Raw genomic sequence first — 72,089 nt, 5'->3', positions numbered from 1 at the left:
GTGTTAATTTAATTATGGACCCCGTCGCCTTAATATCTTATTAACTAAACTTAGACACATTTGTAGCCAACTGAATTATGATCTCTTTCGTGTAAATCTTGTAGAATCTCCTTTTTGTTTTTTGTGCCTGTGGCCACCCCTTTGAAAACTCATACCATTATTTTTTTCAATGTCCAATATACAGGAACATCAGACATGAAATGTTAAATAAGTTGATACCCTATCATCCTGTGCACCTAGAGTTACTATTGTCTGGAAATATTGAATCATCAAATGTTGACAATGAGCGTATTTTTGAAATTGTTCCGACTTTTATTCATTCAAGTGACCGTTTCTAAACAAAACTTCGTGTGAACAGGTATATGTTTCTAATCTGTCATAATCTCTTCTCTCCTAAACCTCTCATTCTGCTTTGTAGGTCTATAGAATAATAATAATGTTACTGGTTCAGCAAATTGTAGATATATATTTCTTCTTTTCAAATTGAAATAATTTCGCTGCATGACACTTTGATATGTTGCCTAGAAGGAATAGGAATGACTCGAGGAAGGATTCTAAGGAATGTGTATGGGCAAACGAGCAGCTGATGTGAAAATAATGTGTAGCTAGTGCGTGCCATGCAGAAGTTTAAGTTTAAGTAGTTTAAAAATATTCATACTTGGAATGAACATTTTGTTTCATTCGAAATATACTCTACTCAGCTCTATGATATCTTCTGTCTTTCAAAAGTCTCTTTTTTTTTTCTTTTTTTTTTTTCTTCTATGTTCCTTGTTTTCATACAATTATTTTGATTGGCATATGTCGCTATCACTAACAATGAAATAGTATAGTTGAGGACAGGGCTTCTATTAGTTGTTATAACGTGTGGCCAATCCATTTGATTATATCAATAAAATATGTTTAAATCATAACGGGGTTTTTTGCGTGTGACGTCATCAATTTTAGTGTTACCGACTGAATAATCTCCCCCTGTTTCCAATAGGTGAGTATATAGAGTGTGACGTCATTTTGACGAAATCGACTCCCCTTGTTTCTGACTTTTTACCTTCCATGGACGGTCTCTCTCTCTGTGATGCTTGACGGACCTGCGAACTCTTGTAGTACGAGAAAGAACGCATACAGAAATGAAAATCGCTATTACTTGTACATTGACTCATATCTCCCCCTGTTTTCATTAGGTGTGTGTTTTGCGTGTGACGTCATCAATTTGGCATTTACCGACGGAATTAGCTCCCTTGTTTTTATCTATTTTACCTTCTGATTTCACGTATTCTGTCCGGGACTCTCTCTCTCTCGATCAATTTTCGCGTTACCGCCAAAAAACCATAAAAAACAAGTTTCAAAATATCTGTTTTATTCGCATTATAACAAAAAATGCACAAATAGGCATAAAACTGCAATTCTGAGTATTAAACCATTAAAAATTCTGAGGGTTCACCATTTAAATGAGGGCTTTGAAACATCGGTTTATATGCGATACATCAAAATTGCAAAAATAGGCATCATACTACAATTCTAAGGGTAAAACTATAATAATGCAGGTTTTGAAACATTAGTTGTATACGCTTCATATGTAAAAATGGAAACATAATCATCCAACAGGTTTTGAAGCATCAGTTATATACGCAACACATCATAAAATCCACTTCTGAGGGTAAAACAATAAAAACGCAGGTTTTGAATCATAAAACTGATGATTAAAAACCTGCATTTTTATGGTTTTAACTTTAAAATTGCACTCACAATAAAAAGCAAAAATGTAAAATGCAATTCTGAGGAAAAAATCAATTGTATGTTTTGAAATTTCATACGCGACTCGACAAAATGCAAAAACATGCATCAAAATCCAATTCTGAGGGGTTAACCCATAAAAATGCAGGTTTCGAAACATCAGTTGTGTATGCATCTTCTCAAAAATGCAAAAATAGGTATCAAAATGCAATTCTGAAGATAAAACCAGTAAAATGTAGGTTTTGAAACATCAGTTTAATATATATCTTCTCCAAATGCAAAAATAGTCATAAAATTGCAATAAATAGATTGTTTGATATGTTTGTCGTTCCTTCCGTACATGTCTGCTTGCTGTTGTATTGATGTTGGTGGAGGTAGTTGGATATACTGCATAAGCTTGTCTTGTGATTCGGTGATGAAGAGTGTGTCGTCAATGTCTGAGCTTGTCAGAGTCGTACAGGAAGCTTTATATGACGTCACGGTCGTCGAACGTGACGCCACTATCATCGATGTGTGTATTTTTGTGACGTCATCAAATTTAGTGTTACAGACTAAATTATCTCCCCCTGTTTCCAATAGATGTGTGTAGCCCTTTGCTCTTCGAATTATAAAAAGACAGGCTTGGTAGTTTGATAGTGCTTATTCCCGTAGGAAAAACCTGTAATATTAACAAACAAATACAATAAATACATTTGATAACACATTGACCTGAACTTACATACATCGACATGAATACAAAGACACGAGTATACAAGACGGTAAATTACAAACTTACAATGACAATGGGAACATTACAGACAGACTTTCCAGGGCTGATACGGATGTATGTTGACTCCTAAGAGTCATGGAGAGGAACGACTGGAGAGAGTTGGGTTGGGACGTGACAGAACTCCGGTCTGTCCATGCATTCCGTTTATACTACTCACCCCATTCAACCAATCATACGCACGCACGTACATACTGACATGTATTTACTTATGTAAGAATGACAATGTTAGGCACGTGATAGATGATGTGTTAGTGCAGTGAACCTAGTACACATGGGGTACAGGGTTACATGGGTTACATGTGTATATTGCGTGTGACGTCATACTGACGGAATTAACTCCCCTTGTTTCTAACTTTTACCTTCTGATTTCAGGTATTCTCTCTATCGGCGACGCTGTTTCGGAGTTGTTTTTTCTCTTTTCTTTTCTTTTCTCCTCTTTTTCTGCTCTTTTTAATCATATATTTTCATTTTCCTTGATAATCTTATGCATAAAACATATTTTCAAAAAAAAAATAGTTACAATATACCTTATTTATGATAACAAATTTACGGCAGATTTACAATGTTTTTTAATGTGGTATTTTATTGAGATTACCTTTTTTCTTGCAGGAAGGGAGTGTAGCAGGTAGTGTTGCGTCCTTGTTTGAACTAAAAATTGTAGTTAACACATAAACATTTCACAATAATATATTAGCTAACGGTATAATAAAAGAGTAAGGTAAGTGATTATATTTGGACAATATACTTACAGGGTAGTGTGTAATAATACTGACCGCTTGCACGTCGTTGTCTTTACATTCTTTGGCGATGCTGTTTTCTAATAAGCTCCTTGATTTTTTATGTGTTTCCGCTCTCAATTAAGGCCCGCATGTCGCAGTGGTTAGAACGTTTGCGTATGGGATGTGTGGTCGCGGGTTCGATGCGCGTCGGCGTCATTTTTTTTTATTTTTTTATTTTTTTTTATTTTTTTTATTTTTTTTATAGAATCCTTTATTCTATCATCGGAATGTTCTATATACTTTTAATTTTAATTTCAAGGGTTGTATTTGAAACATGATTTTTTTAAGAAGTTTGAAACTGAGGTTATATTAATAGATAGATAGATAAATGAATCAATATGAAAGGTTGTATTTTGAGACTAAACTTATTCAAAATATAAAAACAAATACGAAATTGTATTTTGTCCTTATTTTGTCATCATTTGTCCACTATTTGTCCAATAGTTGTCCATAATTTGTCCACTAGTTGTCCACTATTTGTTCACTGTTTGTCCATATTTATCCACTATTTGTCCACCTTTGTCCATACTTGTCCATATTTGACCACTATTTGACCACTTTTTGTCTATATTTGTCCATTATTTGTCCACTATTTGTTCACTATTTGTTCACCTTGGTCCACTATTCGTCCACCTTTGTCAATATTTGTCCACTTTGTGTCCACATTTGTCCACATTTGTCCACCTTTGTCCATATTTGTCCACTTTTGTCCACTATTTGTCCGTTACGCGACCGATATATTCTTTTGATGTCCATCTAATGATCACACTAGTCTTATTGTCTCATCAACACTGAACCTTCGATTTTGCTATGGCATACTCCAGGGGTGCAGAGAGCAAAAGAGAGCGTAACCCAGAGGTCGATATTGACCCAGTTCTAACACTTACCTGTTCTACAACAAATATGGTGTAGTCCAACTGTTGTCGTTGCAGCTTTGGTAAGACGTTAGACATCAATATCTGAAGATGGCTGTCCCTATCTCGATAAGGAATAATGATAGCTACCCGGAACACAGCATTACAACCTTCGGGTTTCCATCGCCCTACTGTCTAGGTTCTGCCACTTATGATTTGTCAAATTTACAGTTTCTCTGCCGTCTGCTATAAAGAATATATTAACTTACTGAACATGTATCCGTATTTACCATAATAACCATTGTTAATCAAATCTTCAAGATTATGTGAAATTGGCATCGATCATGTTTGGCATGCTAAAATAAAAATGTACTTTACCGGTTTTGATATTACATAAAAATGATTCTGTAGACAGAATACATATATGGGAAGTTTTTTAAGAAGTTTAAAATATAGACTACCATTGAAACTATATATAGGCAAGCTGACAATGTTGGTAATATTTCATATTTTTTTTAAAACTTTTGCATGTTTTTCTTATTAAAAGTATCTGTACTCTTACTTCAAGTATACCAATATGACATATTTAGTATCAAAATAACAGTAATTTTATACTCTGTATACTTTTATAATTCCTTTTCAAAATAACATTCGCCTGTGACATGTATCTGTCATTTTGTTAGGTAACCCCCGTCACTCAACCTGGTGTTATTCAAGGAGGTCCACTACGGTTATCAGTAGCAATTATGAATAATCATTTATGCAGTTATTGATCATTTTTATGTATCTATATATGGCAAAAGAATATAAGAAATCATAGTGGGGCCAAATGGTGACCCCCACCTTTCAAAAGGAATTGGGCAACAGGCGTAATGCCTATACAAGCCCTCTCCTTTGGTATGGACAATGTATATCATAATATATTTATTATCGACCAGAGCTCCCACGCAGTGTCTCGTTCATTTAAGTTATTTAAGTCATATATACGTTATGGGAGTTCTCTCCCCTATACCACAGACGTGGATTGTGATACAGATCAGTAAAGCATCTCTATTACCTTGATTATTATTATAAAATGGCATGGTTCAGGCAGACGACCATAGGCTTAGCAGGATTTTAATTTAAAGAAGATTTTAATTCACATAGAATTGGAGTTTCAACTAGAGAATAAATCTACTTGAGAGTGCAGATTGATTACATGATGAAGAACGTAGGATGTAAGATATAAGAGGAGATTTACAGTTGGCAAGTGGATTCCCCCCCCCCCCCCCCCCCGTGAATCCACAGATGACCAGCATGGTACATGGTAGACATAGCTAACGGCCTCGTCCCCATATATCACACTGACCACCACCGATCCCACTGACAGGGGGCAGCAACTGTACAGAATAAATCTGAACTTCTTAAGTTACATGAAACAAAAAATATAACTACTCACGCGTACACTCCTACTCAAACTGGCACTCACTTATATACACACACTCACTTACTCAAAAGAATTGCCCATATATTATATCCATTTAATTCAGCATTATTATATTTTATGAAGGTATTTGCCTTGTATAATCAACACATTGATACTAAATATTGAGCGTGGTCAAAGATTTTGAATTGTAGAGGAAATGGCTTGACCACAAAGTCCATTTGTTTACACAAAGGTCAGCCAATTCCCAATAAATAGTACAAATGTATACTTAAAGTACATCCATATTTTATATTTTATACATATTTCATACATATTTTAAGTGTTTGTACCAGCCTCGATAATAATTTAAACTAATCAAGTTAATACATTAGAGGCGTTTAGTATTAGGAATGAATCTCATGGTACATTCTGGTGTATACATATTATCCTGGTCATTATGGTTACTGTAGTACTACCATATAAACAACATTTACATTTTCTCGTAGAAGTGGATCTATATTATTTATTGATCTGGTAAAGTCAATCCTGTCATTATTATAGAAAGGACATCTTAAAAGATAATGTATCTTGTCCTCATTTAAATAACCACATTGGCAAGTTGAATAATCTCTTAGATGATCATTATAAAGACCTGCATTTAACTGACTGACATTTTTTCTTAATTGACACAGTATTATGTTTAATTTTCTGCTACCTCCCTATTTAAAAGTTTGAACACACGTATCTTCAGCTGTAATAAAAGGTTCTGGAGTTGATTTCAGTTTATTTTTTAGCTGGTTTAGGGATACAGAATATAAAATAGTGGTATTATTATTGTTCAATTGATAAGTAATATCAGGGAAAAGAACTCTGAGATAAAGGTTTGTTCTACCCCTTGGCTCATTAATTAGCCTTGGTTGTCTTATATTATAGATATTTTCCTCTGGAGTTCTGATTAGTGGTTGAAGAATATCTTAAATATTGGGGTGCATCATGGTGTAGTATTTTATATAAAAGAATTAGTTCCTGATCATTTCTTCTTTTCTTTAAAGTTTCCCACCTAGTTTCCTTGTAGATAGTAATGTGACTTGTGCCCCGTCTTATACCTGTAATTGTTCTTGCCGCTTCTAATTGTAGGGATTCTAGCAGGTTTTCCTCTGTTGAAGTACAGTTGTCCCATATAACGCATATTCTAGTATAGGCCTTATAAATATTAAATAAATAGTCTCAAGTGATTTTCTATCAATTTTATGCTTAAGTAATCTCAATATATTTATACGTTTACATGATTTGTCATAAATGTAGGTATTATGGTATCTCCAGTCATTAAATAAAACACCTTAATGTATACGTTGTTTTACATTATTTATGATAGTGTTATTAAAAATAAGGTTTGGATGAGAAATAGTTTTTACTGACTATGAATGATTTAGTTTTGTTAGGCTTAAATAGTATTCCCAGTTTTTCTGCCCAGTTTGAAATATTTTGAATGTCTTGGTTAAGTTGGATAGTTACCTGAATAGAGCCATTGCTAATCAAAGCATGTATTGATGTGTCATCAGCGAATAATTTAATTAGGGCTTTCACCAACTGGTGAATACAAAATATTTCAAATAAAAAGCTCGCAGTTGGGTCAAAAGTCACCATTTTTTTTAAAAACATTCATTTTGCATTGCTTTTGAAAAATACTTCTACAGATCGATGGAGTATGTCATTCCGATGAAGTTGATGTATTAAGTTTTTCTGTAACATTTACCGTTAAGGTTGTACGCCATTTTGAAATATTTCCTTTGATCTTTTAAAAATTTCGCAATATTTTAAAAATTGTTTTACTCCAATATCAATAACAAATATTTCGTTTCATTGTAACGGAAAAAGTTTCCCTTGATGTCTTCTAACATTTGGTAACATTTTCAACTTCATCGAAAAAACAAAATGGACGCCATAACGTCATACCTCAAAATCTTGAAATGGCTATAACGCAAAAACGGTTGAATTTACTGCCTTTATGCACAATGTTATATGTAGATAATCGTCAGATCAATGCACAATGTCATTCCAATGAAAGTGATGCCTTTAGTTTTTCGGTAACATTTTCCGTTAATGTTGTACGCCATTTTGAATATTTCCTTTGATCTTTTAAAATGCTGACAATATGTTAAAACTTGTTTTACTCCAATCCAATATCAATCACAAATATTTGGTTAAGTTGTAATTGAAAAGCTTTTCCCAGCTATCCTCTAATGTTTGGTAACATTTTTAACTTAATCGCAAAAACAAAATGGCCGCCATGACGAAACATTTTTCAGTAAAATGTCAAATTCCGGTTTTTGGTAGGGGTCAAAGCTCAAATGCACTATATTGAGTACCAACCTTAAAAAAACTTCTTCTAAAGTTCCACAAGGTCTAGAGTCTTGATATATTATATTTAAGATGCTGAGATGTCTGGGTATCAGGTTGGAAAAAAAGGTTGACATTGATCAACTATCAAGTTCACAATCAAGGTCACAAATGTCAAATGTTTAAAAAAATAAAATTACTTTTAATCAAGAATATTTCAAAAATTGTTCGATGGATTTACTTTACATTCAGGTATGATGTGGACAACAAATGCGCACATTTTTGGCAGAAAACATTTTGAGTTTACCAGGTCGAGTTTTGAGTTATTCAGGGGTCAAACTTCATATGTGCTTTTTCAAGATAATGACTTCATAAGGTCACAGAGGTCATATATGTAAAAATATTGAAACCATTTTTTCTGAATAACCAATAATTCCAGGGTAACGATGTTTGGCACAGAAGCATGTTTGAACGAAGGGTTTTAAAATGTGTGCAAATGAATGACCTTGACCTACTCTAAACATAATTTCAAAACTGAAAGTCGAAAACCGTTTTCATTTTTGTGCGATTGTGAAGTGCTTTCAGTACTCTCAGTACATTGATTTATATCAAGACATCTAATACACGCTGGTAATACTACATAGATTACTACGCACTCTCATCTTAAAAGTGTGGACAGTTCACATCTCTACTGCAGTGGGTAAACATCAGCCTTTCTTTGGCATGGCAAACCCAACCGATAGACAAAAAGCTAGTTCAAATTCATCATCCTAGAAGATGTACATAGTGAACGGACTATATGACTCTTACGGACTGCCTTCGTATACAACTAAGCCCACTGGCTGCCTATATTTATCCGTTCTTTCTCAGCTGACGTCATTTCGCACTCCGGGAATCCCCCACTACTGAGTCAGCTACTGTAGACTTGCACAGGTTAATATTAGAAGGCCAAATCAGTCCTTACAGTGAAAAGCCCGTCAAATTATTAGCCAACAATTTCTAGTTTTAGATTGAACTTCTTCAATGTCATTTATGTAAATTTAAAAAAAATATGGACGAATCTGGTTTTCAACCTGGTCATTCTGCTGTTCATCAAAATATTGAAATATATCATACAATATGTGAAAATATTGAAAAAATGCAATCATCTTGTCTAGTTTTTTTGTAACATTTCTAAAGCGTTCGATCGTGTGTGGCACAAGGGACTGAATGTAGAATTAGCAAACCATGGTATACGTGGGAAACTACTTGTCTGGTTAAACAACTATGTAAGTAACCGAAAACAACAGGTCTTTGTAGGAAATAGTAAATCTTCCGTTAAAGCTACAAATGCAGGGTTCCACAAGGTTCAGTTTTAGGTCCTTTACTTTTTATTATCTACATAATTGATATATCGGATAACCTCGAAAGTATTTCAAAATTGTTTACTGACGACACGTCTTTATTATGCTCTGAACCGTCCTTTTGGCTATCGAAACTAAAATGAACAGCGACCTAGTTAAAATTCAAAAGTGGGCAGAAAAGTGGTGTGTAAAATTTAATCCCCTAAAAACGGAAGCTTTACTCATTTCAAACATTAAACATGATCATGTGACAGATATTAAATTCAATAATGTGAGTGTTGACTTTGTAGATAATCATAAGCACCTAGGAGCTATTTTGGACGCTAATTGTAAATGGAGTAGACATAAAGAAAATATATGTAAAAATGTATCCAAGCAGGTAAGTATCCTTCCTAAACTTAAATATATGTTAAATAGACAAACTTTATCCAAAATCTAAAACTTATACATTCTTCCTTTATTAGAATGGTGTTGTGAGGTTTGGGACGGGTGCTCTCTCTCGGTGACGCAGACAAATTGGAAAAACTTCAGTTGGAGTTTGCTCGAATAATCACGGGATTACCTTCTTATGCTAGTAAAATTTCTTTATATTCTGAAAGTGGGTTAGAACCACTATCAAATCGACGTTCCAGGGGAAAACTACAGGTATTCTTCAAAATTATTAACAAACTCACGCCCTGTTATCTAACGTCTTTAATGCCCCCTTTAGTTTCAGAAAGCTCACATTATCACCTCCGTGACGCAAATAATTACTCCATACCAAATTTCCGACTACAACTTATCCTTTTTTCCATCTACGACTCCACTTTGGAACCAACTAGATCTTGAAATTAGAAATGGTATTTCGTACCCAGTCTTTAAAAAATCTCTTCGAACCATGACAAAAGTTCCAAATTATTACTTGATCGGAAATCGGAAATCCAATATATTGCAAGCCAGACTGAGAAATAGATCTAGTACTTTAAATGATGATCTATTGTGCCCAATCCCAATGAATATTTTGATGCAAATAAAATAGGTTTAAATCAAATCATCTACGTAAATGTGAACGCTTTGGTCCTGCTTTATCTAATTGCAGCTTCATGCATGCTGTCATATTACCCTTATTTTTATGAGGCTCTCCAGGACAATACATGTTGTGTAGTTCAAGTCTAATGACTTCCCGAACCATTCTATTCTTTATTATGTACATACATATTTTTATATATTGACTAAATTTAGGATATCGTCTCATAAATTAAATATAGAAATTGGAAGACGCAGAAACAGGATTTGTAAAAAATGTAATTTGAGAGATATAGAAGACGAATTCCATTTTCTTTTTATTTGTTCATTTTATAGCTATTTACGGCACAGATTAATCAAACAATATTATTACAGAAAACCCTCCATTTGTAAATTAATACAACTACTTGGTATGAATTATGTTAACTATGGGTGGTCGGGTGGCGCAGTGGAACGCACTCGCCTTTCACCAAGGAGACCAGGGTTCGATTTCCCGATTGGACGTAAAAAAAGGTATGAGGTTACCTGCCCGACCGCGTGGTTTTTCTCCGGGTAATCCGTTATCCTCCCACATTAAGAACCCCTGTGCGCTAACAACCGGGCCAACAAGAGTAAGTTAGAGAGTTATCCAATTTAGGAAAATATTTATATTTAGCATTTAAAAGGCGTTAATTATAGGTTTATGCATTGTGGTGTTTCATAATGTGTTAATTACGTATTGGTATAGGCACATTATTGAACGGTGTTTTAGGTATACTGTGATGTCACTCTCCTGTCTATTCAAATTATGTTTAGAGAATGTTATATGTATATATGTCTGTGACTATAAGCCTACGGGCTTTTGGCTAATAAATAATGACGTCACCGATTGTAGGTATAATATAACCTCTATCCTACACCGATACTGCATACTGTGAAAATTTCGCACAGTAAGCTTTCGCCCGAAGTTAATTTCGCCCTTCACGTTTAATACCTATGTTTATTGTATTGTTGGAAAATGTTCGCCGTAAAGGTGAATTCGCCCTCATTGCGTATGGCGAAAGGGGCGAATGTTAACCTGCGGCGAAAATGTCCAGGTATACAGTTTAATGAATTAGGGATAGTTCATAAGTGAATTAAAAAGAGAAACAAAACCGGAAAGCCCGAGATGTAACCACATATCACCGTGACACACCTACAGCTATTGCCGAGGAACTGTTACATAGCTGTCGAATAATAGCTAATTAACACAAAAATGCGGCTCTGGGCCTTAGTAGTGACATATTATATTCTGCTCGAAACTATTCAGGAACTGCATGTCATTTTAAGGGCAAAATATCTCCCTATCCTTATTCTTTCTATAAATTCCAGTTCATAATACTGTATTTTTATTTTCATTGTTTGTCCTCCTTTATATATCTTTCACAAATTCATCTCAGAAATAAAAACAAAAATTGGACAGAAAAAGAAAATAAACTGAAAGGATAGAAAAACGAAAAAGATCCCTAGTGCAGCAATGGGGACAGCAGATCAATTTTGGTATCTTCCATGTCCCCCGACAGTGGTCACCGTCTTGTGGAGAGGACGAGAAGGCTAGTTTGATCATTTGCTGTCCATAAAAAGAATCTGTCGGTCGCGTAAGGGTAACATTGACTGGCTTTGAAGTCAGGTGTCGCTCCTCTGTTTTCTACAAAGGACAAGTATCAGCCTAGCGATTGGTCAGTGTTGTTTTTACTTTAATGTGTTTGGTTTGTTTGTGTTTTACGTCCTGTTAACAGCTATGGTCATTTTAAGGACGTGCCAGGTTTTGTTGGTGGAGGAAAGTCGGAGTTCCCGGAGAAAAACCACCGACGTACGGCATTTCCTGGCGACTGTCCCATGTCGATCTCGAACCCGCGACCCAGTGGTGAAGGGCTAGTGGTAGAAGAATGTCGAATGCCTTAACCAATTGGCCACCGCGGCACAATTTTAACCTAAAACCAATCAAACAGCTAGCAGTGTGCCTTCAATATTGCTATAACATAGTCCAGGGCTGCAGAGAGTGAAAGTGAGCGTTACCCCTGGAGTGTCGAATGGTGCTACAGATCACACCAACACAATAATTGCATATTGAACTAATCACATATTGCGTTGGTTTGATTTTCAATATTTTATTAAATAAAACAATTTCATTTTACACCATACTCTGAATAACAATGGGGCTGACAAATCCACTTAAAGCTTGTATACCTTATCATTAGGATAGAACGGGTTTATGTATGTGTCGTTGTCGGACATGATCTTTTCGTTTGATCCCTTCCACAGGGATTGCCTGTTGCATTCCTCCTGGTTGTGTTTGAGGTAATTTGAATTTTGGAATGGCATCTAAGGACTGTTGAATGTAAAAAGAAAGAAAAATACGTTAGTATTAATTTGCAAGAGACACATAATCAGGATGATGATGCATGGGCAAAAACAAAAACTTAAAAGTCACAAAAAATAGCAATTACGCCTAAAAAGTTGAATTAACGTCCAAATTATTTTTATTAACTGTGAGCCGGATTTCGGATTAGTGATGTTAGACAATGCTGTCGAGATCGAAAAAATAACATATAAAAATCATAAATATAAAATTAACGTCACAAAAAAAGGCCTGATTTAACTATTGAACAGCTTTTTGGAAACATTGATGTCCAACAACCTGTTAATATAGTAGGAATACTTACTTTTTGGACAAGTTCTTCGTCCACACGTACGTACAGCCACGTGAACAATTTCCTTTCCTCGCGTATGACCACTTTATACTTGTCTTCTATTGTGTTCATTCCATCTTTTTCGGAGATGTTTTTTACACTTTTATAAACATTGTTCCTGAAAAAATAAATAGTAGCAATCAAATTTTGTATTAAACAGCAGTGATATTACATGTTGAGGATATAATAAAAAAAAAAGCAAGCTTTAGTACAGTACTACCAGACTGCATCCTCGATATCGAGGGGTTACGCTCACTTTCGCTCTCTGCACCCCTGGAATATGTCATAGCGAAATTGAAGGCACGCGGCTAGCTATTTGATTGGTGAGGACATAGCTTAATGTAACCTTACACAACGCTGTAGTTGGAAATCAAGCTCTTTTTATGGGTATTTTTTCAGTAGAGCAAAAGACTTTGGTTTGGTTTGGTTTGGTTGTGATTTACGTCTTATTAACAGCTATGGTCTTTTAAAGACGTGCTATGTTTTGGTGTTGGAGGAAAGCCGGAAATACTGGAGAAAAAACACCGACCTACCGCCAGTACCTGGCGGCTGCTCCACGTAGGCCTCGAACCCTCGACCCAGTGGTGAAGGGCTAGTGGTAGCAGAATGTCAGAGGCCTTAACTACTTGGCCACCGCGGCCCCTCTCAAAAGACTTAAATTGGTCACAAGGTATTATCGTAAAATAATATTTATTTCCGTGTTCGCAGTATTTTTTTTTCCAGTCATTTACCAAAAGTCCACCCCACTCCCACTCCCAAAACGAGTCTTCTAAATGTGTTCAATACCTCTCGTCCAGCTCGGGGTCTCTTTCATGGTCAAGTGTGGTTGTGTACGCCACTTTATTTGAAGGACGAGATACCCTGTAATCCTTTTTATCGAATCTGTAAATAAAATAAATAAATAAACTATATATCTTGTTTTCAATATTTAAAGAATCGTATGTACTATTTTACTGTTTAAGCTGGCCTAGTTTTTCATCTAGAACTTGCTTCTTAATGACAATAGTGATACTTGTTGAGGCTAGATTAAAAGGAGTATTTACTTTGGTGTGTTTACTTTGTTAAAAATATAACATTAAATGTTTTGGCCGTCTACCGCTACTAATCTACTAATCTATTTGAACAAAAAGATTTAAGAAAAGTAAAGAGTCTTACTAATCTCCATCGTTGACCAAACTGAATGAAGTAGAGGACTTTACATGTTTCAAAATACATCTATCAGAAGATCATATAAAGAAAACATTCACCATGGGACATTAAAATTGTTCTTGATCAATTTAGTAATGTTTCCATTTTTTTCAATCTTTTTACAATGCATAAATAACTTCCTGTGTTTATCCCAAACCAAACTTGCCTATGTAGAACGCATTATTACATCGATCGCTGTATCCTATTCTGGGTTATAAATGGCTTAAACATTTCAACAGAATATAAAAACATTATTTTTTTGTAAACATACGTCACTGTGGACAACGACCACATTTGTATACAATTAGTTTTATTACAACTAATTAACAAAATTAATTCGTACCTAATGCCTATTCTCTCTCTGTCACACTCCACCATATATGCCCACATACACTACTTCCACACATACTGTAAAGTAGAGAACTGAATATGTGTGTGATACGTGACTACATGTGACGTATCACACAAGTTTACTTGTTTACGTTGTCCACGTGACTACTGTTTTATAATTCATTTATGCATGCAAGGCAAGCCCCAAATAAATGATTATTATTTGTTGATGGCGGCGTTACCACGGTGTGAATTATCATTACGTCATTTATTTTTGGCTCACGTTTGACGTCATTTAGTTATAATTGTTCACATGATACTTGAATTCGAGATCGCTGTGTACTGCGAATGTACGACAACATACTAGAACAAAAGGACAATGGCAACGTGGGCTCGCGCGTTTTTGATGGCTTCTCTGGTTTACACAGATTGTAACTATTCACAGAACACGTAAGACTGAAATCGTATTAACATCTCAAAATCAGGACATATTTTCCTTAAATCTGGCAACATAGTGATGTAGCTAATATTAAACTTTGACACTATTGGTCAGAGCTCAATGTTTAATTATAACTGCAGGATAATTGATACGCTTGTTTTAAAAACATCCTGATGATAGCTTTAGGCTCGCTATAGCGTACGCGAGCACAACAACGACCAAAACGTGATATATCAGCATTCTAGTATGCAGTGTTGAGGGAATGAGGCATGTTATGTTAAATTACCTGCGAAATAAGTCGTCGTCTTCGCCCCCCCAAACAAAGAAAGCATTAGAATAGCCGTTCACTGCCACAAACTGTTTGTATGTCACACTTAGTATTCCTCCGATCAGGTAGCTATATAATAGTCTGAAACAAGTGAATATCAAATGCATTAATTTGAAGAAAATATAGTGCAGAATATTAGAGTTACGCCAATGATAAATATGTGTATAAAGTCTGCGATTCTCTTTTTTAATTTTTCTCGCAGCTGGAATTTATTCTGGTACGGTTTACATTAAAAAAAATAAAAAATAAAAAAAAGTAATGGGTCAATTAAAAAAAAAGGGTGTCATTTAAAAAGAAAAAACTTAATTTAATTTATGGGGTTATTCTGTTACGTGATGAAAGGATTTTTTTTACATATGTTTCGGAACACTTACGAAATTGATTTTTCTTTCTTTCCACACCCTACCTTGAATTAACAATTGTTTGTTTTTTATTTACTGAAAAATGTTCTCAGTTCGTCTATTAGGACTAATGAGTCCTACATGGATGACGGTTCTAATGGATGAAATGGCCATACAAAATGTGTACTTATTCGACTTTTTGCATCTGACAAATTTCGAGTTAGTTCCTTCGTATTTCAAGAATCCCCTAATTTCAACAAAGCTTTGATAGATGCACACGTCTCTTTAATACTTGCTTAACATGGCGGGTGTCATCGATGAAACAGAAGACTCTTACCCTTCTTGAACACCTGCTCTTATTTTCCTAGTGTTTTTTCAAGGGTCTCCGTGTAATTTCTTTCCTTTGTTCCTATTTTGATATTTTGGCATTCTCTTGGTTTTTTTTTTCGGTAAGTCGCTGTGTAGGGTTTTTGGGGTTTGTTTATTTTCTTTACTTTGTTACTTGTATTGGAAGACGTTGACTAAGACTGCTATGTGTCGTATCATTTTTTCGCCACGAATGTCACATTTAAACATGTTTCTGTCGTCTTCAATGATAGTATCCACGTCGTTAAATATGAAACAGTCATATTGGGCTGTCTTGTTGGCTTCCAGAAATCCAATATTGCGCAACATTCCTCGGTTGAACCGGTTGCCAGGCGCCTGAAAAGTAGTCGTGTTTAGGTTCAACAAGACCCCTTAACAATTCAAATAGGTAATTTGGATATATTCAACGTGTACATCAGTTATTAAAATAATATATAGTGACATTAATATCGTCTGCAAGGACACATTTAGGCATATGTTAGGGAAGTGAATTAACATATTTTAGTTGTTTGAGAAATTGCTTGAAGCCTTGATCATTCTCTTTTCTCACCACCAGTCAACCGATTGCTCTACCTTTTCAACAGAATTATTCTTGCTTAACTGTGCTATAGTATTATTCAAACTAAAGTATAGGGGGAGTAACTTTATATTGAAGAAAAAAACAGAGCAGTGGAACAGGGATACTGAATATCTCTCTAGATTGCAAATTAAAGCCCTTTAGCTCAGCGGTAGATCATCGCACATGAGAGCCAAAGGTCGCGGGTTCGTGCCCCAGCGACGGCACTATCTTTATCATATGTCCTCGTCCTACTACAAAGTGGTGCCTGTAATCAACCCTTGTCTCAAGTATTGGGTGTACGCTTGACAAGGAAAACCCGAACCTTGGTTGTAAATAGTTGTGCCTTCGGGGGCGAAGACTTAGAACAAGGAGGGAGGAATTAGCGGAACTGGACTGGATCGATCGTCGGCGACCAGGTAGCTCAATTGCGTTCGTCTAGAGTTCAGAGGGTCCCGGATTCGAAACCCGGTCTGGCCGTGCATTTTTCCTCTCCTGTCACACCTCTAAGGATTAAAATTTCCTCTTTCTTATCTGTTTCCCATCTGTTTTGTAGTTTTGATCCTTTTCAATAGTAATAGTTTTCCTCTTTCTGTGTACAACACATTGGTCATTTAAACTTACTTACAAGCAACATTGTTAAGAAAATCGGGTATTGTGATGGGTGTTTACTAAACAAATATGTTATATGTTTATTGTACAGTGTCTTGTTGACGAAAGTTAAGCTTTATAATAAGAATAATTAATAATAATTCGAGGTTCTTATATACCGCTTTATCACAACCTAGTTCGTAGGTCGCCTCAAAGCGGTCCACAAATCATTATCCGTGGTTATAGGGTATTTGCAACCAGCAAATATCTTTCTCAACCCCCAGGGAAGTATTCAGCCGGTGCTGCCATTTCGGCGCTCACAGCTAGTACTCTACAATTCTTGCACTTCCCAACCACGTACTCATTTACAGCTTAGTAGACTGGAACAAGCGGCGTGAAGTATCTTGCTCAAAGATACAACACAATGCCGTGACGTCACTCGAACTCGCAATCCTTCGGTCACGTGCCCGGCGTCCTACCACTAGACTACCGTGCCTCCTTTATATCTGATTGATATCTAAGTATATCCTGATATTTTTGTTCGGGATTATAATTGACCCGAAGCTTACAATATAAGAAAAATTACCATGTTTGGGAAATACAATAAATTTCTGTGTATTTTTTTTACGTTCTATTATATGATTGCTGGACTTTTGTAGATTTTTATCTTATTTGCTAATAATAGATATTTGGACAATGGGGTAAGGGTACAGGAGCCCCTTTTGGGACAATGCAATTCTCTTCCATTTACCAGTGTTATTGGAAAATGTTGTATAAAGTCCACATATTTTGTTATTATGATTCAGCACAACATTCCATAACTTAATCACTATTCTCTTCCTTACCAGCTCCATCTTGATAATCCAGGGGTATCGCTCACTTTCGCTGAAATATGTCATAGCAAAATTGATGGCACACAGTTAGCAGTTTGATTGGGATCAGATGGGAAAAAACCCTCACCAATCGCTAACCTGATAAATGTCATTTATAGGTTACAGAGGAGGGACACCCAACTTCAAAGCCTGTCAACGTTACCGTTACACGACCGATATATTCTGTCGATGGTCATCTAATGATCACACTAGTCTTATTGTCTTATCCACAAGGAGGTGTACACTGAACCTTCGATTTTGCTATGACATATTCAAGGGGTGCAGAGAGAGAAAGAGAGCGTAACCCAGAGGTCGAAATCGACCCAGTTCTAACACTTACCTGTTCTACAACAAATATGGTGTAGTCCAACTGTTGTCGTTGCAGCTTTGGTAATAAGTTAGACATCAATATCTTAAGATGGCTGTCCCTATCTCGATAAGGAATAATGATAGCTACCCGGAACACAGCCTTACAACCTTCGGGTTTCCATCGTCCGCCTTGCAACGTGTCATTGAACCTACTGTCTAGGTTCTGCCACTTATGATTTGTCAAATTTACAGTTTCTCTGCCGTCTACAACAAAGAAGACATTAACTTATTTCTGTATGTTTCCATTTCGGATGGAAATCCCTATTGTTTTCGTTATGTTTTTTCCTATTCTTATTCTTATTATTAGTTCTTATTATTTATTAATCTTATTATTATCTGGAAACCCCTCAAGATAGGTCTCTGGATCCGCCACTGCACTAATAGCTTTCTATTAATGCTGACCATTCAGAAATAACTTGACCCTTTGATAAGGTTGGTCAAAGAAGGAAAGCCAGGGGAAACATTTTAAAGCGATCGTCAGTCCGAGAACATATCTTTGATCATTTTCTTGCTTGTTGGAAACCCTGTGTTTTGATCTTGATCAAATCTAGTTTAATTTGAAATTAACCAGCACTCCTCTAAATTTTGAAACTCGTAAAATGGAAAAGGTATTTACGCAAGCAGTATAATCTCTGACGTTTTAATCAATCAAAATTACAAGGATCTGTGGAATAACCAATTAATTACATCAGAGAAGGCGTGGCCTTATTATTCGCATGACGTCAGACGAGGTCGTTGTGTGGAAATGGCGCAGCTTAATTCCGGTCATCGTCCAATCGTGGTGTTTTGGTGTCGACCACGAAAGAACGTGAGTCGAAGGAGTTACACATAGTCGAATCGGAAGTTTCGATCTGACAGCCGATTGTGCCGGAAAGGGGAACGCGAGTCATAGCAGAGACACGTAAAGGAGTTTAAATTGAGGTCGACGTGGTGTCACAGACTACAATTTTGGAATGAATGCACCTGATTGTCGTAAATTCAAAATAGTGTACAAAATTAAAGATAAAGTATTTATTTTTGAGCTTGTGTTGAGTGACGGAATGTCGGACTGATGTTTATTTTTGACGTTAGATTTTTTAGCTCACCTGGTCCGAAGGACCATGGTGAGTTTATGCCATACCGCAGCGTCCGTCGTCCGTCCGTCCGTCAACTTTTCCTTTAAAACACTTCTAGTCATGAAAGCCTATGAAGAAGGGGGAAGGGGAACAAATTTTGTATAAATGGTGGGCCTGGCCTCCCTGGGGGCTGAGGGGCATGGCCCAATAGGAGAAATATAACAATTTTTCAAAATCCTTCTTCTTCTTCTGTAGGATAACAGGATTTGTTCAATATTTTGTCAGAAGCTTCCTTGGGGTAAGGGGAACAAATTTTGTATAAATGGTGGGTCTGACCCCCCTGGGGGCTGAGGGGCGGGGCCCAATAGGGGAAATATAACAAATTCTTTAAAATCCTTCTTCTTCTCTAGGAATAATAGGATTTGTTCCATATTTGGCATGAAGCATCCTTGGGTGAGGGGAAACCAATTTTGTATAAACGGTGGGTCTGGCCCCCCATGGGCCTGAGGGGTGGGGCCCAATAGGGGAAACATAGTGAATTCTTTAAAATCCTTCTTCTTCTGTAGAAATGAAATGATTTGGTCCATATTTGGTCTGAAGCATTCCAGGGTGAAGGAGAACCAAGTTTGTATAAACGGTGTGTCTGGCCCCCTGGGGGCTGAGGGGCGTGGCCCAATAGGGGAAATATAACAAATTCTTTAAATTCCTTATTCTTCTGTAGGAATGAAAGGATTTGTTCCATATTTGGTCTGAAGCATCCTTGGGTAAAGGGAAACCTATTTTGTATAAACCGTGGGTCTGGCCCTCCAGGGGCCTAAGGGGCGGGGCCCAATAGGGGAAACATAGCAAATTCTTCAAAATCCTTCTTCTTCTGTAGGAATAAAAGGATTTGGTCCATTCTTCAAATACCTTCTTCTGCACGAATGACTGGATTTTATCCTTATTAAGTCTGGAGCATCCTTGGGCCAAGGGGACTCAATTTTGTATAAACGGTGGGTATGACCACCTAGGGCCATAGGGGTGGGGCTTTGTTTGAAGTTTGTTCTCGCTATATCTCAAGTACTGGATTGATCTTTCTGAATTTTCATATGTACTTACAGCACCTACCATGGAGTGCTATATCTTTACTTCATACCAATTATTTTAAACATATTCAGGTGAGCGATACAGGCCCTCTGGGCCTCTTGTTTATTTGATGCACGTGAGTAACGTTCTTTAAAAATGGTGTTATATCTAGTGTTGTTTTTTTACACTTGATGCACGCATTTGGTGCTAAATTTTGGTTTAGATGCTTAATTAATATGACCATTCGCCCAGTAATTCGTAATCAAGAATATTCGTCCCCTTGTATAGATAGTTTACATTTGTTAAGACTACTCGTACCATAAACCAATTATTACACTCAATTTTATCAAGACTACTTTATTGCATTTTGAATGTAATTCAACTTACGAAATGCTGTCCTGTAGCTCACACAGGTAGGCAGCTGAGATTCAGTAATGATCCGTTGGTTTTCGGTGAAAGTCTTATTCGTGTCATCAGATGTTGTTTTCTTGTGATAACTTTCGTCGAACGCAATAATACTCCTTCGAATGTTAGTAATAGTGTTGTTTGCGTCATCAATTGGCGCTTTCACACGATACCTTTTGTCAAGCTCCGTAATATTCCCTTGTTTTTCAGCGAAAGTTTTATTCATTTCCTCAAATGACACTTTCATAAGATATCTTCCGTCAAACTCAGAAACACTTCTTCGAACTTGGCTTCTAGTTTTATTCGCGCCATCAAAGGAGTTTTTCATTCGATATACGGCAAGTAACATTGATAATAGGGCTATCGTCAAAATCTTTGTTCGGTAACGTGACACAATACATTTCAAAAATCGTACTTTGTACCGGCAGAGCACAGATGGCATCGTATCCATGTCGTTCAACAGACCCTGCTCCCTATGGAAAACATCTGACGTATGTAACTAATATATCTATTTCACCAGGTTCATTTTGCCGTTTTTCAGGATAAAACTACGTTCTTCCTTTATGGGGCTAACGTTAAACCGTGTTAACATGTGATGGCTGTGACCAATCGGAACATTTCTTTTAGGGAATGGGAGGAACTCCCAATCGGCCGCTGTGTCGTTTGTCATTTGCTTCCTAAATGCCATTACTTCACGCGGTAACAGATGTAAGATATCATCTACGTAAATGTGAACGCTTTGGTCCTGATTTACATAAAAAAAAATATGTCAAAGTGGATATCTAATTGCAGCTTCATGCATGTTGTCATATTACCCTTATTTTTATGAGGCTCTCTAGGACAATACATGTTGTGTAGTTCAAGTCTAATGACTTCCCGAACCATTCTATTCTTTATTAGGTACATACATATTTATATATATTGACTAAATTTAGGATATCGTCTCATCAATTAAATATAGAAATTGGAAGACGCAGAACCAGGATTTGTAAAAAATGTAATTTGAGAGATATAGAAGACGAATTCCATTTTCTTTTTATTTGTTCATTTTATAGCTATTTACGGCCTAGATTAATCAAACAATATTATTACAGAAAACCCTCCATTTGTAAATTAATACAACTACTTGGTATGAATTATGTTAATTATGGGTGGTCGGGTGGCGCAGTGGATAACGCACTCGCCTTTCACCAAGGAGACCAGGGTTCGAATCCCCGATCGGACGTAAAAAGGTATGAGGTTACCTGCCTGACCGCGTGGCTTTTCTCCGGGTAATCCGGTATCCTCCCACATTAAGAACCCCTGCGCGCTAACATCCGGGACAACAAGAGTGATTAATATAGGTTATAAATAAATAAAGTTTATATATATAATGTTAGAGAGTTATTCAATTTAGGAAAATATTTATATTTAGCATTTAAAAGGCGTTAATTATCGGTTTATGTATTGTGGTGTTTCATAATTGTAATGTGTTAATTACATATTGTGATATGCACATTATTGAACGGTGTTTTAGGTATACTGTGTTGTCACTCACCTTTACTGTGGAAATTTCGCACAGTAAGCTTTCGCCCTACGCCGATGAAATCCGTATTTTCCCGAAGTTAATTTCGCCCTTCGCCTGGGCCTTAGTAGTGACATATTATATTCTGTTCGAAACTATTCAGGAACTGCATGTCAGTTTACGGGCAAAATATCTCCCTATCCTTATTCTTTCTATAAATTCCAGTTCATAACATTTTTATTTTTATTGTTTGTCACCTTTTTTTTTTCACAGATTCATCTCAGAAATAACATTTTTTCCTGAAACAATTTTTCCTGAAACAAAAAATAGACAGAAAAAGAAAATATACTGCAATGATAGAACAACGAAAAAGATCGCTCGTCCATCAATAGGGACAGCAGATCAAGTTTGGTCTTTTCCATGTCCCGTTTGTTAAATACAAGGAAGAAAACACCCGACTCTGCTGGAGGTCCACAATAGTCGCCTCTAACAATCACGCATTGGGATACAGCAGGCCTCTCCCCGAACGGGTTACGCCACACTGATGAGTTGCCTCTGCTACTGGACTTTGAAGCCAGACTTTAATCTTGCACGATCACTACTATTTGATTTAAACATATTTTAAGTTGCATCTGTTATACATTAGGGATTGGTCACAAGTTGTCCAATATATATGAAGCCTTTTCCCAATAACATATAATATACACATATATATAAAAGATGGCAAATTTAAATTTAGTTAATATTTTCAATTAAATTTAGTATAACATTATGAGAGAAAGGAGAGAGAGGGAGGGGGGTGTTACATATTTGGAGATATTTAATGCGAGGTCGTGGTAGTGATTTACATGACTGTTAGTTTAAAAGTAATTTGTTTTATTATCCAAAACTTGTAAATTTCACACGTTATATTCATTTTTAACCTTTCATTGTACTTATTCATGTTGTGGAAGACGTTAGATATGGATTTTCATTCTTTTGCTCTTTAGTACACAACTGAACAGTAATATTGGCCATATGGTGCAACTACTCCTTTCTTCGTCGACGCACTTAAGATGTCGTCTCGTTCAACCAGACGACTATTAAGGATGTACTCTTCTGAGGTTCAAATCACGTTCAAGTCTCGTTTAAACTAAACAAAGCCATTCTAAAAGCAAACATGCGTCTGAAAATGTGTAATTAAACTAAAATTTGTTTCGCCATTTCTAATTGTAGCAAGTTGATTTTCGCTGTACAAGTTTGTAAGGTACAACATTATAAAAAATGTATGCAACTGACTGTAAATTAAACATTACTGGTATTTTGGTGGGTTTTTTTACTTATTAAGTGGCTCTTGAACTGAAGCTCTTTTGATTTTTTACCCCGCAAAAGGGGAAAGTAACAACAATACCATGGCTAAAAAAGATAATTATTGCTGTTTTATAAAGAGAACACACATTTTTTTTATCAATAAGATATTAAAAAAAATCTAAATTAAGCGTTAAATCTACAAAAAAATGGTGTTTTTTCATTTAAAAGTAAAGGGACGGGAAAACCTAAATCCCTTTTCTGAGATAAAGAATAAGTTAAAGAAATTTTACTTGCATGATTTAGAAGAAAGTACTAGTTTTATCAATTGTGCAGATGTCCATTCATCTCTGACGACACACGTGGAAGATATTGTGTTCTACGTTCTACATACGGTCAAAACTGGGGAAAAAATCACCAAATATCTCTTATTATATTAAATTGGTATCTTTGATCAATCGTACCCAAAACAACCGCACACACGTATCTTTTTTTTATTGCATTTTCTACTATGCCATAAGCTCCTTATTTCCAAGTATACAGGATTTTTATTTAAAACTTCTCACAGTACGTTCTAACATTTTAAAGGGACAATTTAGTGAAGGAAGTTGTTTTGATTACCTGAAAATCGAGTCGATACTGAAAATGTATATCTCCTAACGAAGGTTTATGTAGTTGATGACCTGAAGCGAACTACGACCAGGTTTGAGAGGGTGCCACAGGGAGAATTTAAACCGCAGAAAGTACGATATCAATAGGTTTAAATATAAAATAGATCACTCATTTATAACGATGTTTAAGGTGCTGTTGGAAGATGATTTCGATTTAGAAAAGATTCATATACTTGTATTCAGAGATTCTAGGCGAATAAAACGAGAAGTCACCTTCTCTCCTCAGCTGGAATGACATTTTTGTTAGCTAGAAATTCACCGACAGCTGCCGCTAAAACGTACGGCTGTGCAGTTAAGTATTTCTCCGTTACGGATTAAAAACTCCAAGAAAACATTGTCTCTTGTCAATTTCTCGACATGAATTGTTCATAGGTATTAAACTATATAATCATGAAGAGTTTTGTGACAAGGTTGTAAAAAAACTTACTTCACTAAATTGTCCCTTCTTCCTTGTATTTCTGGCCATTATAAATCAATTCCGTCTCTGCGTATTGCAGAGTTATCTTCTCTTGGGAGCAGGTATTGATTGTTTCGTCATTGGTTTGTGCGAGAAAATTACGTCGTTTTCTCAAAAATAGATGACGTTCCTCCCACAAACAAGTGACGTAACAATCAATCCCTCCTCCCAAGAGAAGATAACTCTGCAATACGCAAAGACGGAATAATCAATGTGCGACGATCTTGAAAAAAATCCAGCCAACTTGTCTATTTTTTTGTGATTTTTTCCTAAAGCGTTTGATCGAGAATGGCATATGGGGCTGGAAGTAAAATCAGCTAGATATGGGATATCGGGAAAGATATTGGACTGGTTAATTAATTATGTTATTAATAGATCTCAACAAGTTTGTATTGTAATTCTTTATTGGTCGTAAACTGATACAGTTTATAGATACAACAAATATTTCCAGGGCCATTCCATTAATACCACATTTGATTATCTACTAAATGATTAACTCGTAATATGTTTACTTGATGGACTAATTTTCCAAAATTACACAATTCTTTCGTATTTACAGATGATAGAAATATAATTAATTTAAAGACGGAGGGATTTATTCGATAATAGGGCTTAATATATTTGGTTCTCAATTAATTATACAAGGGATATTTTAACATGAAATGATATTCGTCCTCGATATCATTGAGACACAGGGCAAGTTTGAAGCTGACGTGGAACATTTCTGTGTCTGCCTGATTCGATAAGAAGACAATGTGAAGATAAACGTAATCTAACAATAATGTTTTTTTATAATTAGCAGGAATTGGTTTTGAAAGATAAGTTTGCAATGCTAAGTGATCTACAACATGCCTGTATAAAACACATTTTGGCGACGGACGAAACAAAAAAACTTCACGTTGTTTTACAATATATATACAATTGTTTACATTTATAATATGTTGGGAAACCCAAATGTCCATCATACCTAATGAGCAGAGCTCGTGTTTGACTTTCTCAACCCAGTTTTTACAATTTGGATTAGCCTAAATTCGTTGCACATATACTCGTAACATCCTTTTAAAATACAATTGTTGGTAAAGGTCAACTTACACCAGTATTTAATTATTCTTAATTTGCGTAAGAGGGACAATGGGAACCTCCCAAGTTCAAAGTATACCATAGCATTTGGTGTCGACCGTTTAACTCCAAGAATATTTTTACAAAAATCTAATTGTACCCTCTCAATGTCAGGGGCTGTATGGAACTACTATATCCCGTCACACTTCCTACATATGTGTCAAAGAGACTCAATAATGTGGAAACATTTAAAAACATTGGTACACAAGCCTTTTGACTGTAAACCATGTATACCTTTGGAAAACAAACCATGTCAATTGCGTACTATTGGAAATAGTAGATCTTTTGTTACATGTACTATAACAAATGCAGGAGTACCCCGGGGTTCGGTTCTTGCCCCGTTGCTGTTTATACTTTATATTAATGACATAACAGATAATATAGAAAGTCTATCAAAACTTTTTGCTGATGACACCTCTCTTTTATATTCGGATAAATCACCACAGGTAATTGAACAAAAAAATAATAATGATTTCGTAAATATATAATTGTTGGCAGATAAGTAGCTTGTTTAATTCAATCCTGCAAAAACAGAGGCTTTACTTATTCCTGATATTGAACTTGATCACCTCATTGAAATTAACTTTAATAATGTAAGCATTGAATTTGTTGAAAATCATAAGCATCTGGGAGTATTAAGCAATGCTAACTGTAAATAGACCTACCACATTGATAATATATGTAAAAAAAAGTAATTAAATGTCCTCCGTAAATTGAAATATACCCTGAACCGACGTACACTGAATAAGATATATAAAACATTTATACTTCCTATTCTAGAATATTGTTGTGAACTTCGGGATGGTTGTTCTATTACTGATACAGACAAATAGAAAAGCTACAACTTGAAGCCGGACGTATTGTCACTGGTTTACCGTCGTTTACTAGTAGACAATCTATATATAATGAAACTGGATGGGATTCTCTAGCACTTTGGGGATCCCGTCGAAAACTTCAATTGTTTTATAAAAAACACGATAACATAGCTCCTAACTATCTCAATACTCTACTCGATAACTCTCACTATAATCTTCGAAACGCTGAAAACTACAACCTTCCTAACAACAGACTTGAATTATCTAACGTATCCTTCTTTCCTTCTACTGTTAGACTGGGGAACCATCAGTTACCTACTAGTATACGACGTAGCGCCGCGTTCTCATCATTCAGAATCGTCATTCAAGGTGTAAACTAGCCTCTTGTACAAAATAACTTTTTTGTGGTGATAGAAAAAAAATGTTTTGCATACAAAATTAAGAAACCGTTCTTGTACTTTGAAAAGTGATATGTTTCGTGTTAACCTCATTGATTACCAACGTTGTATATGTGGCTTCCCTATTGAAGACACACACACCATTTCTTTTTTACCTGTGGTAAATATATCGAACAAAGAATTAAGCTTCATCGTGAACTGAATGAGTACATGCCTCTTAATTTAAATCTATTTTTATTTGGAGATACATCTGTTTCGGAACAGGAAAACATAACGATATGCATGCATACTCATCAATACATTCGTGACTCTAACATATTATCTACATGTACATGTCTATGTATGTATTTCACTGTGTTTTACTATTTTGCCTTCAAACTACTTTGTAGTTACAAATGTGCAAATAGATTTGAATTGGATCGAATTGAGTAACCCCCCTCCCCCCTCCCATACATATCATCGGGGTTGGCATTTTTACAGAAAGTCGATCTAAAATTAACTTACAATCAATTGTAAGTGTACAGATGAGCTCTAATAGTATGAATAACAAGTGGCCCAGAGGGCCTGTATCGCTAACCTGGAATATTTGAGCAATCATGGGAAAATATTCTCAATAAAAGTACTTTTGTAAAACAATTTCCATATACTGAGTCTGCTTGGCTTAAGTATATTCCAGACTAAATGAACCTTTATACTACTCTATCCCAGTATGCTACTGGTCAAATATCAAAACACAGGGCCTCCTGGAACTGCGGGAAAAATTGTTTAAAGATATTTACATATTTGACCCCTATGACCGTGAAAATAGGTCAATGTAACTTATCTGGAAAACTTTAAAGCACTCTGTCCCAGGTGCATTATGGCCAAGTTTCAGTATTCTGAGCCTCCTGGTTATTCTTAAGAAGATGTGTAAATGCTTTTTACTATTTTGAACCCTACGACCTTGAAAGTTGACCAAGGTAATTTATTTGAGCAATGTTATGGCCGTAAGTGATCGTAACCCCTGAGTATACGTCGACGTCCTAAAGTTGAAAGCCGCGGTCACATCTTATGGTCACGCACGTAGTTGACCGTAGTCGGGATGACCATAATTGACTGTAGTAGACCGTATGTGACCTTATTATAACGTAGTTATAAACGTAGTTTGAACTTCAAGAAACCCATGATTTGTCCGTGGTTTGCCAGAAACACGGACAAATCAAGGGTAACCTTGATTACCCATGATTTGTCACTTTAAAAATGTGTTAAAACAGGAGTAATTAAAAACTACATATATGTATATATGAAATATACATATGGCTGTCCATGGTTTGCCAGAAACAAATCAACATGTTCAAAATATCTCTACAGTGAGTTTTGATGCAAAGACCCTACTGTGTAACCTGTACCCGTAGTTTGAACGTAATTAACCGTAGTTGACCGTAATTGACCCTACGTGACAGTAGTATTTACCGTAGTTGACCGATGTAATATGGCACTACGTTTAACACTACGGTCAAGTGGGGTCAAGTAGGGACAACCTCTAGGGTTGGACTACGTTTGAAGTACGTTCACAGCACTGTTAAGTACGGTTAAGTATGGTTAACTAGGGATAAGTAATGGTGAATTTTCACGGATCGTCCCGCCGGATCCACTATGGATGGAAACTCACGGAAGACCCCGGAATAGTCTATATCGATGGTTCGCTACGGATGCACCACGGTTTGACTACGGATAGGGGTTAAGTTGACAAGGGGGAGTGATACGGATTGCTACGGTTCGGTACGGTTTAGTACGGAATGTTACGTGTCACGGCGTATGCACTGCGGATTAACAACGGTTCACTACGATTTTAGTGCGGGTTAGCACGAATAAGAACGGTCTGGCACGGACTAGTACGAACTCGCACGGAGCGTCACGGACCTGCCACGGTAAGCAATCCGTATACAAACTCCCGCGCTCGCGTGTTCATTCCACAACTTAGTTTTAATTTTAGTACGGGTTAGTACAAGTACGTAGTTCACCGCAACTTACCGTACCGATCATTGGCGACTTGCGGGCGGGGATGGACTACGAATAAATACGGATAATTACGATTTATTACGGACTTATACGGATTAGTACGTTCTACTACGGATCAGTAAGGATGTACTACGGTTGTCTAATCCGTGGTAAAAAAAAATATATTTAAACAAAATTTGATTTGCAAAAAAACAAAAGGGATTAGACACAAGTTATACAACTTAAAGTTCGCCTTCTCCCTTAAAACAATAATGATGAAATATACATATGGCTGCAAAGTATAAAATATTGATGACTGAAAATTTAGATGATTCAAAAAGAAACATGAATAAGATAAAATGTACAATATACAAATCTTATAGATTATTTTTGTATTGAATGTACCCTTACATGTCTCATTAACCTGCATATAATATAAACATACGTTGTAACATTACTATAAACAATCTATAGTTTATATTTTCATATTGAAATTCTGTCAATGATACATATCATAAAGTCACTAAAACAATATAAAAGGAAGGGTGTCTATAAGGCCCTTTTTTGGGCCCCGGTATATTCGGATTTTCACCTCCTTATTTTGTTCAAAGATGTCCTATTGTATGATATGCGGAAAAACTAAGGTAAAACTTTTACCGAAAGTGGGTTTCTGGGGGTACCAAAAGGGGTATGGTAAATCACAAATATAATTTTCTGTTTTCAAAATGAGCTTAGAAACCAAAATAATACCATTTCTGTTTTTGAAAACATGTATAAATATGACTAGCATATGTAACAGAATGAAAAATGACAAAAATGTAATCGTCACTTAAAGATTGTTTATATAAAACGAAGGATTACGTCAGGGGGGTCTTTTTTGGTCATTTTCAATTGAAAAGTAATTTGTTTTCTAAATAATTTCCTTTCTAATTAATATTATGACTTGAAATTTACAACTTCACTCATTTAAGTAAACTTACATAAATTGCATATTTACTACATACTTTCCTTTTGTTTTCATACTGAGTTATGGCTTCTGGACACATCTCAAACTTGGCTTTTTCAAATATCTCTCAATTTTAAGCCAATTAAAAGGTGCATGACACCCTTTATATGCTATAAGTATAATATATCAATTGTTAGTAATGTATATTATATATATCATATAATATTTTGTGGCTGAAGTGAGTTCCAGGTCCTGATTTGGTTTTTTACTTATCAAAGTTAACTTACAAATCAAAAATGGCATTTGCCACCACAACTACTGTAAAATGATTGATCTTATATATGAAGTTTGATTTGCTGGTAATTTTAAGTCTCCTAGCCTCAAAGAAAGTATCTCCTTTAATCGTTAAAGTTAACCGGTTTAATTGTTTTATCAAATGTTCTGCCTATTTCCAATGTTTATCCGCTGATTGTACATTAAGGCATTTGGGGATAAGCATGTAACTTGGCATAGAGTTTAGTTACATGTTGATATTTGATTTGTAAAAGTTTCATACTTATCCCACAATGCCTTTTTACTTAAAAACACATTTTTCTGTGATTTAGAGTACAAGGACCAAAGCTAAAATTAGCTTTGCAATCAACCTGCATGTGTCAACACCGTAGCAGCTTGATGACGCAGCATACCGCATCATACAATGGTCACATCACTAAAGCTTTCTTAAAATGCACCTCAACATAATGTCCGGTTTCAACAAGTATAAATATCACACATCCCTGGCTTCCTTAAGAGATCCGAGCTGGCTAGGCTCCCTGCTATCCCGGATGCGATCCACTGCGTCATCAAAGTACCACAATGCTAACCACGTGCAGGTGATATATAAGTATATTTACTCCTGTTTTTACACATTTTTAACTAAACCGTTTTTAATTTTTAATGTATTCTTGAACTGAAATGAATAGAAAACAATTTTTATTAGAAGTAAACATGGCTGAACCTTACAGCAGTAAATTCTTGCACACGTTCAAAACATTGTCACGGATAGATACAATACGGACAGCTACGCATTAAGGAAATACGTCTAACTACCTCTGATACGTTTAACTAAAGTCACCTACGGTCTACTACAGTCAACTACGGGTAATTCCTCACTACAGTCAACTACGGGTAATTCCTCACTACAGTCAACTACGGGTAATTCCTCACTACAGTCAACTACGGGTAATCCCTCACTACAGTCAACTACGGGTAATCCCTCACTACAGTCAACTACGGGTAATCCCTCACTACAGTCAACTACGGGTAATCCCTCACTACAGTCAACTACGGGTAATCCCTCACTACAGTCAACTACGGGTAATCCCTCACTACAGTCAACTACGGGTAATCCCTCACTACAGTCAACTACGGGTAATCCCTCACTACAGTCAACTACGGGTAATCCCTCACTACAGTCAACTACGGGTAATCCCTCACTACAGTCAACTACGGGTAATCCCTCACTACAGTCAACTACGGGTAATCCCTCACTACAGTCAACTACGGGTAATCCCTCACTACAGTCAACTACGGGTAATCCCTCACTACAGTCAACTACGGGTAATCCCTCACTACAGTCAACTACGGGTAATCCCTCACTACAGTCAACTACGGGTAATCCCTCACTACAGTCAACTACGGTCAATCCCTCACTACAGTCAACTACGGGTAATCCCTCACTACAGTCAACTACGGTCAATCCCTCACTGCAGTCAACTACGGTCAATCCTCGACTACAGCCAACTACGGGTAAGTCCTCACTACAGTCAACTACGGGTAATCCCCCACTACAGTTAACTACGTGCGTGACCGCCAGATGTGACCGCGGCTTTAAATAGGTGCTTTCTTCTTTCTATCTCTGGTTGACTGCGCTACTGGAATACCAGACCTCGAGCTTGGCCATTGTTGCTAGACTATATGTTCTGGAATACTAGTTCAAAACTACTCGAGCTGTTTCATGCAAAATAAATGAAATTTGTGACGTTATAATAGTTTTATAGACACACCTGACACCCTTTTGTCCTGTAAATTAACATTTTTCGTAAAAGTTTAGATATAGATTTTCATTCTTTTGCTCGTTCCTACCCCACATGTGTTCTTAATGGTCGTAATAGCCGTATGGTGCAAGTGTAATAATAATAATATACAACATTTGATATAGCACCCTATCTAGATAACATAAGCTACGTTAACGCGCTTTAGATGAATCACGTAAAAATCATATTAGAGAGAATGTCCCATGTCTGTATTCCAAATAAAACTATTGTGGTTAAAAGTAGAGATCTACCTTGGATGTGTCACGACATTAAAAAGTTGATTTCAAAACGTAAAAAAAAATACATTAAAGGGCAAAACAGACTAATAGAGATTGCGACTGGTTAGAGTTTAAACATATACGCAATAAGTGTGTTAACCTAATTAGGCAGTCAGAGGAAAAGTATTTCAACAAACTGTCGTTAGAACTATCTGTCCCAAATCGTTCCAAGTCATGGTGGAAAATTCCTAACCAAATCATGAAAACAGACACACAAAAATCCCACATTCCTGTCATTATAAGTGATGGAAATTATTACGATGACGATGCTGACAAGGCTAATATTTTCAATTCCTTTTTTTCTAGCCAAGCTAGAGTTGATGATTCCGCTACAGTACTTCCTGACGATAACTGGTGTATCTCTCGCAACAAACGTGGTCAAATCATAATAACAAGCGATGACGTCAAAGATTTACTTTTTAATCTGGATCTGTCCAAAGCAGTTGGGCCCGACCTAGTCAGCCCCAAAGTCTTAAAATAGACAGCCAATGTTCTTTGTAATCCTCTTGCTTTCTTTTTTAATAAATGTCTTGCCATGTCTAAATTTCCGTCGTCATGGAAAAGAGCTAACGTCATACATGTTCATAAAAAAGGAAAACGAGATGACGTCAAGAATTATCGTCCCATATCTCTAATAAGTGTCTTAGGAAAAGTATTTGAACGCTGCATATTTAAATAATTGTACAATTTTCTTCGTCAAAATAGCCTTATTACTAGCTGTCAATCAGGTTTCACTCCCGGCGACTTTACTATAAACCAATGACTTAGTATATCTAACGACTTTGGTAAAGCTCTAGACTAAGGCAAAGAAATTCGAGCAGTATTCTGTGATAATCAGCAAGGCTTTCGACCGTGTCTGACATCGAGGCCTTCTTTTCAAACTTCAAAAACTTGACATATGTGGAAAGTAATTAACCTGGTTTGAAGATAATCTTCTTGAAAGAAAACAAAGAGTTAATTTAAATAATTGCAGTTCTAATTGGGCATTTATTAATGCCGGGGCACCCCAAGGCTCTATCATTGGACCTCTGCTCTTCTTGGTGTACATTAATGATATTGTGTATGATATAAACTCCATAATAAAACTGTTTGCCAACGATACGTCACTGTATATGGTAGTAGACAATCCAATTACGACACATGAAATTCTGGAATCGGACTTGGAAAAAATAAATGCATCGTCACACCAGTGGCTTGTAGACTTTAACCCAAATAAATCTGAAACTATCCTCATAAGTAGGAAAAGAAACCCTCCCAATCACCCTCTCTTACATATGAACCAAGTTCCTATAAATAACGTATCTTTTGAATCAGCACCTCGGGGTCTTTTTATCCTCAATCGGTTGTTGCTCAGATCATGTCAATTACATCATCTCTAAAACGTCACCTTAACTTAACCTCATGCGAACTTTCAGCTTGATAGAAATACTTAACAATCAATATATTTTCCATTTATAACACCTCTACTTGAGTATGGAGATATAGTGTGGGGGAACATACCGAATGAGTTGGGAAAGAAACTTGAAAACCTCAATATTGAAGCCGCTCGAATTGTAACAGGTGCAATTAAATTAGTAAGCATTGACAATTTTTTCAATGAATCAGCTTGGGTCAGTTTATTCGATCGGAGGCAAAATCATTAAAGTATCCAGTTCCATAAAATGTTCTATCAATATACACCTGAATATGTCCATAGCCTTATTCCAAGTACTGTATCGGAAGGGCATCGATATGATACCAGAAACTCCGACCATACCTTTATTACTCCAATATTGAGCAAAACTTCCTTTTATAAGCAGTCATTTCTACCTTCTGTTATAGACCAATGGAATAGTCTTCCACAAAATCTACGATCAAATCCGTCTACTTCTGCTTTAAAATCCTATCATGACAAGCAACATACTAAGAAAACGCCTACCTATTACAACGTTTGTACCCGCAAGGGCCAAATATATCACGCACGACTACGAATGGAGTGTAGCTCCTTAAATGGTCATTTATTTGCTAAAAATATTGCTCCATCTCCATTATGCATGTGTGGTGAAGTCGAAGACAATAAACATCTTTTATTGGAATGTAACAGGTACGATCAAATAAGAAGTAGCTACCTACAATGTTTGCCCCATAATATAACATTGTAGTTATTATTATTTGGAGATGATTCGTTTTCATTGGCTGAAAATAATTTGATATTTCTAGCTGTACAGAATTATATTCTTAAAACTGGCAGATTTTCTATAACTGAATAATATGACATGTAAACTTGTACAATATATATCTTACCCCAACCACCTTAATCTAAGGAAGTTCAAACTATCGTATTATCCATTAATTATTGGTATGAATGGTGTTATCACGTACTGGATATATTAGTTGCTGTTTAGTATACTTGGTGATAGGTTTACATAAGTGTCTGTGACACTTGTTGTTATTTCCCTTTGTCTTTTCTGTTCATTGTAGTAACATGCTTGAACTGAAATAAAAGAAACTTTAAACTAATCAATACAATTTGAGGAATTCGCAGGAGCTGCCTTATCATGCGCTAACTACTAGTGCAAATATCTCTCTATGTGTGTTTGCCTGCGTGTGTGCTGGAGATGTAATGTGCTCTGTTTATAGTGCCACCTCACTTGAATGCTACAGCACAGATACCGCAACATGCACCTCAGACCAATTTAAACTCCACATGGGTTGTTTTGGAGTTGTGTGGGCAAGAGAAAAACACTTTCTCTGAATATTCATGGGTACGATAATTTCTGGTAACAAAACTTTATTTATTTTTTTATTTTTTCATTTTCTTTCCTTTTTTAAAATTTCATTCAATTTTATTTAATTTATTTCATTTCATTTATTTTTTTATTTTGTTTTCTACGTTACGTCGACATACTTAAGTGTGAAAATATGCATCCTTCTATGTATTTCTATGTCACAGTGTGATCGCCTGACTCTGCTACTGAACTATAAGCCCCGAGGTTGGCCGTAACCTTGTAGCTTGAGTCCAGTCTGAAAAGAATTTCCTTAAATACAAGTTTAAAAATGAATTATCTGTTTTATAAGACGTGGTTGTGACAATGTAGTACTTTTTATAGGCAATTTACTTATGGATTTGTTTCGTTCTTTTGCTCTTTAGTAACACTGATGGTTCCGAAATAGACGTTACGGCCATATGGTGCAATACAATTTTATCTTTTTTGGCTCTCTGATTCGATATAAAAGTGGCTTTTATATTAAATGTCTCCTTCTATAAAGTTTTTTTTTCCAAAATGGCCTTTCCTGTCATTTCAATTTTCTTTCGGTGAGGTGTAGACCGAAACCCTATCACAACAAAAACACCCATTAAATTTGTAAATGAGCACTTGGTTCGTTTTGCATGGAACCATAAAACTTAAATTCTTAATAAGTATGTTTTTTCCCCCAAAAGATTAATGTTGTCAAACTGACAATACATTGACAGGTCCTTTATGATGCCACTAAAACTAGGGACCATATAATGCAGTATACATGTTAACCTCCCTTGCTACGGTGAGTTATAAGATATTTACAGACAAATCAACATCCAGAAGCCATCTCAAGCAATGATAATTTCCGACAAAAAAAATATGTTCATCTTATAATAAATGTATCTTACAACTTTTGCATACCACAGATATTTTTAATTATTTTAATTAATTACAAAAATATCAATCCAAAATATGTGGTGGAACATATTCAACGAATGGATCAAATGAAAATCATTTTGACTGACAACTTACAGAAAAGAAGAAAATCTTTGTTCCAGTTTAGATGGAACGAAGCAGAACAGAGCAGATGTTCGGAAAAGATTCGTTGGTTCATTCCTTTTCAAGATGGCCGCCAAAACATTCATTCTACTACCAAATCAGTTGTCAGACTCCGAGATAACTTTCTTGCAATATCAATGGAGTTCAGAGATTGTGTTTGTTTGTTACTTTGTTGATATATTTTAAAGTTAGACGCAGCATTAACAGCTGATGACATTTACAGATCATGTTTTGTAAGATGCAAGAGTATGAGATATGTTCAAATGGCAGACTTGGAAAAAAGAAGGAAGAGAATAATGATGCGAGGCTTTGATCTTGTTTTCAAACTGGTGATTCCAGATTCACCAGTAAACAACTTATTTCAAACTTTGTNGGGGGGGGGGGGGGGGGGGGGGGGGGGGACATTTCCACCTATGTCATTTTAACATAGCTGAAAATAGTCCCTTTCCGATCTTCAATTAAACAGACAGACTACGTACACGGTATCGGACCAGAAGTATTCTAGACGTTGTGGGTTTTTTTTGTCTCCGTAAATTCATTGGAGGTTATTATTCTGATACATGATACTTACAGTGACGACTAGCGAGTAATCTTGAACAAAAATATAAGAACTGGTGTCACNGGGGGGGGACAAAAGCAACGGTCATATAAGGACAGTTGTCTGGGAGACGCAATACAACTAATATCATAAACGGATTGGTGTCTAGGGAGACAACAGCTAGGGTCATATAAGGACAGGTGTCTAGGGAGACAACAGCCAGGATCATATAAAGACAGGTGTCTAGGGAGACAATAGCCAGGGTCATATAAGGACTGGTGTCATGGGGGACAACAGCTAGTGTCATATAAGGACAGGTGTCATGGGGGACAACAGCCAGGATCATATAAGGACATGTGTCTAGGGAGACAACAGCCAGGATCATATAAAGACAGGTGCCTAGGGAGACAACAGCAAGGATCATATAAGGACAGGTGTCTAGGGAGACAACAGCCAGGATCATATAAAGACAGGTGTCTAGGGAGACAACAGCCAGGGTCATATAAGGACTGGTGTCACGGGGGACAACAGCTAGGGTCATATAAGGACAGGTGTCTAGGGAGACAACAGCTAGGGTCATATAAGGACTGGTGTCACGGGGGACAACAGCTACGGTAAATATATGTTTAAAACCTTTAAACAACTTCTTTTGAATAACCAAAAGGCCTCGGATGATGATATCTAGCCAGCAGTATGCCAGGATGAAGGGCTACCAAGTTTGTTCAAATGAATGACCTTGGCTTAAATTCAAGGTCAAATGGGTCAAATATGTTTAAATTTTTTAAACAACCTCTATTGAATAACCAAAAGGCCCAGGATGTTGATATTTGGCTATCAGCTTACTTCGATGAAGGACTACCTAGTTTGTTAAAATTAATGACCTTGACATTTATTCAAGGTCACAGGGGTCAAATATGTTAAAATCGTAAACGACTTTTTCTGAATAACCAAAAGGCCCAGGATGATGATATTTGACCAGAAGCATGCTTTGATAAAGGGTTCCCAAGTTTGTTAAAAATGAATAACCTTCACTCATATTCAAGGTCACGGGGGTCAAATATGTTTACAAATTTAAACGACTTCTTCTGAATAGCCATAAGGCCTTGATGACCGTCTTCGACTTTCAAGGTCACAGGGGTCAAATGTTTTAAAATCTTTTAATAAGTTCTTTTGAATGACTTATAGTCATAAATACTGATATTTTGCCAGTAGCTTTATTTTAGATCACTTTTAAGGTTACAAGTGTGAATTGTTTCACAGAGACTGTTTTATATTTGTGATATGTGATATTAAGCAAATATTTCAATCTTCGTAAGACATTAATTTTCTTCATAACATAACTATATAAGATTAACATCCCCCACTTTTACGCTTGAATCAAAAACTACTGATATATGTAAAATTTCAATCTTTTCAATCAACACTTAATCTTCCTCTATTTCGATAGAATTTGAAAAATAAATATTTAATCAGTTTTGTCTAGATTAAATGTTACTAACCAAGTTTTAGACCATAAGTTTAAAGACTCCCTATTCAAAATTCACGGTTTGAATTTCAAGGCATGATGATGAATATGATGTCAATAAAGAGTTTTCATCTGCAAAAAACGAGCGGCTGATTCAAAGATCGACACAGGAAATATCACTATAATGACATTAAAAACAAAAGCGGTCCAGAATGGAACCTTGAGTAAGCCCTGATTCATTCAAACCTAATTGAGAATAAGATTTAGTTAAGAAAACCTATGTTGCCTATGACATAGAATTTTCTAACCAGGTATATAATTCACCGTAAGATTTTAACTTCATCATTAAACATTTATGCCAAACGTCCGATCGAAAGCCTTAGAAATATCACAGAATACCAGACATACAATTTGTTTTCTTTAAGAGCAATGCAAATGTTGTATTATTATATATTCAGCTGATATATAGGATCAGCATGCATAAAATCAGACTGGTGCTTATATAGACTAAAACAAAGATTTGTCTATGATATAAATATGTATAGGTGTTTTTGAAGATGACAAGTTCAAAAACTTTCCCATTGGTAGACAAAACGGAAATTAGCCTATGTTTATAGGTTAGAACGAGAATGATTGTCACCTTTCTTAAACTGTGGCATGACTTTGGCTATTTACCAAGTGGTTAGAAAATTAAATCTCGATGAAGACATGTTTAAACTACTAACTGTCAATTCCATATGTTGCCAATGCATGTTATTTAACCCGGGTTGCATTGGTGGTAGGCTAAATGACGAATTTTAAATAAGCGTTCATCTTGTTGATCTGTTCTGCGTCAGAAACAAAACTACATCTAACATCTCAAATTGAATCAATTATCAAATTATTTGAAGCTTTATCGATATCGGTCGCAACGAAACAGAGACGTAGGCCTAATGTATGTTTAAAACAAACTATATTGTAACTCTTCTATGTTTGGAGGCGAAATAATCCATATTATGAAAATTGACAGCTGAGTGGGAAAGAAGAAAGAAAGCGTGAGTGACAATAGCATTGTGTTCCTGATAGTACAACACAAAGTCTCTGAAAAATATTCTTTAAAAGCAATGGATGCTGAACGACAGTCTTCTTGATTGGCTGGTATCATTGACAGGAATAACTCGTATTAAAGGTAATACTTTGCAAAGGTCATTTTTCGCGCAGGCAGTGTTGCATAAACAGAAAAAATATAGGGGCCTATTTTATTTGCAAACCTATTTCATGAACATTTATATGTGATGAAACGATCAGTGACAAAGCTTATTTGTCAGAACGAAATGGTATAATTTACTCGATCAATAGGAACACATCAGATGCTATTGTTTCGTGATTTCCAACATTCCTCTTCACCTGTCCACATGTCCAGTACACTCTACCGATTGAGCCAAGACCTATAATAGCTCTATTGACCTATCTTTTTTTAAGGAAAACCAAACAAAGTCGCTTTTAAAAGAAGATTTTATCATTAGGTTGTTAACAAAAGACATTTTTGTAGTCAGCATTACCATAAACCTTATTGTTTTATGCGACTTGTCTTTAACTTAATGAAAATTGAAATCTGAGAAAATATAGCTCAATACAGCTGTAATTCATAGGTGAATTAATATATAGCTATATAGCTCAATCAGCAGAGTGTACTGGACCTGCTCTTTATCAGCTGTTTAACAAGATGTAAAATATGGGTAGCCAAAAACAATATACAGTAACGTGTTATAAAAGTAACGTGTCAGAACCGACTTTTAACACGTTAAAAGTAACTTCTAAAGCGATACTTATTCAAATCTTAAAGTAACATGTTAAAATATTTTTAACGCGTTTAAATTCACATCTAACACGTTACAATGGTAAATGCACTGGCCAATCAGAAAAATCGTTTAATAGTTGATGCTGATGACTTATTTTACAATTTGAAATCACAACCATTTATCATGTATACCAATTCCACTGTAGCATCAAATTAATTAGATTTCATGTTCAATTTGTAATTGTAAAGTTAAAATTTCTTTTCTTTTTGTTTTGATATGTCTAAAATGTGGAAAGAAGGAGATGAAATTATGAAAACTTAGTTAATACCATTGAACCACGGAATTAGATTAGTTATCTAAGTCCGTGATTGAACATAATTTATTTTTATTATCTGGTCATAATTTTTACAGATTTGGGGTTTAAAAAGAAGCAAGATCTGTAGTGAGAAGATAGTAAATCAGGTCAAGGTTGTCAACAAGGGGAGGTAACCACTGATCAGCTTTTCAAGGAATGGATAGAGTGCATGACTCTGTGGCATGGTACCAAAAGAAGGTAAGCTTTCATTCACTTAATAACAAAAAGCATCCGAGATCACGTTCAGCTCTGACTCCATCCATTAAATTATTGCCGGATTCTTGCCATAAAATGTGGTATGCCAATTTTCAATGGACATTTGAAACATAATTTAAATCAGATTATTTTACTTAATGATGCTTTCTTACGTTTGTAACAAGGAGCTGAAATCTGTTGATAGGCTTGCAGGCTTAATCTGTAGCTTAATTACAAAATCGGAATCATCGGTGCATTATTGAAACCAAGTGTCAAGTGTATATAATACAAAGTATGCATTAAAAAGTCACTTATTCTCAAATTTTAACTATACGGTTGAAAAAACTGCCGAAAAGTTGCTTAAAATCCAATCATTTTTTAGAACGAAACCTAATGTGATGTTTACAACTCTGTCTATTGATGTAACAGTAGTGTAATCACTTCATTTGCAATATTTGTATATTCAGTCTCATAAAATTATAAACCAATTATGCTATCGATCAATTCACTACTACTGAATACGAAAGGATTATTGATTATTATTTTGAACCATTGCACATCACTAAGTAGTCCATGTAATTTTTGTAATATCCTATTGTTTTCAGATAGGATCATACGACAAACATATTTGGGAACAGTCTTCTGAACAGAAGATCTTAAGGGTATGTATGTTATTAAAATAGTTATACTTAGGGCTGCAACAATACGCATACCTCATGATATGATATGTATACCAGTACCATGCTTACAATACGATAAGTACCACGATACAAATCTCTGCTTAAAAGGTCAACTTCATAATGATTGAGTGGAGGATTTTATCAAATTTTGTCATAGAGTTCAATGGTGAATACTATTGAGAAATATTTTTGTATCAGTTCTAGTACTTTTAGGTATGACTGCACAGTGGACCGATCCTCTTTACTGAAGGATTAAAAAGATATAATTACTCGTTTTTAGAGTTTGATCAAATTTGATTGAGAATTTAATTACTGTTAGTGTATCGTGATACAGACAATCAAACAAAATTTGATATGATAGACAAGAAAGCATCACAATACGATACAATACCATACAATACGATATGATACGATACGATACGATACGATACGATACGATATATTGTTGCAGCTCTAGTTAAGGACTACTCCTACATAAATATTTACTGCCCAAACCATGTTTTCATGAATATCATGCTTCCCCTGTGGGAAAAAATTCAAATACTAGGTAAAATGTTTTATGAAACAAGCCCCTGGCCTTTTGGCCAGTTGTTAGATTATTTTCTGTCAGGTTTATGGGCAATTCCTTTACTCCGTTTTGTGTTTCAGAGTATACAGCTTGCTCCGCGAAGAAGTGTCCGTCAAAAAATAGAACTCATCGACGTTGATCTTGTTCGAGGTGAGTTCATGTTATTGTGTATTATCCTATGTTACCAGTGATAAATATAAGCCCTTTTTATGGAGTTGAGGTTGTAGGACTGGAACAGGTTACCGACTAGCCAGTCGCGATTCAGGTACGAGATTGTCATGTTAGCAAGTGCGAAACTACGAGAAGAGGCTAATGCAGTCTTCCTTAGAAAGGGGTTAAATAGAATATTTGGTTTATTCTCAAATTTAAAAGGGAAGGGATTGTTTCAAAATAAAATTTCCATTTGTCAATCTGTTCATGTGTTTACATTGCCATTGAATTAAGGTTCAAAATTCACAAACTGAAAATAATTAGAAATCAATATTTTCCAAAAAATTTGTTAGTGGTAATTTCGCCTAGTAGGTAAGCTAATTGTCTAAAAGAAATGGAAATTAAAAAGTATTTTGTGATAATGTTTCCGCACAATATCTCAAGTAAATTTGACGGATTAACTTCAAACTTTATAGGAAGGCTAATTACCACGAGAGCTCGGACAATTAAGTTGGATAGCCGCCATTATCTGACTTTAATTGACAGAGTTATGCCCCCTGAATTAGTTGTAAGAGTATAATAGACTTATTCCCCTTGGTTTCATAAATGCATTCCAAGATTTTTTATTGCACTCATTTATCTACAGGTATGTTGAATTATTTCTCCTTTAACATCCATTTCATTTATTTCAGCAATAAAAGCGACGGCTCATTCAACGTGTGACAGGCATATTATGTACCACTTTGCGGTATATAAACCTTGTATACAACTTGTTTTACTTGAGAATGCAGCATAAATATCATTTCTAATTTCAGGTTCAACATTTTCCAGAGCCAAACCACAGGTGTCATGGACAAATATAACCCTCAAGGCCATTGTGAAAGTGGTCTTTTTTCCTCTTTATTACAAATGGTGAGTATCGATTTTCAATCTCTTCCAACCGCATCCCCTTTCTCCTTCTTACCTGAAAGTGTTTAGTTAGAATAGTAATTAATGATCAACCTTGAACTCATTCCCTTGAAACAGATATATATTAAGATGGTGGGGAAATCGTTTAATGTTAACTTTTCTACGGAATAAGAGTGATCAATCAACTTGCAATATTTTATTATATATTTTTAGCCCGACCGTCATCAGATGGTGGGCTATTCAAATCACCCTGCGTCCATGGTACATCCGTCCATAATGCAGTCGTTCCGTCTGTCATAAATCAATTCTTGTTAAAGCTGGAGGTATCTTTCTCAAATTTCACATGAAGGTTCCCCCATGATCCTTATTGTTATGCATATTGTTTTTTGTGACTGATCACAAAACCAGGATGACCGACAGCCAGCCATCTTGAATTTGAGAGTTCAAGTTTGTTTGTTCTATTTCTCAGAAAGTACTGGAGTGTTCTTTCTCAAATTTACATGAAAGTTCCCCATGGTCCCTAGTTATGCATATCATGTTTTGGGACTGAAGAGAAAACCAAGACGGCCGACAGCCAGCCATCTTGAATTTGAGAATGAAAGTTTGTTAGCGTTATTTCTCTTTCTCAGAATGTATAGGAGGGGTCTTTCTCAAATTTCACATGAAGTTTCCCCATGGTTCTTAGTTCCGCGATTCAAATTTTTTGGAATGATTGGAAAATCAAGGTGGTCGTATTGAATATTGCTCAAAAGCATTTGGAGGGATCTTTCTCAAATTTCACATTAGGGTTCCTCTTGGTTCTTAGTTATGCATATCAAATTTTTGGACTGATCTGAAAACCAAGTTGTGGACAGGTGGCCATCTTGTTTCATTTAAAGTTTGTTATCGCTATTTACTGGAGGAATCTCCGTCAAATTTGATATGTAGGTTCCCCTTGGTCCTTAGTTGTGCATGTTAACTTTTCAGGTTGATCAAAAGACTGATTAAGATGGCGGACAGGCAAACTTGTCAAAAAGATAAGAGAAAATTAGAGAAAAGATCTTACTGACCTAGAACTAATGAAGATGGTACGATGGTTGGTGCCAAGATCCCTCTGGGATCTCTTATTTATTTAATAATTCTTTGTTTAGGGTGGGGGGNGGGGGGGGAGCGGGGGAGAAGATATAACTGATGTAACAATCTTGATTCCTCGCCTACAGGTGGCTACAACAGATGCCAGTAGAGATGTTTGTGTTCCTGATGGTGCTGTTTGTCATGCAGATCATCAGTCTGTTCATCTTCTTCAGGAATGTTGGAGGCAGCATAATGAAAGATGTAAGTGATTCTTGTCTCACCAAATCCATCCTCATCGCTGTGTCATATAAAGATCGAGGGTTATAATGTTACTGACACAGTATCAGACGTACTGAATACCAGGACACTTTCACCCTGTCAGATATTTGCCCTTTGCCTATTAAATCCATGTTATCACTGTGTTAATTTGACCTTCACATGTTATTACTATATATTGTATACATGTTGTATACTGATATTCAACAGGTGGTCGGGTGGTGCAGTGGATAGCGCACTTGCCTTTCACCAAGGCGGCCGGGGTTCGATTCCCCGATCAGATTTGAAAAGGTTGGGGTCACCTGCCCGACCATGCAGGTTTTCTCTGGGTACTCCAGTTTCCTCCCACACTAAGACCACCCACGCGCAAACATCCGGGCCAACAAGAGTGATTAATATAAGTTGAAATAACTTGTTTCATAATTGTTGAAAAATGAATAAAGTTTATATAATATTCAGTAAAACCTGGTTATAACATACCCAAGGGACTAAATTAATGAGTTCGTTATAAAGGTAGTTCATATTATGCGTAAAGCGATTTTTTTATGTTATTTTAAAAATTAAACATTGCAATATGAAAACATATATAAAACACTGTAAAAACACAAATCTTTCGGCAATATTTTGATTTATCTCAACATATCTTGTATGCTCACAACGCTCACAGCGTGGTGTTTAGAAAGTGGGTTCATATTACGGTTTTAGAATAACACTGAATTTTACCTGAGAGGACCACTCATTTGCTTCGTAATAGACAATAATTCGCTATGTAAGATTTGCAATACGATTAAATAATTGCATAGAAGTAAGAGGGAGATGAGCTGAGGAATCAGAATGATTTCACTACACACAGGAAACTGCAATAAGTGTGTTTGTACTATATTGTTTTACTGTTCTGTCTCCTAGGGGAGAGCGAAAACTGCAGCAAAAAATTCCCAGTAAACAGTAAGCAGTTATTTACATGTTGTTGATTACTTGTTGTTGACACAGGAGCAGACGCTGTCCGAGGTTGTGATCCCTGCCATACTAATGTTGATCCTAGGTCAAATACATTCCCAAACCGTCCTGTCCCATTGCTCCCATCGATCTCAACACCGGGACAACAAACTGGCACGCAAGTCCTCCACGGGGCTCATCAGGTATTCCTACACTGACGAAAGAAATCTGATGAATTCTGTTGGTGACTCATTTGGCTACGATTTTTTTTTGTGCAAAGTTTCTAGACATTATATATTACGATGTCCAAGGAAAATATTGAATTTGTTTTCTGCTTTTAAAACAGAGAATGGTGTCTTTTTCATGTACAAGGTGTAGTGTTTTATAAGGCAACTAGCATCAGACGTATCAGGTTTCAAGCCTAATGCTACTGACCAACCTAAAGCTGTATTTTTGTTCCTTTAGGAATACAGCTGGACGTGAAAGTTCAGTGAATTTGACGCTAAATTTCTGTAACAATCTGGTAGTTGTACTGAAAATGTGTCAAATTGGCATTATTTTGCTTCTTTTTTATGCCCCCGCCATAAAATGGGGGGCATATAGTGTTGCCAATGTCCGTTCCGTCCCGATTCAATGTAAACACTTAGCAACTTCATTCTTTCACAAGTTCTTCAAACGTTATACAAAGGTCAAGTATGAGTATATGTCGAAGATCGTTGTGTTTCAGGGTTCCAAGTTCAAGGCCAAGGTCACAGTCGTTATATCGGGGACATTCATGTCTTACAGACATTTTCTAGTCTTTATCTGTTAATGGGTCTTATGACTTTTTGCTAGAGTTCTTGGTAAGTACACCTCTTAGTTCATCACTTGTTGATCGCCCACCTGTTACTGTTAGGGGGTAGGGGACTATTAGTTTGCATTCTGTCTGTCTGTCAGTCCTTCCATGTTCTGTCCGTCAGAAAAGTTTATCAGGGGCAAAGCTTCCACGTTTTCACCTGGAATAACCAGATTTGGATTGCAAGTACATCTTGGGATGCTGGAGTGCAGACTATGAAAAGTAGGTCACTGTGATTTAATGTATGCTGTGACCTCTGACCTTTTTAAAAAGTTTGCCGAAAGTTTCTATACTGTTTTTCCTTGAGTTACCAAATTTAGTATGCAGGTATATTGTGTGATGAAAAATATTTACTGTACCAAAAGCAAGTCACTGTGATATTTGTTTTGACCTCTGACCTCATTCACTGGAAAGATTTGCCCCATTCTGTATCTGAATATGGTACTTTTTTGCACAGTAGGTTGATCCTTATCCTCGATATCCAGGGGTTACGCTCACTTTCGCTCTCTACACCCCTGGACTATGTCCTAGCAAAATTGAAGGCACACGGCTAGATTTTGACTAAATTTGGTATGAAGCACCCTTGGATGAAGGGGAACCAATTTTGTATAAAAGGTGGGTCTGAACCCTCTGGGGGCAGATAAGTGGGGCCAAATAGGGAAAATAGAAAAAATAGCTTTTAAAGTCCTTCTTCTGCTGTAGGAATGACAGGATTTTGTCCATGTTTGGTCTGAAGCATCCTTGGGTGAAGGGGACTTAATTCTGTATAAAGGGTGGGTCTGAGCCCTCTGGGAGTAGAGGGGCGGGGCCCAATAAGGGAAACATAGCAAATTCTCAAAAACCACCTTTTCCTGTCGGATTGACAAGACTTTTTCCAATTACACTACCAGCAACATCTTGCTTTTTTAAATTCAATTTTGCTGACATTTCCAGGTGAGCTCTGGGCCTCTTGTTCTTGAAGAATATAGGATGTTTTTTCCTTCTTTTTCAAAAACATTGACAGATTGCACTATAAAGAGAATATGTGGTTTGTGGTTGAAAATGAATAACAAAATATTTAACACAACTATTCTGTAAATAATGAATTCATTAAATGAAAATGATTACTTTATATCACTCATATCAATAGTAGCCTTTTTTCACAATTTTTGTAGTGTGAAGTCAATCACGCTTTCAATTTTCTTGTGAAAGTTTAAGATACGTTAAGTTCTTATTCTAAGTGCAGTCAAATTTGAATTAGCACATTTAGAATGTTAACGGATGCATGCTTTTGTAAACTGATGCTCTAACAATATATGAAATAGAAAACAAGGTATAAATCTTCAGTAAGTGCAATCATAAGGAAGCATAGTATTTAAAACATGAAAAGTGCTAAAGTAAGTTGACAAGTAAAATATAAATGTTTGTAGTAGGTATTTGTGTACTTACTCTACTAGAAACAGCAATCTTTGGATAGCATTTTGATAAACACTTAATAAACATTTTTTGAATTGAGTTGATAATATCAGAATATTGAAGATAAAAGGTTTTTTCTCTCCTGATTGCAGGGAATCCAAGATCAGAAACACCAAAATATCGGAGGTAAAACGTAGTTTTTCTGTTCCAAGTCAAACAGTAGGAACAATATATGAAAATGTTCCACAGAATTCCAGCGCAGACCTAAGCCAAACACCGAAACACAACAGAAAACCTGCGACAGATAGACTTGTTTCCCACAGTAAAGTGGATGTAAAAAAACAGAACGGTTCTGTAGATAAAGCGAAAAAACAAACTTTTCCAGATAAATTAGGTACAATCATAAAAACTGGAGCAAACATCACGGAACACAAATCGGTGAGCTGGAGCGACGCCTACTGTGTGAAAACATCGCACATTGGTGGACACGAAAGTCCGGACACTGACGCACGTACTGACGAAGAGGACTATCCAACGGAGGAGAAGGGAATCTCGGAAAAAGAACCAGGATCAGAAGATGAAACAGAAAATTTGGTGAAGTGTTCAAGAAAAAATCTCAACAGTCCCGAAGTTGTGGGGAGTTTAGAAAATGGTCTCAGTAATGAAATCTCGGTGAAAAAACAGAATGGATTAGACAGTGTTGAAGTTGTGGAAAAGGACTTCAGTATACAGGAAGTAGTTACAGCTTGTGTTGATTTCAAGGCAAAAATAAAGGAAAACAGTACTGAATCGTACAATACAGGCCAGTACGTAAATAATGGAATTAAAAGAGAAATCCACGACTCTACACTAACAGAGGAACACAAAAGAGTTGGAGAAACATGTGGAAACCTGACTTCAGTTCTTAGACCCTCTAAGCATGGCCCTGTGAGTAACGGCCAGATTTTGACTTCCGGAAAAAGTCCTCCAGTACCTACCGACATTTGTTTACCAGACTCGGCAGATGGTAATCAAATCTTGCCCGAGAAAAATGCCTCCAAATGTCGCAGTGTTGTGAATGGTGCCAAAATCTTGCTCAAGCATTCTTTGACTTCATTTTCTAACGGCAGTGACGATGTGTTTGTTGATAATACCAATGATGTTTTAAAAAATAACTTAGATGATGAAAATGCAAGCGACTGTAGTCCCCAAGATACAGAGTCTGTGTGCAACTCTAGTCATGGCAGTGTGGAATCAGGTTCAATGAAACGTTTCATATCGTCGCCCATAATAAATACAAGCAGAACCCGGTGTGAAACGGGTTCAGATTCAGATGATCCTCGCGACAAGGCGATATCTTACAAGGGTCTGCGGAGGAGGAAAAACACCAGCCTGCAGGAAGATTGTCAGGAATCCAATACCTCAATCTTCCGATCTCGACGTCCACCATCTTCTCTCAACATGAAGACCAGGGAGAGCAAGGGTAGCACTGGGATCAGTTCTTCTGAAGGAGAAACTGTCTACACTCCAGATGGTAGCAAGGTACAGTTAGACAAAATAAACCCCTTTCAGTGACCCCCTCCCCCCTCTAACTCTTCTGTACCCCATGGTTCCCTACTAACCAACACTGTGAGCTATGTATGATATTTTTCTTTCACTTCCTATTTAAAATGGAGGCACAGTAGACTAGTGGTAGGACGCCGTGCTCGTGGTTGAAGGGTTGCGGGTTCGAGTCACATCACAGCACTGTGTTGTATCTTAGAGCAAGATAACTTTACTCCGCATGTTCCAGTCTACTCAGCTGTAAATGAGTATGTGGTTGGGCAGTGCTAGAATTGTGGAATGCTGAAATGGCAGCACTGGCTGTATGCTCCCCATGGAGTTGAGAAAGATATTGGCTGGTTGCAAAGGCCCTATAACCATGGATAATTATGTGTGAACCGCTTTGAGACGACCTAAGAACTGGGTTGTGATTATTAAACCTCGAATTGTTATTAGTATTATTATCATTATGAAAATTACAATGGAACAATAGTATGGGAGGCGTTCCTGTTGATGGTAATAACACACAAGTACCGGTAAGGAATATGGCTAATACAGACATTTGTACCAGACTAGGAAGACAGTTTTCGCATAACAAAATATGTTAGAAAAATCGGAATTGAATGTATTACAATATAATATTATACCAGCCAATTCAATGTGTTTTAAAAGAAAATAAAAAAAAATCTTTCAAGGTAATATATATACTTGGTATTATCTTACAATGTGGTACAATGAATTTCCTGTAAGATTAAATAACACATTTTTCCTACATACTCATTGGTTGGGTCACAATGATGCAGAGGTTGGTTATTTGTGATATTGACTCGGGTTTACTATTTTTAGAAACAGCAGGTCATTACTTATTTTATGACATTATTTCAATTGTGACGTCACAAGGCTTTTGTCAAATGCAGTACTTTTCTCTATACAATTTTCATACATTTTATCTTGTCTAATGATTAAATTATTATTTGGCCTCTCATATAATAATTCCAGACTTTAATTTTAGTGAAAATGTGGTTAAATGGGCCTTAGAAAGTAGGGGTGTCACAATACGTCAAGAGTGTATCACTATATATTGAAATACAGAAGGAATATATTGCGATATGTATCCCGATATATTGTCAAAGGAAGGATGTACACAATTTCATAATAAGTTGTTGTCAGAATGTTATCAAACTTAATCATATATATATAATATGGGTTACATAGATTTAAGATTTTTGTCAAACCAACCATCGATTACAATATTTGAAATATTCAAAGCCTGCTTTATGCTTATTGGCATATCTGACAGAATTTGTAGTAATTTGTAAAGTTAAAACACCAAGCAGATCCTATACTGTGATAAAATATGTTAAATGGGAATATCCTCGTCGTTATTAAGTCATTGTGTACACATAGGGAACCTGTTAGAAAAAGACGAAGTCATGGTGTTATACAAAACGTAAGTTTTTCCACTTGAATGAACAATGTTTCGATCAATGTTTGTACGTTATAGGCTGGAGCGAGTTCTGAAGCGGAATGGGAGGATCGTGTACAGTCTGACATTACCACCTCGACTTACTCAAGCAGCTCGGCCTCGGACAACGACATCTCCGAGAATGACACACATGAGGTCATCGAGGAATCAACCACTGATCCCAGCCTGCCACCAAGTGCCAGCCCGTCCGTCATAGCAAGCGAAAGAACGGCCAAAGTTACAAGCAGTTTGCATGTAATTAATCTTCTACAGCCTGTATGTACCCCTTCATCTTACTTCATGGCATGCTTTACTAGTTGTTTCCACAAACAGCATGCATTAAATAATTGCAATTTTGTAACAGCAATTTTCATTGGACTAAACAAAATAGATTTCATGTAAAAAACTTTTTCATTGGTTAGTGACCCAATTGTTTTCATACATGAGCAATTATCATTGCAGAAAATAAAAATAACATTTTAAGCGTAAAAGGACAGTATTTTCCTTAGATTATAAAATGATATTGTTTCCTGTCAGAATAGTTTTCATTTGTCTTCATAAAAAGAAATAAAACAACTAAGATATGTAGTTAAGAAGATTTTTTTTTCCTTTTATTTATTTATTCATATTGATTCATTTATAAAATTGATCCAACTATTAAGAGAATGATATAAACTCTATCTACTTACATATATTTTCAGAAGTAAAAATTTAAATGTTTTTTTATTATTGTCAGAAATTCAGAATGTTTAATCCAATTTGGAATTGGCCATTACATTTTATTACATTTTATCCATTTCTACGCAGTCCATTCAATTTAAATTATATGTTTATTACATATAGTCAAATAGCTTAGTAGTTTTGAAGCTTGAATTTTTCAGCATGAATATTTTGATTGTTGTTTTGATGTCAGAGATATCGGTTAACTCATTCACCCCTGAAGACACATTTGAACTCTTCCAATTCAAAGGATGGAATAGTTCATTATGAAATTTCAGGGATGAATGAGTTAATAATAATTCTGTTGTTACCCTTAATTTTGTTTCTGACTTTTGAAAAATAAAAAAAAAAGACAATAATGATGATGATGAAGTTCAGGGCCCAGTTGTTCAAAAGATGATTAGCTTATTCAGTGATTAGCACAAATTTCAATTTTTGTGTATCATTAAAACAAAACCATTGAGTTAGTTAAAACTTTCCAAATAGCAAATGTTTAGTAGAGTGAATTTACATGCAAAATTGTGAGATTTTACCTGGTATATTGACAAAATTATTACAGGTGCAAAAATGTTCTTTAACAGTGATTACGCTAATCACCTTTTGAACAACTGGGCCCAGATGTTTCTTGCTAAAAAGAAAAGAACTGTAATATGATTATATTTTGAAGGAAAAGATTTAGTTAATGAATAAAATGTATTGAAGTATGGAACGAGATACAGGCAGGAAGTCTACGAGTGCTTTCTTGATTGTTTGCTGTGATTCGAATTTGCTTGAATTAATTTTGCTTTCAAGACCAAAAAAAAAAGCTTATTTTTCTGCTAAATCAAATATCAAAAATAAGTTCAAAATATTTGAAACAAAATGTGTGTCTCTTGCTACCTATTAATTTTCATCACATCTAAAATTAGTTTCAATCATTAGTTCTCATTCATAAAATTAATAAGCAACTACGGAATACATATTAAACCAGTGAAAGTTATTTCAGGTATGTATTTTAACAAAAAAGCCTTTTTATTGAAAGGTAACCCTGGTCCATTGCATTTTCCAGGTGGTAGGTTTTAATAATGTCTAATATAGCTGTTTATGAATAGTAATTAGACGTTTTATAACTTTATTTTTCAAAGGGAAACTATCCTTCGTTGAGGGCTCGATCGCGCAGTTGTTCTGTGACCAGCGGAGGCTATAGAGGGCCGTCAGAACACGTTAGTGTCTCTGTAGATTATGTGTCCATGTACCTGCTCTCATTAACCAACTTGGTCGACAGGGTTTTTGCCAGGTGTATACAGGGTCCTGTACAGGAGGAACCCATTCCAAATTGAAAAATGACCCTGCATTTGACCAATTTCAGTCTGCATTTTCCCAATTTGATTAAAAAACAAGTTTATACAAGTTTCCAGACCTAATACATTTTTGTATGTGCAACATTCAAAGTAAAACTGTCCATGAAAGAGGGGTCTGCGGTGGCCAAGTGGTTAAGGCATCTAAGAATATACTACCACTAGCCCTCCACCATTGGGTCGTCGGTTTGAGACCTACATGGGGCAAACACTAGGTACCGGCCATAGGTCGGTGGATTTTCTCCGGGAACTCCGGCTTTCCTTCACCACAAAAACCTGGCACGTCCTTAAATTACCATAGCTGTTAATAGGACGTAAAACAAAAATAAATTAAACCGTGAAAGAGTACCTGGTATTAAAAATTCCTGAATAACGAAAAGTTGAAATTGATTACGGGTAAACATAAACACTGAAAATTGATTTGTTTATTTATTGCTATACATTTACTGTAAGAAACATCTAGAAGAGAATTTTTGGCAAATCACATGTTTTAATTTTTCCAAACTTATGATATTTTCCCCAACCTGTACATGTGGAGGGAACACTGATGATGTTTCCCAATTTTTACAAGTTCCTGCTCAGGGACCCTTTCACAAAATAGCTGGCGAAAACCCTGGTCAAACTTCCGTCATTTACAACTATAACGCTCGGGAATCAATTCAGATCATTCATGTTCACTTTCACTTGTTTGAGGATGCTAAGGACGGCCTCTCTACGAAACAAAACTTACTCCAAGGATTTTAATCTCAGAATTTCATTTGATTACTTTTTGTTTTTAATTTATCATAATTTTAAAAACAATATATTTTATTTTGGGTATTTTCTTCAGCTAGTGATTAATTTTATGGCCAAATTTAAATTATATTTACTGTGTTTGTATGTAAAACAAAAAGTGAACAATCGTGAAATTTCAATTGATACTTACAACACCTCTGTCAGTGGCGGATTTACGAACCTAGGCGCTTTACGTGTCAAAACTGTTTATCACGAGTTGTTTATCCACGTGTTTGAGCCCAATCACTTAAAACAATCCAGGGTTTGAAATTAACATCTGCAAGCATGCCTAACTCATTCACCCCTGACATTTCATAATGAACTATTCCAACCTTTGAAATGAAAGAGTTCCAATGTGTCTTCAGGGGTGAATGAGTTAATGTAAAGTTGTGTTAAATTTTATGAAAGTCATTTTTGTTCTACACCTGTAGTTTTCTGCATCTATTTAACAATTGTGTTGTTTAATCATGCAAGTTAATACCAATACTTTGAATACATTTATCTCAAAGTTTGTCAAAAGCACATGTATATATATATACATTTGAAATCTGCAAAATCCATACCAGGTTATTTGATCGGTGTAACGTCATGCTACCACAATTGGTACACTACCCAAATTGGTACACAGTCAGAAAATGGTTCGAATAGTACTTTAAAATTAAATTTGAGCATTTTCCATCAACAGTATAACAAAATAGATATTTATCAGCATTTCCACTGAATAGTTTTGTTTTCAGGAACATTTTAAGAGTACACGATGACTTCAAAGTAAACATATCAGAAAACCAGTAAAAAAGACTTAGGTGGACAAAATTTTGGAGGATTTTGAAGGGGTTAAATACAAGCATGTTTAAATGTTGATTTCTGGTCCTGATAACCGCATAATATAAAAGTGTATTTATACAATTGTAGTTGAGTATGATACTTATAAAAGCAATAGATTTTGTTGCAATCGGCACATCAACTAGTAGAAATAGAAACAAGTTTCAAAGCCTGTGATATAGTGTACCGATTGGGGTCCTAATCACAGCCGAAAAACAGACGAAATCTCACTGCAATTTTGCGTTCTATTTTCGAAACAAATTACTTAAAATTAAAACATTTTCAGAAAATGAACCATTGTGGGAGTGTGGCGTTAGTACTCACCTGTAAGACTTTGTGAATGTTCATAAAAAGTTCATTGGTCCGCCATTGACTACTGTCAATTTATTTATTTTCATGGATAATTATTTTCGTGATCATACTTCAAATAACAATCTTTTTGAGGATAACCATTTGCCAGAGAGCTAGTAATATATGTACCAATTTTTGCGCAGTTTGACTAGATTTTCATGGGACATTTGAGAAGAAACAAAATATATGTACTGGTTTGTTTTCTTGTGCAGGAGGTTTAAATTCACGATTAATTCTCTGTGTGATACAAATGGGTGCAATATTTAGTGGGGACGCGAAAATATATCACATATGTTCCAGAACCTGAGCACCTGTCTGGGCGGTATGTCCTGATTTTCATATCGGAATATTTGTAAGAAAATGTCGGTAGGCCTAATTATTTCAATTTGATACACAGTCCTACAGTGTATTTTAGATAGCAATTAACTGCCGTATTTTGTTAAGACTAAAATGCATGACCAGCAAGCGATGGTCCATCTATTGTTTTCCACTGACTGGGGTGAAGCGAGGTGTGAACAATTTACCTGGAGTGGAGAGGTGATCATCTCGGGCAATGTACAGTTAGCCGGTCCGTTTAGTTTTCCAGGTTTCACACAGACAACTTACCTGAGTTTTCACCTTATAAAATCCATTCATGGCAGAAAAAATATATCATACATGTAATAAGGGGGGTCCTATACCTTTGATCATATCATAAAGATATTTTTTTGCCTAGTTAAAGAAGGAAAAAATCGGTACATGGGAAAAATATCATGATAACCGATATATCATAATAACCAATATATCATAATAACCGTTATATCATAATAACCGATATATCATAATAAGTGGGTTCCACTGTACTATGCAAAAGTTGTTCAAGTATAACATTATTGTGTATCAAACTCCTTGCAGATTGAAACTATCACGACAATAGCAGGAATACATTTTTCTTGAAAAAGAACTCAAGATGAAATAACTAATAATTGTAAGGGGGGGGGGGGGGGGGGGTGGGGGGGCATATCTTATGACTATCATATATATTTTGTTTCAGTGTAATTTGTATGCAAAGCCTAAAAATGTCTCTGTTACTATTTATAGTATAAAGTCAAGGTCCTTGTTACTATTCATAGCCAAGGTCCTTGTTACTATTTATAGCCAAGGTCAGTGTTACTATTTAAATCCAAGGTATGTGTTACTATTTATAGCCAATGTCTATGTTACTATTTATAGCCAAGGTCTTTGTTACTATTTATAGCCAAGGGCTGTGTTACTATTTATAGCCAATGTCTTTGTTACTATTTATAGCCAAGGTATGTGTTACTATTTATAGCCAAGGTTTGGGTTGATTTAAACATTTTTTATTTGTCATTCAACAAAAAGGATTAGGCACAAGTTATCTCAACTAAGAAACGCCCTCTCCTATACATTTCATTATATTGATTACATGACAACAACAACAAATATATTTATAATATATATGAACAAAGAAGAAAGGTAGGGAAAAGGGAAGAAAAAGAAATTTAGAAGAATAAGAAAGAGAGATGATAGGATAATACTACTGACCTTAAAATCTTTTACTATTTTTAATGTAGGTTTGGACTATATGGAAGATATTTTCATTGTCTTCATCTGACAAATTTGGAGAACCGTACATAATAACATTTAGAGAAATATTACAATAACGTGAGATATCATCAATCAAAATTTGTCTTTGTCTGATATACAGCATACAATCAAAAAAGTAATGGACTGCATTTTCACACTCATTTCCACATGCACACATTGGATCACCTACAATATTAACTCGATCTATACAAATCATAATTTAAACTACTACATGAATGATGCAATTGTGTATGTAAAATATTTAGTTTTCGATTTCCTACATGAAAAAAAATAGGCAACAAGTAACCTTTGTTTCGCTGAATCGATGATTTAAAAATGTTAACAGATGGCTGCTCTCTGACAGTATTTGGTAAATCGTTCCATAGTCTTATAGAAGAAGGAATAAAGGATTGGAATGAACTAGACAGACGGAAATTGGGAACAGTGTAGTTTTCAGTATTTCTCAAGTTGTAGCTATTGCGTTCGCATACTTTAGGAGGAAGAATGTTAGTTAAATAAGAAGGTGTTTGTTTATTATGGAGTTTGTACATTAGGGAAAGTTTCTTAAGTTTTCTTCTTTTAGATAGAGGTTCAAGTTGGGATTCTTGATACAGTGATTGTTTACTAGAAAAAGAGGGTAGGCCAGTAATAATTCTTGCTGCTTCAAGCTGAACTTGTTCAAGTTTAGTTAGATCTGCTAGAGAACAACCATTCCAAACTTCACAGGCATATTCCAACACAGGCAACACAAATACTTTATATATTCTTAACAAAGTTTTCCTACTCAACAGTAATTTAAGCTTTCATAGTACTGATACCTTTTTCATGCATGTTTTTTGAATTTCGGAAATATGTAAAGACCATTTTGCATCTGCACTAAATATTACGCCTAAATGTTTATGACTTTCAACACAATTCAGAGTCTCAGTACCAAAACAAATCTGTAAAGGAAGTATATTTCGCGAATTAGATATAAATAACACATCAGTTTTCTGTTGATTAAATTTAGTAAGCCAGTCCCGTGACCATTTGTCAAGTTTTTCCAAATCTCTGTTTACACACATTTCAATATCAGCATGAGAAGACGAAGAATACATCAAAGAGGTATCATCAGCAAATAAGCGTGAAATACAATTTAAATTATCAACAATATCATTAATATAAACCAAAAATAACAGAGGACCTAACACACTTCCTTGTGGTACACCAGCATTTGTGTAACCTATATTAGAATACACACCTTTAACAAGAACCTGTTGTTGTCTGTTTGAAATGTAATTTTTAAACCAATGTAGTAAACCATCTCTAATACCATAAGCATGTAATTTATGTAAAAGACCCCTATGCCAAACTCGGTCAAAAGCCTTCGATATATCACAAAAAATTAGACAAGTATGTTTTTTTTCTTCTAATGAACAACATATATTATGGTAAATTTCTATTAGCTGATGGACAGTGGAATGATGAATCATAAAACCAGATTGTTTTTCGTAAAATAAAGAATGATCAAGGAAAAAATTATAGATGTGTTTAAATACAACCCTTTCAAAAACCTTACCTATACAAGACAACAAAGTAATTGGTCGGTAATTTGACACCAAGTGTCTATCACCCTTTTTGAACAGAGGTAAAATAATACCATGTTTCCATATTTCAGGGAATATTTTAGAATTTAGTGACATATTAAAAAGAATTGACAATGGCTTACATATAGAATTCGCTGTAAATTTTAGCATATGATGACTTATAGTATCATGACCAGATGCTTTTCCTAATTTCAGAATTTTCAAAATATCACATATTTCATCACTTTCAACCACAATAGAATCAAGTACAGAATCAGTTCTGGAATCAAAACTGGGTAAAGATTTGCCAATATCATCTATGTTTGAGATAGAGCTAAAATAATTATTTAGAATATTTGCTTTCTTATCATCATCATATTCAATATTTCCATTGCAAGGATTAACTAGAGGTGGAATGACCTCTTGAGAACCCGACTGTTTTAATAATTTACACACAAGTCTCCAATATGATTTAGGATTACTGTTATTAAGATTATCTATAATATCACCAACACTATTATAAAACATTTCTCTTGCATATTTTTTCATATTATTAACCTTATTTCTTTGTCTTTTAAATTTCTCTAAGTTGGATATGGACTTAACATGTCTAACGGCATAATGTAACCGGTCTCGTAACTGAAAAGCTTTTCTTAATTGGGAATTCATCCACAATTTATCACGAGGTCTTATATAAACTGTTTTTTTAGGTATACATTCTTTAGCAAGTTTCAAAAATTGTTCAGTAAATTCAACACATGCTACATTAACAGAAATAAAGTTTTGAAAAAATGTAGGCCACTCAAAAGTATCTATTAAAAAATTTAACCTATTAAAATCAGCATGTTTATAGGCCCAAATTTCTCGAGTGTAGGTACAAGAGAGATTAACAGGTATAGACAAAAATGCAATACATGCATCATGATCACTTATATTACGATCAATCGGAATTACTTTTAGGCTTGGGTTACTAATTATTTAAAGGCAAGGTTTGTGTTACTAATTATTTAAAGGCAAGGTCTGTTTAACTATTTGTAGCCAATGTCTTTGTTACTATTTATAGCCAAGATATGTGTTACTATTTATAGCCAAGGTTTGTGTTACTAATTATTTATAGCCAAGGTTTGTGTTACTAATTATTTAAAGGCAAGGTCTGTTTTTAAAACTATTTATAGCCAATGTCTTTGTTACTATTTATAGCCAAGGTCTGTTTAACTATTTATAGCCAAGGTCTGTTTAACTATTTATAGCCGATGTATTTAACGGTCAATAAGTTCAGTGAAATCGCAATCCAGCAACTTCATTTGTTAACACGTTCTGATCAAAATTTACACAATTATATAATATACTTCAAGAACCAGAGGTCAAGGTCACTGTTATTACTAAATATAGAAACTTGTCCGGAAACGTACTTACTTGCAATTTTACATTGGAGCGTGGCCAATCATCATCATCTAACAAACATTTTCTATTTTAATTTTGAAATATGCAAAGTTACCTTAATTTTGTATTTTAGTCTTTAACTAATGTATTGAACAGTTGAATTTTGACATTTTGCACTTTTATTTTGTCAAATAGAGGTCATTGTAAGTGTTTTTAGAATGTTTTAATTTTATCACAGTTTGTGCCCTATGAAATATTTGAAAACAGTGGTACATAGTATTTCTTGAATTATAAATGCATAGCATTTCAATATTCAAGCCATTCATGAATGGAAAAGAAGCAAAATTATGCATCAAATTTTGGAATGAAACTTGAAATAATTAAGATCACGATTGCAAAAGGACTAAAGAAAAATAATGTGTCGGTTTCTATTTTAAGTATTTCTATTTGATTTGTGTGTAAAAGTGTGTAAAATCTCGAGTAATATTTCTGCCGTTGTTGATTATGTGCCGTTACAGCACTTTTGTATTTTATTTACAGCCGACGAGTACGACCTCGGTGAGTCCACCTCCAGATAAAGGTATGTTTTACCCAGAAAAATGATGTCATAAATAGCCTTCACACTAATGCGTACCGGGAAACTTTCACCTAGTGTAAATTACGCCCTTCACTAGTCGAATCTCTGTTGGTCCAGTGTAAATAACACCCTTCACTAGTCAAATCTCTGTTGGTCCAGTGTAAATAACACCCTTCAATAGTCAAATCTCTGTTGGTCCAGTGTCAATTATGCCCTTCACTAGTCAAATCTCTGTTGGTCCAGTGAAAATTACGCCCTTCACTAGTCAAATCTCTGTTGGTCCAGTGTAAATTACGCCCTTCACTAGTCAAATCTCTGTTGGTCCAGTGTAAATTACGCCCTTCACTTGTCAAATCTCTGTTGGTCCAGTGTAAGTTATGCCCTTCACTAGTCAAATCTCTGTTGGTCCAGTGTAAGTTATGCCCTTCACTAGTCCAATCTCTGTTGGTCCAGTGTAAATTACGCCCTTCACTTGTCAAATCTCTGTTGGTCCAGTGAAAATTACGCCCTTCACTTGTCAAATCTCTGTTGGTCCAGTATAAATTACGCCCTTCACTAGTCAAATCTCTGTTGGTCCAGTGTAAATTACGCCTTTCACTAGTCAAATCTCTGTTGGTCCAGTATAAATTACGCCCTTCACTAGTCAAATCTCTGTTGGTCCAGTGTAAATTTAGCCCTTGGCTAGTCAAATCTCTGTTGGTCCAGTGTGAGTTTCACCCTTCACATGAAGTTTCTATATAGGGCGAAAAATTTAACTGCAGCGAAAAATGTCCTAGTATAAAGTATTTTAGAGGCAAAGGGCATTAAACAAGGGTCAAAATATTTGTCAAATAGCTTGGTAAGGTTAGGAATTAACAAACTTGTTCAAATGATCAGTGATCTTAACTTAGCAACCTAAGTCCATGGGGATCAAAGTTTAAATAAGTAAAGTAACTTATACTTAAGGCTTCACTTTCAAACTACTGCGTGCATTTCAAGTTCATTTAAAATATATCCAGGCAAGTGATTCAAGGCCAAAGGGTTCTTTTTCTATTAAATTCCCTCCTTTGATAAACTATATTTTGATAACTTTTTAAGTTGATATTTGGAAAAAAATATTATTTCAGTGAGTTGCTTGATCTGGGAAGACAAAGAATGTAAGAAAGTGGAGTTAACCGCCCTAGATATTGGCTGGACGATTATTGAGAAAGTGGACAATATTCCAGAGAGTTCCGATTACCTATGGATTGGTCTGAGTTTCTCCCTGTTTCAGGGCATCGTGCCGTTGATATTCCGACTGTACCATGCCAAAGAGTTCCCAGACTTTCTCACCACAGATGGCCTGTTACGCATATCGTTGCTGTTTATTTCTAATTCCTGGAGGTAGGTAGGACACAGAACTTCAAGCGAAAGGTGCTTCTATGAGACGCCGGCTACGAAATGATGAGTCAATATTCTCTGCAAAAGCCCATGTTATCTATCTCAGCCTTGACATAAAACACAAACAAACCAAACCAAATCATCTCAAACTTTCTCTTGGTCCAATTACAATAGATAAATAGTTTCAGCAAATATGCATGTAATATTTACATTATCACTGCAATTAAGTTCCTCTGTACTAGCATTACCATAATGGCTGCATCATTTTGAAATGGAATAATATAAGACAACTGTTAGAAGCAAACATTCTGATGACGTTAGACTGTTCCAGGAATCACGTTTGCATTAACAACACAGACTCTTCAATATCAAAAATGTCAGGATCTGTATTTAGGTCAATAACAACTAAAAACTTAAAATGTAAATATAAGCATTGAACAACAGTTTTTCAATGTTCATGCCTTCATGAAGGCAAAACGCCTAGCAGGCTTCATGGAATTTATGTAATACTATGTGACGGATTTGCTTATTAATAAACAGCATGAAATTAAAAAAAAATGCCATTCCATCCTTTTTAAAAATTGGTAAATATTTCTTCATTTGTAGAATTAACCTTATAATGGTGAACGGTATGATTCAGAGGCTGTGCCTTGGGGGCATTTTTTTCTTCCTCCTCTCAGTAGCTGATAGAACCTTTAAACAGGTATGTAGTTCGTACTCAGATTGAACAGGTACATAATTCAGACTCCCTCTGAACAGGTACGTATTTCATTCTCCAACTGAACAGATGTGTAGTTTGTACTCAAACTGAACAGATACATAGTTTGTACTCAGACTGAACAGGTATGTAGTTCATTCTCCGACTGAACAGGTGTGTAGTTTGTACTCCAATTGAACAGATATGTAGTTAGGGCCCCATATCGGAGATACAGGTGCTCTATAGTTATAGTAATCATCCTGTCTGTCTGTCTGTCTGTCTGTCCGTCCACAAATTTTGTTCCTGGCTGATAACTTTAGTATTTATTGACCGATGGACATGAAACTTGGTCAAGATGTTCATTTCACAAAAATACACATTAAGGTAAAAAGTGAAGGTCAAAGGTCAAGGTCATTAGGTTCAAAGGTCAAGGTCAAATTTTACATCTTTTCACTGATGAACATTTTGTTACGACATTATGAAGCAAAGTTGATCAGAATTAAACAAGGAGTCAACTGACCAAAGGTCAAGGTCATCAGGTCAGGGGTAGAGGTCAAATTTTGCATCTTTTCACTGATGAACATTTTGTTATGACATGATGAAGCAAAGTTGATCAGAATTAAACAAGGAGTCAACGGACCAAAGGTCAAGGTCATTGGGTCAAAGGTGAAGGTTAAATTTTGTACTTTTTCCCGGATGAACATTTTGTTATGACATTATGAAGCAATGTTGTTCAGAACTAAACACAGAGTCAACTGACCTTAGGGCCAGGTTACGCGGTCCAAAGGGTCAAGGTTAAGTTTTGTATTTTTCACTGAACAACATTTTGTTATGATATTAAGAAGCAAAGTTGGTCGGAATTAAAGAATAAGTCAACTGACCAAAGATCAGGGTCACTGGTTTAATGGTTAAGGTGATTTGGGTCCAAAGGTCAAAGACAAAGTGGATCTTTGACTTTGACCCTGGCTCTTGATGGAGGAGGTATATAAGGTGAAATAAAACAAATCAAAGCTAACAAATGAGTATTGCACCCGTATTTACATTTCTGTTAGCCCAGCAAATATGGAGGTGGAAGGAAACAAGACTCACATCATAGTACATGTAAAATGTATATTTTGCTTCCTTGCGATTATTTTTGAAGTTCAAATGTCAAACGTCAAGCTCAGCTATATGGGCAGATTGCTTCTTATGGGGGATATATTGCCACAAGATGGGGCCCTTACTGACCTGTCAGTGTTCTAGTTTGTACCCCAACTGAAAAGGTACGTAGTTCATTCTCCGACTGAACAGGTGTGTAGTTTGTACTCCAACTGAACAGATATGTAGTTCGTACTCTGACTGAACAGGTACATAATTCGTACTCCGTCTGAACAGGTACATAATTCGTACTCTGTCTGAACAGATATGTAGTTCGCACTCCGACTGAACAGGTGTGAAGTTTGTACTCCGACTGAACAGGTGTGTAGTTTGTACTCCAACTGAACAGGTATATAGTTCGTACTCCGACTGAACAGGTATGTAGTTCGTACTCTGACTGAACAGGTGTGTAGTTCATACTCTGACTGAACAGGTACATAGTTCGTACTCCAACTGAACAGGTATGTAGTTCGTACTCCGACTGAACAGGTGTGTAGTTTGTACTCCAACTGAACAGGTATGTAGTTCGTACTCCGACTGAACAGGTGTGAAGTTTGTACTCCGACTGAACAGGTACGTAGTTTGTACTTCGACTGAACAGGTATGTAGTTTGTACTCCAACTGAACAGGTATGTAGTTCGTACTCCGACTGAACAGGTATGTAGTTCGTACATTGACTGAACATGTGTGAAGTTCGTACTCCGACTGAACAGGTGTGTAGTTTGTACTCCGACTTAACAGGTGTGTAGTTTGTACTCCGACTGAACAGGTACGTAGTTTGTACTCCGACTGAACAGGTACGTAGTTTGTACTCCGACTGAACAGGTGTGTAGTTAGTACTCCAACTGAACAGGTACATAGTTTGTACTCCAACTGAACAGGTATGTAGTTCGTACTCCAACAGAACAGGTATGTAGTTCGTACTCCAACTGAACAGGTACGTAGTTCGTACTCCGACTAGTCAGTCAGGACACAAGATATTGACTTGTCCACCGGTCTTTGACGGACAGAAATGGACTCAATACAGATGTTTGTACTATGTAGCTAGTCCCCTATGACAAGGGCAAATTTTATTCCAGGTCTTATATTTCATGCCTCCAGTATTTCTTGAAAGCTGTTTTAGAAGCCTATTGAAGAAAGCTATTGGAAAATTGCTACCTTTTCCAGGAGTCCAACTCAGAACTACCGCTTAGTAGTCAAGTGCTCTAAAGGAATATTAGCTAGAGCCCATTCATTTAAAAGGAACAGGATGCTTATTTCTACAATTTCTGAAACAATTTCACCTGTATATAGTCTACATCTGTCTATAACTACCACCTTGGTTATGATTCCAGGTTTACAAGACTTGACTTTAGATATTGGCGACATATTAAGGGGATGAGCCTACTGTACGGCGAGATTTGCAGCGGTACATTGTGATTTTACTGTCACAAATTCAGTTAAACTGGCGATGCGGGGCAGTTTAAAACAGATATACACATGAATTTGCGACAGTATAGTCACAATATCAGAACAGCCACAAATCTCAAAATACGGTAGGACTATCTCCGTTCTAATTAAAATAAGCTAAAGTCACCAAAAGAAACGACAGTTTTAAGATGTTTTTCGGTGTTATGCCATGGCAAATTCTTTCGATTGGCCAATCAAATTCCATGTTATTTATTTACTTTTTTTGTAATTATTATATATTTATTACATTTTACAGCGTCTGCTGTACGCCAAACACTTCTGTTACCTGACCTCGTCACGACGAGCGAAGAAGTTTGATATGCCTCACTTCCGTTTAAATAAAGTCAGAAATATCAAAATCTGGCTGTCCTTGCGATCCTATCTCAAGGTATTGTAAAGATTTCCACACTCCTTTGTAATACTCATAATTTTTCTCTTTTATGAAGAAAAAAAAAGACATTTTAAAACTTTGTTTTTGTACTTTAGTGTTCTCGTTTGATAATATTATACCGACTTAAGCTTCTTTTGCATCTGTTTTTCTTTGAAAATATGACATTTGTAATTATTGTTCATTTTATCTATTCCTGAGAAAATTTATGCAGTATTCCTTCAGATTTGTAAATAGTCTGTAGCTTGTTTTTAATAAGTTATATATCATAAAGAGTTTCAAAAACTGCAGTGTTTCATTTTTTGTGTTAAATGAACTTACATCTATTAAAAACTACTGATGTGTTCATGCAAATATTGTTTATATCGTTTATTTTACGTATCTACAAACCTTTTTTCTGTTGTAGAAACGAGGTCCACAGCGATCGGTGGATATTATTGTATCTGTGACGTTCCTGTTGACAATTATTATACTTACCTTGATGTGCCTTCAGGTAACTGTGTACTTTATTGTACCTTAATTAGCCAACTTAACTTAGTCTTAGCTCACTTACAAAATGTCACCCTCACATCGGCTTAATATCACCCTCACATGAGTAATCTCACATGAGCTTAATATCATCCTCACATGAGTAATGTCACATGAGCTTAATATCATCCTCACATTACTGTCACATGAGCTTAATATCACCCTCACTTGAGTACTGTCACATGAGCTTAATATCACCCTCACATGAGTACTGTCACATGAGCTTAATATCCCCCTCACTTGAGTACTGTCACATGAGCTTAATACCACCCTCACATGAGTACTGTCACATGAGCTTAATATCACCCTCCCTTGAGCACTGTCACATGAGCTTAATACCACCCTCACATGAGTACTGTCACATGAGCTTAATATCATCCTCACGTGAGTAATGTCACATGAGCTTAATATCCCCCTCACATGAGTACTGTCACATGAGCTTAATATCACCCTCACTTGAGTACTGCCACATGAGCTTAATACCACCCTCACATGAGTACTGTCACATGAGCTTAATACCACCCCCACATGAGTAATGTCACATGAGCTTAATATCATCCTCACATTACTGTCACATGAGCTTAATATCACCCTCCCTTGAGCACTGTCACATGAGCTTAATACCACCCTCACATGAGTAACGTCACATGAGCTTAATATCACCCTCACATGAGTACTGTCACATGAGCTTAATATCATCCTCACGTGAGTAATGTCACATGAGCTTAATATCACCCTCACATGAGTACCTTGTCTTTCTCACATGATTCTAATGTCACCCTCACACAAGATTAATGTCACCCTAATATAATTTATCTCCTCCTCACATTGAATGTCATTCACATGATTCTAATGTCACCCTCACACAAGATTAATGTCGCCCTAGCATGATTTAATTTCACCGTCACATAGTTTATTTTAATGTCACCCTCACATAAGTTCAATGTCATTCTCATGTGAGGTTAATGTCACCTCATATGATTTTAGTGTCACTCCACTTGAGTTAAATGTTGCCCCCACCAAATTTTAATGTCACCTTCATGTGAGATTAATATCACCCTTACATGAGTATAATTTCACCCTTATGTGAATTTAATGTCACCCTCACATGAGGTTTAGGTGTGGACACTTATAGTGACATGAGATATTTGAATTTTAGCTGTTGAAAGATGTGGACACCCCCAGTGACACAAGAAATTAATATTTCAGCTGTTGAAAGATGTGGACTCCCAGAGTGACATGAGATATTTGTATTCCCAGTGACATGAGATATTTGCATTTTAGCCCTTGAAAGATGTTGACACCCACCGTGACATGAGATATTTGCATTTTAGCTGTTGAAAGATGTGAACACCCCAAATGACACAAGATATTAATATTTAAGCTGTTGAAATATGTGGACTGCCAGAGTGCCAAGAGATATTTGTATTCTCAGTGACACGAGATATTTGTATTCTCAGTGACACGAGATATTTGTATTCTCAGTGAAACGAGATATTTGTATTCTCAGTGACACGAGATATTTGCATTTTAGCTGTTGAAGGACACAGACACATATCTGGATTTCCTGTGTAACTGGGAGCTTCTTGTATGGTGTATGGCCCTCGGCGTGTACCTACTCCGCTTCATGACCCTCGGACTCAAGATCAATAAGAAATACCGCAACCTGTCAGTACTCATCACAGAGCAGATTAACCTGTATTTACAGATGGAACAGAAACCACACAAAAAGGAGGAGCTCATGGTGGCCAATAACGTCCTCAAATTAGCCGAGGACCTCCTCAAGGTAGGTCATGGCTATAAAGGTCAGGTTCAGCCGAGGACCTCCTCAAGGTAGGTCACAGCTATAAAGGTCAGCTTCAGCCGAGGACCTCCTCAAGGTAGGTCACAGCTATCAAGGTCAGGTTCAGCCAAGGACCCCCTCAAGGTAGGTCACGGCTATAAAGATCAGGACCTCCTCAAGGTAGGTCACAGCTATAAAGGTCAGGTTCAGCCGAGGACCTCCTCAAGGTAGGTCACGGCTATAAAGGTCAGGTTCAGCCGAGGACCTCCTCAAGGTAGGCCACGGCTATTTAGGTCAGGTTCAGCCGGGGACCTCCTCAAGGTAGGTCACGGCTATAAAGGTCAGGACCTCCTCAAGGAAGGTCACGGCTATAAAGGTCAGGTTCAGCCGAGGACCTCCTTAAGGTAGGTCATGGCTATAGATTCAGGACCTCCTCAAGGTAGGTCACTGCTATAAAGGTCAGGTTCAGCCAAGGACCTCCTCAAGGTAGGTCACGGCTATAAAGGTCAGGTTCAGCCGAGGCCCTCCTTAAGGTAGGTCATGGCTATAGATTCAGGACCTCCTCAAGGTAGGTCACTGCTATAAAGGTCAGGACCACCTCAAGGTAGGTCACAGCTATAAAGGTCAGGACCTCCTCAAGGTAGGTCACGGCTGTAAAGGTCAGGTTCAGCCGAGGACCTCCTCAAGGGAGGTCACGCTATAAAGGTCAGGACCTCCTCAATGTAGGTCACGGCTATAAAGGTTAGATTCAGCCGAGGACCTCAAGGTAGGTCACGGCTTTAAAGGTCAGGACCTCCTCAAGGTAGGTCATGGCTATAAAGGTCAGGTTCAGCCGAGGACCTTCTCAAGGTAGGTCACGGCTATAAAGGTCAGGTTCAGCCGAGGACCTCCTCAAGGAAGGTCACGCTATAAAGGTCAGGACCTCCTCAATGTAGGTCACGGCTATAAAGGTCAGGTTCACCCGAGGACCTCCTCAAGGTAGGTCACGGCTTTAAAGGTCAGGTCCTCCTCAAGGTAGGTCATGGCTATAAAGGTCGGGTTCAGCCGAGGACCTCCTCAAGGTAGGTCCTAGCTATAAAGGTCAGAACCTCCTCAAGGTAGGTCACGGCTATAAAGGGCAGGTTCAGCCGAGGACCTCCTCAAGGTAGGTCACGGCTATAAAGGTTAGGACCTCCTCAAGGTAGGTCACTGCTATAAAGGTCAGGACCTCCTCAAGGTAGGTCACAGCTATAAAGGTCAGGACCTCCTCAAGGTAGATCACGGCTATAAAGGTCAGGTTCAGCCGAGGAGTTTCTCAAGGTTGGTCACGGCTATAAAGGTCAGGTTCAGTCATAATATAAGACTCTTTCATGCCCAGGGGTGTAGGATAGGTTATTTCCACCTGTGGGTTTTTGCCAAATTTGAAAATCTCGAGTTTGGAATTTCCCTATCTTACATTCCTGGGCATGAAAGAGCATTTTTCTCTCATTCCAACTACCAAAATAAGCTCGGACACTATGAAAATTGGTTTGGACTGGCTACCATTTGGAAAATATCAACATTTCCTATTTATTTTATATCAACATTTCCTAGTTATTTTATATCAACATTTCCAATGAGTTACTTTGACGAAAAGCACACACACAGATATGTCAGTGAGATTTAGCACACCCTGTATTTACAAACATATAGTCTGTACAGAAAAAAAAAAAATATCATCTTTCCAACTTCTATGGTTAATATAGTGTAAATGATTTTAATTTTTATCACGTCCCCTTTTCCTTCCGCATTGCAGCATTAAGACTTTTCCAAATTTGTAACGTCACGTCATTGTTGAGCAATTGTGACATGATGTCATGTGACATGGGGTGTAAAATAGAAATTTCTTAGAGCTGTTATAACCCTTTCTTACCCTGGACAGCTCTATCTTACACAAACGGACATGAGAGAAATATTATTATATTCTTAAGGTAACATATCATGCCATATAGAATGCTATTTGTCATTATGGATGTCGGCATTTGTTTATGATTGAGTCAGCAAAGGTCATATTGACATATATTACTGTAAAATCTTTTTGTGGGACATTTAATTTCGTTTATTTCGTAGTTAACAAAATCCACGAAATTTAATTCCCACAAAAACATAAATTTGGTATGATATATATATGGGAAAAACAGAAATCAGCATTATATAATGTCCTTGAAACAGGCTTGTATATGAAAACCCTGAAGTTGTAATCCCACAAAAATAAATGATTCTACAGTACTTGTTGATATTGGTATCTGCAATTAGTTCAGGATCTGAGGCACATTGAGGCAATGTCATATACATACAGGTTGGTTTATGTGGAGGACGATCTGCACGAGGTAAGGTGGAAATGTCAAGGTCACTGGATTTGGATATCTGCAGTTTGATCAAGGATCTTATAAAGATTAGGGTCACGGTCAAAAAGAGTTATGTATAGATTGTACGAAGGTTATATATCACAACCAGTAAGTGTTTTACATAAACACTTACTGGTTGTGATACATAACATTTGTACAATTCCTATTGACCAACCAGAAGAAAGTGTTTAGAAATAAGAGTCATATATATAGGTTTTAGTGATTGAGCCAATGTCATATTAATATCAAATCTCATTAAGATAATTTCTGTTTTAATGTCGTGCACCGTTTAAATGGTTCCTGTATGTAGTTGTTATTTTTATCCTTACTTGCAGGAGCTGGAGAGTCCCTTCAAAATCTCGGGTGTCTCGGCCAACCCTGTCATATACAATGTAACCAAGGTCGTTGTCCTGTCAGCATTCTCTGCTGTCCTAACAGAACTCCTGGGATTCAAGATGAAGCTCTACAAGATCAAACTCAGGGCATAATACATACGAGGCCTTCAAAGTCTATTCATATGTTTCTTTTGGCGTATAACACTAACCTATTGCTGTGGTGATTCCAACCCCTGTTGCCTTGATAATACTAAGACATGTTGCCATAATGACACTAAGACATGTTTTCTTGGTAATGCTCATGCATATTGCCTTGGTAACACTACAAAACATGTTGCTTTGCTTATGCTAATACATATTGTCTTGATAGTGCATTAAATTATGTTGCCTTGGTAACACAGAAAGACATGTTGCCTTGGTAACACAGTAAGAAGTGTTGCCTTGGTAACACAGTAAGACGTGTTGCCTTGGTAACACAGTAAGACATGTTGCCTTGATAAGATATTAAGATATGTTGCCTTGCTAAGATATTAAGACATGTTGCCTTGGTAACACAGTAAGACATGTTGCCTTAGTAAGGCAGTAAGATATGTTGCCTTGGTAACACAGTAAAAAATGTTGCATTTGTAACACAGTAAGACATGTTGCCTTAGTAAGACAGTAAGATATGTTGCCTTAGTAAGACAGTAAAATATGTTACCTTGGTAACACAGTAAAATATGTTGCCTTGTTAACACAGTAAGACATGTTGCCTTGGTAACATAGTAAGACATGTTGCCTTGGTAAGATATTAAGACATGTTGCCTTGGTGACATATTAAGACTGAGTAAGATATGTTGTGTTTGCAACATTAAAGATTGATACAAATCTTTAATAGCAATATATCCACAAATCTTTCTAATTTGGAAAGAAAAATCAAATCAGAAACCTCCGGGTATTCAGCTCAGCATATATATATGTTTGGTATGTGTACAGGGACCTACTTGTATATTCTGAGATGAATCCCGTTGATGACAATAGAAGGAACATTTGTACATGTCCATATTTAAGTTATAACTTTACACTTTTTGATAACAACGTTTAAATACATATAGAACTACAGTTCATAATTCACAACTTCAATACTTAACTGTTGATGTTGACCTTACTGCAGAAGTGATAAGCATTCTTGGTTGTGTAACATTTAAAAATTGTAAAAAGAGTAGAGTCTGTCAACATATGAGTTTGTGTTAAACATTTTTCATTGAAAATTCTAAAATTCTACTTAGGCTGCTTCTGAATCAATGGGTGGACAACTCCACAGGACACCCACCATCCCCCCGAGACAGCTGTATATATATATACAAGGCATTAGGTATGTTGTATTGAGTCATGTTATACTGTAGAACCTCGTTATAATGCCCATTGTGTATAGCATTGCATCGTACATATGTACACACTTCATATTTAGAGGAAATCATTAGATGATGCATTTTTTTTCTGCATCCTCACCGGTTATATCATAATCACATGGAGGTCGTTGATTCGTAGTATTGACTCGGTGTTACTATTTTAAGAAACACTTTGATTGTAGCGTCACAATACACTCTGCAAAACTCAATATAATTTATAATCCATTTTTCTCTTACGTTCCCTCTTGTTTCATGATAAAAGCACCATGATTTCACATCTAACGATTACCGGGGGTAAGGACTTTAGTTTCAGTGAATATGACATACCTGGTAAATGACATGCATCACTCGGGTCACACCCGCAAAATTTAACTATCACCCTCGACCATCTCATGACCTGCATGGGTCAAACAAAATCTCTTGCATTCCGGCAACATGACCCGCAATCACCTGCCTCCGCACTCATGTAATGTGATTATCTGAAATAGGATACATAATGATGTATAAACCTTGACTCTCTGTTCACTGATATTGCTTTCTCGGGGCCAAATGCTGTATTCACTTCAATTAAAATCTATAATTGTATCGAGTATATGGAGTATATACTGTAAAACTTTGTTATAACGCCACTTGTTTCATATGGCACCTCACTTACCACTGACATGTTTCAATATTATGCCACTTGTTTCATGTGGCACCTCACTTAACACTGACATGTTTCAATATTATACCACTTGTTTCATGTGGCACCTCACTAACCACTGACATGTTTCGATATAACGCCACTTGTTTCATATGGCACCTCAATTACCACTGACATGTATCAATATAAAGCCACTTGTTTCATGCGGCACCTCACTTAACCCTGACATGTTTCAATATTATACCACTTGTTTCATATGGCACCTCACTAACCACTGACATGTTTCGATATATCGCCTCTTGTTTCATGTGGCTCCTCACTTACCACTGACATCTTTCAATATAATGCCACTTGTTTGATGTGGCACCTCACTTACCACTGACATGTTTCAATATAACTCCACTTGTTTCATGTGGCACCTCACTTACCACTGACATGTTTCGATATCATGCCACTTGTTTCATGTGGCACCTCACTTACCACTGACAAGTTTCAATATAACGCCACTTGTTTCATGTGGCACCTCACTTACCACTGACATGTTTCGATATAACGCCACTTGTTTCATGTGGCATCTCACCAAAATGTTTCAAGGTCACCTTTACCATTTTCTAAACAATTCCT

General features: G+C 36.2%; 2 protein-coding genes across 6 annotated transcripts; one reads left to right on the top strand and one right to left on the bottom strand.

Annotated features, from left to right (window-relative positions):
* Nucleotides 1-12,394: 12,394 nt before the first annotated feature.
* Nucleotides 12,395-21,068, bottom strand: LOC110464161 (beta-1,4-galactosyltransferase 4-like). The gene is made up of 7 exons (XM_021519234.1): nucleotides 20,825-21,068; nucleotides 18,289-18,521; nucleotides 16,066-16,265; nucleotides 15,181-15,303; nucleotides 13,724-13,819; nucleotides 12,911-13,055; nucleotides 12,395-12,576 (listed from the first exon to the last, which is right to left on the bottom strand). Exons 1-7 carry the CDS (start codon nucleotides 21,066-21,068, stop codon nucleotides 12,442-12,444), a joined length of 1,176 nt encoding a protein of 391 aa, XP_021374909.1. The 3' UTR covers nucleotides 12,395-12,441.
* An 18,088-nt stretch (nucleotides 21,069-39,156) lies between these two features.
* On the top strand, nucleotides 39,157-71,634 carry LOC110464174 (putative homeodomain transcription factor 1). Of its 5 annotated transcripts, none has more exons than XM_021519248.1 (17): nucleotides 39,157-39,322; nucleotides 40,347-40,488; nucleotides 41,091-41,147; nucleotides 41,814-41,883; nucleotides 42,699-42,795; nucleotides 43,992-44,106; nucleotides 45,112-45,260; nucleotides 47,440-48,808; nucleotides 50,313-50,528; nucleotides 52,118-52,195; nucleotides 59,353-59,392; nucleotides 60,496-60,751; nucleotides 61,355-61,451; nucleotides 64,288-64,419; nucleotides 64,826-64,912; nucleotides 66,482-66,733; nucleotides 69,432-71,634. In XM_021519248.1, the coding sequence occupies exons 2-17, from the start codon at nucleotides 40,447-40,449 to the stop codon at nucleotides 69,582-69,584; spliced, it is 3,210 nt and encodes a 1,069-aa protein (XP_021374923.1). In that variant the 5' UTR covers nucleotides 39,157-39,322; nucleotides 40,347-40,446; the 3' UTR covers nucleotides 69,585-71,634. The 5 variants fall into 5 exon arrangements, with proteins under 5 accessions (XP_021374923.1, XP_021374921.1, XP_021374925.1 ...); XM_021519246.1 differs by having other exon boundaries at nucleotides 50,313-50,549; XM_021519247.1 differs by having other exon boundaries at nucleotides 39,166-39,188; nucleotides 50,313-50,549.
* The last annotated feature ends 455 nt before the right edge of the window (nucleotides 71,635-72,089 follow it).

This window comes from Mizuhopecten yessoensis, unplaced genomic scaffold, assembly GCF_002113885.1.
Source record: "Mizuhopecten yessoensis strain PY_sf001 unplaced genomic scaffold, ASM211388v2 scaffold10969, whole genome shotgun sequence".
Lineage (NCBI taxonomy): Eukaryota > Metazoa > Mollusca > Bivalvia > Pectinida > Pectinidae > Mizuhopecten > Mizuhopecten yessoensis.
This window is presented reverse-complemented; position numbering and strand designations above follow the sequence as displayed.

Excerpts from the sequence above, each read along its gene's own strand:
- LOC110464161 (XM_021519234.1), bottom strand. The coding sequence starts at position 21,068 with ATGAATAAAACTTTCGCTGAAAAACAAGGGAATATTACGGAGCTTGAC. Across the intron at positions 16,266-18,288 it reads CCATATTTGTTGTAGAACAG|GCGCCTGGCAACCGGTTCAA; the intron begins GTAAGTGTTAGA and ends ACTACTTTTCAG. Across the intron at positions 15,304-16,065 it reads GTCAACGTCTTCCAATACAA|ACTATTATATAGCTACCTGA; the intron begins GTAACAAAGTAA and ends CACTTGTTTCAG.
- LOC110464174 (XM_021519246.1), top strand. The coding sequence starts at position 40,447 with ATGGATAGAGTGCATGACTCTGTGGCATGGTACCAAAAGAAG. Across the intron at positions 48,809-50,312 it reads ACACTCCAGATGGTAGCAAG|GCTGGAGCGAGTTCTGAAGC; the intron begins GTACAGTTAGAC and ends TGTACGTTATAG. Across the intron at positions 52,196-59,352 it reads ATAGAGGGCCGTCAGAACAC|CCGACGAGTACGACCTCGGT; the intron begins GTTAGTGTCTCT and ends TTTTATTTACAG.